General features: G+C 36.8%; 3 protein-coding genes and 1 non-coding gene across 4 annotated transcripts; all 4 read left to right on the plus strand.

The window, feature by feature from the left end:
* Positions 1-13,926: 13,926 nt before the first annotated feature.
* LOC113348904 (WEB family protein At5g55860-like) lies at positions 13,927-17,896 on the plus strand. Its single transcript, XM_026592808.1, has 3 exons — positions 13,927-14,188; positions 15,076-15,290; positions 15,726-17,896. Exons 2-3 carry the CDS (start codon positions 15,114-15,116, stop codon positions 17,562-17,564), a joined length of 2,016 nt encoding a protein of 671 aa, XP_026448593.1. The 5' UTR covers positions 13,927-14,188; positions 15,076-15,113; the 3' UTR covers positions 17,565-17,896.
* Positions 17,897-18,949: 1,053 nt separating this feature from the next.
* Positions 18,950-23,251, plus strand: LOC113348905. The gene is made up of 5 exons (XM_026592809.1): positions 18,950-19,392; positions 20,882-20,967; positions 21,055-21,357; positions 21,781-21,864; positions 22,520-23,251. Exons 1-5 carry the CDS (start codon positions 19,000-19,002, stop codon positions 22,962-22,964), a joined length of 1,311 nt encoding a protein of 436 aa, XP_026448594.1. The 5' UTR covers positions 18,950-18,999; the 3' UTR covers positions 22,965-23,251.
* A 33,816-nt stretch (positions 23,252-57,067) lies between these two features.
* On the plus strand, positions 57,068-58,141 carry LOC113351810. The gene has a single exon (XM_026595738.1). It carries the CDS (start codon positions 57,068-57,070, stop codon positions 58,139-58,141), a length of 1,074 nt encoding a protein of 357 aa, XP_026451523.1.
* A 1,477-nt stretch (positions 58,142-59,618) lies between these two features.
* Positions 59,619-59,690, plus strand: TRNAP-UGG. Its single transcript has one exon. It is a non-coding gene; the product is annotated as a tRNA-Pro (tRNA).
* The last annotated feature ends 12,399 nt before the right edge of the window (positions 59,691-72,089 follow it).

Consider the following 72,089-nt stretch of genomic DNA (forward strand, 5'->3'; position numbering starts at 1 on the left):
CATGCTTCATCAAGTCAATTCACAATTACTCAATAAAAACTATTAATTCAATTTTAATTCGTGCAAATAATCAAATAATAATATTGCAAATAAATGTAAAAGTAAGAATTATACCAATAAATTTTGTGCCGATGGCTTCCTCCGTCGTCTCGGCTAATGGGTTTAGCTCTTCATCCCAAAAACACACTCACAAGATAAATTCATGGCTAAAATAGGTGTTTTTATTGATGATTATATGATGAAATAGGAATTAGCAACGCTGTAAAAGTGTTACAGCGTCACTGTTACAAATGGTGTAAGTGCTGAGAAGAAACGATAGAACTAAAGTGTTGTAAATAGCGACACAGGGTGTAAGCTGCTGGAAAGAAAGATACAAGCCGTGTGCTGTAAACAGCGACACATCGTGTTCTGGTTTTAAGACTGATGAAGAACGACTGCCTTAGCAGGTCTGTTCTTCCTCTTCTTCTTCCTCCTTGAACAGCAGCAGCAGCAGCAACAATCAATGGTATCTTCCTCGTTTCGGCTCTGAACTCTCTCCTATTTGTCTCTAAACTTTTCTAACCCCTCTAAGACTCGAAAACCCCCTATTTATATCTCAACAGAGTCCCTTAAATTCGATCAAATATCTGATTTCTATTATCTGCCAGTTGGAACGATAATCCGTTCTCTTTTGCTTTTTCACGCTCTGTTAGCTATTAAATAGGTACCAAACTCTTCTTAAGACGTGAACAAGACTAAATACATTAATTACCAGCGTCAAACTCTCCCAAATATCTCTCACAAATCTTTGAAACTTGAACAGCAGCGTACGTGACCTGTTTGAGCTTTGATCTCTTCTTCCGGCTTATCCAGCCCAATTGGTTGGGTTAAATTGCTTATGCTGATCTTTTTATAGCCTAGGAAGTCCAGCCCAGTGAAAATCCGATGTTGAATCTCCTTAAAACTCGCTCAAATTCGAACCCCTAAAACTGTTCTTCTGCAGAGTTCTTTTCCCACCAAAATCCAGTTTTGAAACTTTGAAGATGACCTCCCCCTATCCAGTTCTGGTGTCCCTTTAGCAGCTGCCTGGAAATGGGTCACCCCTTAGTAATTAGGTTACCCCTTATCCAAATCAAGGGTCCGTATAGAAAGTGTCCTCTGGGGCATTTTCCGCACTTTTTTCGGGGTTCCTCCGGGGTATTTCTGGGATACTTCCGGTACACTTCTGAGGGGCTTCCGGTACGTTATCAACGGAGGTCCAAATGCCACATTTTTAGCCAAATTCGCCGCAAGAGATTATTTTCCAAAAACACCTACAAATACATAAAATAACCAAATAAGTACAATATCGAGTACTAACAATATATACAAATGAGCTATATTAGACACATAAATGCGTCTATCAAATACCCCCAAACTTATTATTTGCTAGTCCCGAGCAAATCAAAACTACAAAATAAAATCCTAACTCACTGTCGCAGGCATCGTCGATTGCATTTAGCGTATGCAATAAGCCTTTAAACCCCTAGGTGGCCCTAGTGGCCGAGTTATAGTCTCGGGAGGGCTTACCAGAGATATACCCACAAAACCTGTACTCCAGACCTTAGCTATCTACGCAGAACCTTGGAAGGCACTAAAGAATCTCCTTGGTTGGCATACTTATTGACTACAGGAAGAAGTACCCTGATGCGAAATTCCAATTGTTGTACACGAGTTTGCACTCAAGCATACTAAAATTCATATAAAGTGACAGAGCTCTACTCAGATAGTTGCACTATGGACATCATATTCGGAGTCAAAACTAATCACATGGATAGATCAAGAAGATGGATATAGAAAAACATGTATGGTTTTGATGTTTACTAAGTGAACGGCGTTTCCCATATCTGTCTGAAGGCCTCCGCCAAAATGAACCTATCCTAATGGATTGAGATACTAGTCTGACTAATATCAACACACTGGCATATACAAGGGTACCAGTGGTCGATAACCTAACTCTAGGTCAAACAACTGGCATATACAAGGGTACCAGTGGTCGACTTTATTGAATTTATTCCTTTTGGTCAAATGGTCTGGTCTCATTTTTTTTTTTTTTTTTTAAATTTCATGGTATCTCAATCACTCTAATTCACCCTAGCATTGGTAACAACTTGAATCGTGGGCCCCACCTATCACTTAGAGAAACATAGTTTAAAAACAAAATAAAATAAAAATAGAAGTGAAAAGGACTCAACGAGATATGGTGAAACTATCATGTTATTTCTAACACCTGAGCTCTGTGCTTTTATGAATAGACTCTTTAGATGTTTCCATCTAATCAGATTGGTTCCTCAAACTCCTACAATCAAAATGCTTCCATCCACTTAGATTAGTTAGTGCAATCCTCAATAGGCATAAATTTCTAGGCTCTGGAGTTTATTTATTGCAAAAAGGTGACAAAAAGTGTTTCTTCCCCACCCCCAAACTTAAATCTTACATTGTCCTCAATGTTCTAAAGATGAAATTAAAAGCATGAACAAGGAGAAACTATTACCACTGGAGGGAAAAGAAATAAGGAAGGATATTACCGTATCACATGAACGCGGGAGCCTCCCAGTAAATGCTAAATTTATAGTCATTAGCTAGACATCAAATACCTCAAAAAGAATTTTCACCTTCCAAAGTCGTATACCAATAGTCGAAACAATTGTGGGTCCATAAGACCAAATAGAACTGCCACTAATAGGAGACAAATGGTCAAGATCAGAAAAATGAGCAGAAAGAGCACAACTTGATCTAAAGTTTCTCGCAAGACAACTGGATTTATCTGGAGTGCCCAATTGGGCTTCATATGAGTGTCTCGGCAAACAGATTCATCCGAAAAACGGGCCTTTAACATATGGATTTTTTCCTGGACTTTATCAGGCGGATCAGGTTGTGCACTAGGCTTGAGTCCCAAGTTAGGGACTTCTATTGGGGATAATTGACAATCTCTACCCCCAAATTTAGGGTAATCACTATTCTCCGTAAGACCTTTAACTATGGCTTGAATTTCCGGATCCGGAGAGTATTTAAAATACTCTAGAGATTCTTCTAGTTCACTACCCCCAAACTTAGAGTTTTGGGTGTCTCTAGATAAACTAGTCACAATATTCCTAATTTCTAGACCATCCGGTTCCTGAAAAAGGTCAATTGCTTTCTCTGAGTTATAATCAGGTGGTTCATCCTCTAAATTCTTTTGAGGTATACTAGCTATAGGACTTATATGTTTCATATCCTCTATGGTCATCCCTAGAGTTTCCTTATTGTGTTGAAGCACGGTTACTGGCCTAATCTCATGATCACTATCCAAATTGGAAGTTATAGGCAAAATCTCAGATGGGCCTACAAATGCATAATTGGGGTCCAACTTAGGAGGATCTTTAGGCTCTTCGAAATAAGGGCTTAAGGTAGATTCGGTAGCTAGTAATGGTTCAAACCTAGATTTCCATCTATCGGTATCTAACATAGGAATAGAATCCAACAGAGCATTTACTTGTTCAATGTTGCTATCATCGTCAAAATCCATGCTAAAACGGGCTAGACAACTCTCTAATGGATCTTCCGATTCGGTGTTTGGTACAGACTTCGGAACTAAGGTTCCTATCATGTTGACCTCTTCAATGCACGTGTCATCTAGCTCAGAATGTAGCTTATTGACATTAAAAATATTCAACTCAATAGTCATATTACCAAAAGATAGATTCATAATACCATTTCGACAGTTTATGATCGCATTAGACGTGGCTAAAAACGGGCGACCTAAAATCACTGGTATTTGGTTCTCTGGATCAGGGACAGGTTGGGTATCTAGGATAATAAAATCCACTGGATAAATAAACTTGTCAACCTCTATGAGAACATCCTCTATCACACCACGAGGAACTTTAACGGACCTATCAGCTAACTGAAGTGTTATCTGGGTAGGTTTCATCTCACCAAGTCCTAGCTTGAGGTACACATGGTATGGCAGTAAGTTCACACTGGCTCCTAAGTCAAGCAACGCTTTCTCAACACGGTACTTACCTATTGTACAAGCAATGGTAGGGGACCCTGGGTCTTTATACTTAGGAGTAGTGGTATTCTGAATAATAGAACTCACATGACTAGCTATGAAGGCTTTCTTCTGGCACTGAGCTTACGCTTTCGCGTACACAAGTCCTTAAGGAACTTGGCATAAGAGGGAATCTGCCTAATTGCATCTAATAATGGAAGGTTGATATTAACCTGCTTAAAAACCTCCAATATATCATTAAAGTTGGACTCCCTCTTATCGGAACTAGCAGCTGGGGAAACGGGGCTCTGGGAACAAAGTGAGGCTCAACATGACCCATTGGTCTCTTTAGAGACTCTATCAGTCTCCTCATTTTCTGGCTCATAAGGGTGAACTACAGCATGTTCACTTTCAGGTAAGTCGACCTTATTATCAACTTTCTTTCCACTCCTAAGGGTCGTGACAGCATTCACATGATTGTACGATTTCTCTCCTCTAGGGTTAGGATCAGTATGACTAGGGAACCTTCCTTCTTCTCTCTCATTGATAAACTTAGCTATTTGGCCGACTTGAAGCTCTAATTTAGCAAAAGACTGGGCACTATTCTTAAAATTCTGTTTGGTTTCCTCTTGAAAATTACCCTGGCTTTTTACTAACATTTCCTGGCTTTGTGATAACATCTCCTGGCTCTTCCTTAATATACTAAGGGTTTCCTCTAAGCTAGCTATTCTATTCTCAGATGGGTTCTGGGTCTGACCTGAAGAGTTCTTAGTATAACCAAAACCTGGGGGAGGCTGAGAATTACTAGACTGGCCTTGATTCTGGCCCTTAGACCAAGAGAAATTAGGATGGTTTCTCCAACCAGGGTTGTAGGTTTCTGAGTATGGGTCAAACTTCTGACGGTTCTCAAACCTAGAGTTGTTATAGACAGCATGGGCTTGTTCTTCACTAACTTGACCTTCCCAAAATGAATTATCGGGCTCTATTCCACAACTAGAGACTTGAGAGGCTCTATTAGGTTCAACAAGGGACCTATTTTTAGACTGACCCATTTCTAAAGCTTCTAACCTTCTGGACAAAGCAGCAAACTTAGCATCTGACGCAAAACTCGTATCTACCATATTGGTGCTACTTCTATTGACCAAGAGTCTTTTAGGGGGTTCAACACAAGATTCCCACTGTTGGGATTTTTCAGCGATAGCTCCTAAGAAGGTAAAAGCATCATCAGCATTTTTACTAGTGAACTCACCAGCGCACATAGACTCAACCATGGCTTTGGTCGAATAGTCTAAACCATCATAAATAATCTGTACAGTTTCATATTATCAAATCCATGGTGAGGACACTGAGATAGGAATCATTGAATCGCTCTAAAAACCTATAAAGAGACTCTCCCTCTTGTTGCACACTAGCACTAATTTTCTGCCTAACAGCTGCAGTTTTATGCTTAGGGTAGAATTTCATATAGAAGGCAGCGATAAGTTCCTGCCATGTTTCTATGGATTCAGACGGTAGGTTGTTCAGCCAGGTCTTGGCTTTGTCTCTCAAAGAAAATGGAAACATCTTAAGTTTCAAGACTTCATCGGTAAGGTCCTTTATCCTAATTGTCCCACAGATTTCCTCAAAGTCCCTAATATGAAAATAAGGGTTCTGATCATCTTTTCCTAAGAATATAGGGATCATCTGAAGAATACTAGGTTTTATCTCAAAATTAGCCGTAAAGGCTGGCAATTTAATGCATGAAGCTCGGTTGGTCCTAGTTGGGAACATGTAATCTTTCAAAGTTGCCATCGCTGGCACAACAGAAGTACTAGGGGTACTATCCTCACAAAGAGACAGATTCTCAAACAGAAGTTTCCAAAAACAGGGCTCTCAAAAGAAGAATCTTCGAGCTCCCTGCTTAAATCAGAAGAACTACTAGGTTTTTCGCTAATCAATCGACCTAGAGTATCTCTTTTCCAAGCCCTAACAAAATCGGGCATACACTAAAAAGAATTCAAAAAGAAATAAAAATCCTAACAGGAAGGTTCTAGCAAACACACAGCAGGCTGACTCGACTTACCACAGCAAACCTAAAGATTTCTAGCAAACAACAAGCATGATGGCTCCACTTAGATTGTTTCTAGACCAGCTTCTAATCCTTCGAAAGGGAATTCGTTACAATTTGCACACCCCTCTGGAATCAATCCGAGTCCAATGTAAGTTGAATCGAGGCGAGGGAAGCTCAATGGAGCTTTGATACCCAAAACCTCACCGATCCAATGCGGCGCAGTCACGCATTCAACTCGCAGAAACCGTCAAGAACTTCGAGGTGTGCTTAAAAGAGTAACCAATATTTTTCGAATGATTGTCCTGTTAAGCTCGATACCCTATAGGTCTCTTTCTAGTCCAAATTTTAGGCTTAGGTTCGCTTTAGGTTTCGTTTTCCTAAGGCGGGCAAGAAGGGAGCGGTGATGAAATCCGAACCCTTATCTTATATGGTCCAGTCCTTGCCCTTTACTAGGAATTTAAAAACAGTCCATATTCAAGTCCTCAGCATATATTCACCTTAAGGAGTCCAGTAACCCGCTTGCAGGAGATTCGCGGGTGTTTAGAATTTTACCTCCCGTACCAGACGGGCGAAGAACCGCTGAAGTCGACTCGGGCCACGACTCCTATGCCGTGTGCGAACCCGAGGGGCCGAGACGATATCGTAATCGTCGTCCTTCCCTGCACACAGTTTATATTTAAGGATACCCTTCCGTAGGGTTTAAAAATAAAAATAAAAATGTCCAAAATTAATGTCCAAAGTCCATAAAAAAAAATACAAAAAAAAAAGAAAGTCTAAAAAAAAAATTACAAAAATAAAAATGTCTCTTTTTTTTTTTTTTCTTTTACAAAATAAAGAAAATCTTCTTCTTTCGCTCCTTTAGCTTTGCTTTTCGCTCCCAAACTTTAAGTAAATCACCACAAGCTTTGGCAAAATTGTCTTTCGCTCCAATCTTCAAAAATCTGCAAGGAAACAAAAAAAAACCAAAAAAACGTAAAGAAGAACAAAAATAATAAAAATAAAAAAAAAATCTAAAAAAAATGCTAACTAAACACAGGTCCGCGTCGGCGGCGCCAAAAATTTGATGTATTTTCAAATGGTTGTAGAGATAGTGGTAAACAGGGTCTTTTCAGACTTGTGAAGAAAACAGTTTTTAGATTTAAATTTAAACAGGCAAATAAAAAGAGTTGTTCAAAGTTATAGAGAAAAACACCAAGACTAGGATTCCACCAATGACCATTTTAATAGTAAACTCTAAATAGTTCTTATGCAATTTTATCTTTAAAATCAATTCTAATATTTGCCTCAAATAAGTTTTTGAAGTAATAATTGTAATTAAAAAGTATAAAACATCAAAAGTTACTAAAACCCAGCATGCTTCATCAAGTCAATTCACAATTACTCAATAAAAACTATTAATTCAATTTTAATTCGTGCAAATAATCAAATAATAATATTGCAAATAAATGTAAAAGTTAGAATTATACCAATAAATTTTGTGCCAATGGCTTCCTCCGTCGTCTCGGCTAATGGGTTTAGCTCCTCATCCCAAAACCACACTCACAAGATAAATTCATGGCTAAAATAGGTGTTTTTATTGATGATTATATGATGAAATAGGAATTAGCAACGCTGTAAAAGTGTTACAACGTCACTGTTACAAATGGTGTAAGTGCTGAGAAGAAACGATAGAACTAAAGTGCTGTAAATAGCGACACAGGGTGTAAGCTGCTGGAAAGAACGATACAAGCCGTGTGCTGTAAACAGCGACACAGCGTGTTCTGGTTTTAAGACTGATGAAGAACGACTGCCTTAGCAGGTCTGTTCTTCCTCTTCTTCTTCCTCCTTGAACAGCAGCAGCAGCAGCAACAATCAATGGTATCTTCCTCGTTTCGGCTCTGAACTCTCTCCTATTTGTCTCTAAACTTTTCTAACCCCTCTAAGACTCGAAAACCCTCTATTTATATCTCAACAGAGTCCCTTAAATTCGATCAAATATCTGATTTCTATTATCTGCCAGTTGGAACGATAATCCATTCTCTTTTGCTTTTTCACGCTCTGTTAGCTATTAAATAGGTACCAAACTCTTCTTAAGACGTGAACAAGACTAAATACATTAATTTCCAGCGTCAAACTCTCCCAAATATCTCTCACAAATCTTTGAAACTTGAACAGCAGCGTACGTGACCTGTTTGAGCTTTGATCTCTTCTTCCGGCTTATCCAGCCCAATTGGTTGGGTTAAATTGCTTATACTGATCTTTTTATAGCCTAGGAAGTCCAGCCCAGTGAAAATCCGATGTTGAATCTCCTTAAAACTCGCTCAAATTCGAACCCCTAAAACTGTTCTTCTGCAGAGTTCTTTTCCCGCCAAAATCCAGTTTTGAAACTTTGAAGATGACCTCCCCCTATCCAGTTCTGGTGTCCCTTTAGCAGCTGCCTGGAAATGGGTCACCCCTTAGTAATTAGGTTACCCCTTATCCAAATCAAGGGTCCGTATAGCAAGTGTCCTCTGGGGCATTTTCCGCACTTTTTTCGGGGTTCCTCCGGGGTATTTCTGGGATACTTCCGGTACACTTCTGAGGGGCTTCCGGTACGTTATCAACGGAGGTCCAAATGCCACATTTTTAGCCAAATTCGCCGCAAGAGATTATTTTCCAAAAACACCTACAAATACATAAAATAACCAAATAAGTACAATATCGAGTACTAACAATATATACAAATGAGCTATATTAGACACATAAATGCGTCTATCATAGGGTGACGGTTAAACTTTATCTTATCCGTCGTCAAATGGGTAGGGTGACGGATAAAACCCGAAATTATCCTACCCTACCCGGTTACCCGCCTGATATATTTAAAAGACCAAATAATCCTTATCCTTTATTCTGTCTCGTGTCCATTGTACCGTTATTTTAAAACAAACAAGGGGTAAAATGTTAACTCCATTTATTTTATCAAGTCGATCTAAATCTAAACAGAAAATTATCATTTCTCGTTTTCTCCTTCAACCATTTCTTCCACCCTGTTCTTTTTCAATAGAATCTCAGGTAAATCTTTGAAGTACCCGAAATCATCCATGGCTTTGAGATTAATATATAGGGTTTGAGGATGATTCTTGTGAATTCATAAGGCAGAAGCATAAAACTCTTTTTTTCAACACCTCTCAAGTTACATATCAAATTCAAAGCTGTTAACGGATCTCGTTGAGAACCCTATGCTCGGTTGATTTAAGGTAAGATCTAACTTCAAAGTTGATTTTGTTCATTTATTTTTTTGTGTTAAATTGATTGACAAAATCATAGGGTTTTACGATTTCATGCATGTTGCTGGATACGATATTAGGTAATCTTAATTGATTAGGACAGTTCCAATATATGATTGATTGGAAATAGTTCCAATCATAGCTAATCTTAATTGAGATTATTGATGTACATTGTTTGATATGAATTTGTTGCAGAATACGATGAATCTGAGAGTGCAAAGCTAATGAAGGGTTTAATAAGTGGTTCTTCCTCCTCCTCCTCCTCGATTAATTCCTGATTTGAAATCCAAACTAATTTTCAGGTGAAAATTCACTAAACCCAGATTTCCTTTTCCATTTTTACATAGAAAATCGATTTGGGTTATCTTTAATTTTGCATTTTGATAACATTACTTGTGGGAATTATGCATCTTATTTTGATTTTAGGAATTTTGGGTAGAAATGCTTTTATTATTATCAATTACCAATATTTCTGTAACTTACCACAATCAATATTTCTGTAGCTTTGAATGTGTTGGCAGGTTTCTGCTCATCGTTGAGAACCCACCTCCCTATTAATATCTTGCATTTTCCTCCCATGTTGAATGTGTTGGCAGTGTAATCTACTAGTTTAAGTGTAGGCTAATCTTGCAGTAATTCTTCAACTTCAATAGAGGTTCAAGTTAAATAAGTGTTACTTTTTAAGGTCAAAGTAGTCTATTTGTGGATTCTTTTCTGCGGAGGGTCCTTATTAGTTTAGTATTTCGATTACCATGTGTAACTAGTATAGGTTCAGTTCAAGAGTTGACAGGGTCTGCTTAAACACTAAGACTCAAATAATCGAGCTGGAGTATGTGTTTGAATCATGTTATTGTTACATCATTTCATAATCCTGTTATCATTTGCCATATAGTTCCTGTTATTAATTGTTTGTTTCAATATAAAATGTGTACCGAAGCTTCAGTAGAGCATTTTAAGTGATTGCATTTTGGTGCTTCAAGCATTAAGCTATACCAACTCCTACTTAGTTGTGATTATTTATTCCATGATCAGGTATATCCGGAAGCAGCAGTTAGTAGATGTAACTGAGATCTTCAACTTACTCAACTGAGAAAAGAAGCAACGGCTTTTTAAGTCTATCCGGTTCTTGTCCTCTTTTTAACCCTATTTTGGTATGTGACTGAATTCGCCTGCTTTTCAGATAGTCTATACATATTGCTCATAACTATATGTGATTCCTGGAAGAACAAGGGGTTTTGTTGTCTACTACAAAGTTTGCTTACTCACTGCACTCTCTACAGTCTACATCACCCCAAATAACTGCATGTGTCTAGAACCCATCTCACTATGAGATGTGATTGCTCATCACTATGTCATATGTAGTCATCTATGTCCAACTTACTTTTTATTTTTTTTGCCTTGTCTTGAATTTGATTTGTTTAGTATGGATAGTAATTACTTCTTTTTTCCCATTACTTTTGGATAAGTAATAACTTGCTATTATTTGCCAATGATCTCTTCGTGTTTTTCATCTACATTTTGGATGGAGTACAAAACTACAATGATTCTGAAAATATAATTACAAATTCCAAGCATGTGAATACACACTAAGGCTTAGCAAACCAAAGCTTGAGTTTATTTGAGATTAGTCCCGCTGTTGATTTCAGAAATTCTAACCCTTATTAAGAACTCTTTCCTAACAACAGTATTTATTAGGTCTCCATAAGTTAGGATCTTTATATTTCCCATCAACAGAAAGAAAGCAAGATAGACTAGATTATAATGAAAACGTCATTTATCATTTAAAATAAATCCAATCTACTGCAACGTAATCCTTACTGATACATTTTATCTTCCCCGGGTTTGGCAATTCTCATGATGTTATGCTTTTTATATTTGTAAAGCTGTGTGCATTTGGAATTTCATAATTTGTTTAGAGCTCGATTGGTGTGTTCTGCTGCGTAAGGCTGATAATTTTTCCTCACATCAGGAAAAGTCACTAAACATGGTTTAGTTTGTGCAGGCTTAGTGTGAGGAAACATGGTTGAGATTACAGAACTGGTTGAGGACGCCGATTGATATGGATCCATCTACACTAGGAGCTGAAGAGAAGGAGGATGACGTCTTAGAGTCAGGTATGGAACTTGTTGTTAGTATATTGCATGAATAAATGTATGAATTTGAGTGCATTCAATCATATTCATTGTCAAATGGTAGTTTCAGGGTTTATCAAAGATACATATGCATCAAGTAGACTCGTACATTTTTTCTCAACTGCTCAATTCATCCATTCAAACCATCTGTTTCACATTGTAAATCAGATTGAAAACTCAAATGGGTTTACTTGGAATGTTGTTATGAACTGAGTTCGCCTAATATTGATCACTGTAGCAATATAACAGGTATTGGCTTTCTAGGGTGTGCACAGTCCTTGACCCTTCTTGAAGCACGCGGGTGCGAACTTACACCAGAAGGGTTTCATTTTATACATCTAATGAATAGTTGTTTTTCTGGATTTTAATGGATTGTCACATGGGCTTTACCCCATACATTTAGTTAAACTTTCCCCCCTATGCTAGTTTAGTGTACAGCAGGCACCAGGCACATAGTATAATTCAAATAAAACATTGGTAAACATTAGTCTGCAGTTCCTGTACCTCCTTGAGAAGTTTTCAGGTCTACCTACCTCGTCAAAATTACTGTCTCAATTTTTTTTTTTTGCAATTTTTACAATTAATCACTTCCACATTGTGTTTCATGCTTCCCTTGCTTCAACCTCTTGTTGTTGATGGTCTTTGGATAAGCTGCAGTGTATACAATGCAAAAAATTAGAATCTCTCTTAACTATGAATACTTAGCCTTAACCACTCATGTTTCAACTGTTGTTATGCAGATTTATTTGGTGATCTTAGTATGTATTCCATCCTCGTAGATGATGATTAAAGAAGAAGGTCATATGAAGAGCTTTTGGTGATGATACTGCTATATGAAGAACAAGGTTACGTGAATAACATGAAATTATGCTGGGATTCATCGTCGATTTTGAAAAGAATGAAACTCTTGTTTCTTGAGACTACAAATGGATTTGTGCCTGGCAGGATGTTTTTGTCTGTTCATTTTTTCCTAGTTAGATTGGCAGTACCATTGGGTACATATTTAGATAGGCTGTTGCAAGATTATTCTTTTTCTATTTTGCTTTTTGGGAAACATTTTTTGTATACACAGTCAAGGTAGTAACTATGAACCACAAAGTCCAGAACATAGTAGAAAGTAGGAACCAGAACATAGAAGGGAAAAAAAAACGATTATACCCGCTACCCTATCCTACCCGACCCGCCAAATAATGGGTCGGGTAGGGTCTTACCCGTTTAATGACGGGTAGGGTGGCGGGTAAAAAATTTCTTACCCGCCATTTAGCGGGTAGGGTGGCGAAATAGGCCATATCCTACCCACCCTACCCGTCGTGCAGCCCTATCTCTAACCATCCGACGGTAGTCACACCCCTAGGTTACCAACTAGCTTAGTTTTTGGCTGTTGGTCTAGGCTCTTCTCTTGATGAGATAAAATGAGTAAGTGATAGATCTCCTACTCCGCAGGTACTCAAACTACGTTGGGACTATACTGCTATCCTACATACGTCCGTTCAGATCATGCCACATGCATTCCACATTTGATATTCACGTTTTCTTTTTATCAATTTTTTTTAATCAGTCATCCACAAGAATTGAACCCCGGAGACTAAGTCTTATTGGTCAGATTTCGCTGTTAGATTACCAATAAATGTTGCAGTTAAAAATAAATAAATTACTGTCTATTTGTTAACACTAGTTTTCTCTCCTAACAATTGCTCGCGTGTGAACTAGTAGCGAGATAGTTACGCTGAATGGTTCAGCGCAATCAAAATCACCTTTTTGCGGAATGGTTCAGCATCTTGATTTCTTTTTTGATCTGACGGTTGAGATTGGTTGCGCTGAAACATTTAACGCAACCTAAATCTACCTTCGCTGTATGATTCAGCGCAGTTTCGTAAATCTACTTTTCGCTGAATGATTCAGCACATCTAGTATGCCAGATTAGAACTACCATATGACTTATAAGATTGTCCTAAGTAACGTGGACTACCAATCTTGATGCTAGATTAAAAGACCATAAGCATTTAGGAGTTGAACACCTGACCAACTAGACTAATCTCCATTAGTTTCACGAGTTCATATATTAGTATTCACAAGTTCATATAATAGTAGTGGTCAAAAACTGAAAGCCAAAAAGATCTTCGGTTCGGTTCGGTTTTTCATTCATCAAACAAGAAAATGCAAATCCCACATTGCATCTCTTCATCGAGCTTTAAGTCGGTTATTTTCCGGTTAATTTTGTTTGTTTAGTGTGTGCTGTTTCATGAGATGTATATTATCTTGAAAAACAGAAAACAACTCCACGATAACAACAGCTGTTTTGTGTTGTTCTCTCGTCTGGTCTATCCAACATCCGGATTTTCGAAACAGCAACAATTCATTCGATAAACCAAAAACATTTGTTCTCTTGTCTTAACCGTCGCGAGTTAAAAAAATGCACAACAAGCTGACCTGTCCCAACTTCTCCACTTTTTATACTTTAGGAGCCTCATACCGTATATAAATTCATGTTGAAAACCACTTTCAAATTTTCAACTTCTCTCTCTATTTCTCTCTCTCCAACTCTGTCATTTCAAACCCCCCTTACCAACCCATTTCCAACTTTTCTAGGGTTTTATTCTTCCTCAATTCAAGAACCACTCGAGAAATCTTCTTGTTTGATCGCCTAGGTTTTTGTTGATTCAGCGATTATTTTCTTTTAGATCTTTGATCGGGTGTTGGAAACTTGAATCATCATCGCGTTTTGGGAAACGGGGTTTTGTTGTTCAAACACCATCGCCATTATCATCAGGTATATACATCTTATTCTTCATCATCTTCTTTACCGATATGGCAAGTATTTTTCTTTCTTTTTTTTGTTGCCTATTTCTCCGTACATGTAATTAATGAAAAATTCTTAAAAATCTGTACATGTTTGCCCTAAAATGTTTTTTCTTTGTGAGGGGAATATGCTGAAAAATGAGCAGAATTCCCTTTTAAAAGACGAATAATTAATGATTATAATTTTCTTTGATTGTGTTTATCATGGAAAATAGTTTTCAAAGAAGGAGAATTATAATTAGGATTGTGAAATTCCCTGTATAGGATCAGCTTTGCTACAGGTAACCGAACGGTTTACAGTAATTCTGTTAAGGTTGGGTAGAATTTTGAGAATGTCATAATAACAGAAAGTTGTAAATTTGTGATGGCTTGAAAATAATAACAATAGTTAAATAGCTTAGCTGTGAAGGATGTGCCCTCACGTATCACCAGATGAATTATTTTGGTTTAAGTTTTAATAGATTTGGTTAACCTATCTCTTCGGAGGCATATGTGTTGTCTTCCTGTGTTTGTAGAGATATTTGTCCCCTTAACTGCGAAGTGTTATGAATTTTTTATTTGACACTCTTTTCCTTTACTTGGTCTACTTGCAATCATCAAAATTGTCAATGCTTGTCTCACTTTGATAGTTGATATGCAATCATCAAAATTCTAAATGCTCGTCCCGTTTTGATAGTTGATATGCCAAGTGTTGATAGTTTATATGTTTATGGAAACTTTTGTAATTGATAGTGTTATCGGTTAGCTGATTTTAATTGAAAGGTGTCAATCTATTACTTTAGTTTTTTGCATTGGGGAAGTGTTTATTTTTGTAAATTGCTCTGTTGTTTAGCTCAATACGTCTGTCCCATTTAACAGGTCAAATTGAAAGAGGGTTATTGGATTCCTTCAGAAGTATGGGCAAAAAAACTTATGACAGTCCAAAAGATTCTCCACGGATGGAGGTAGGAGAGATAGACACCAGGGCACCATTTGCCTCTGTCAAAGCTGCTGTTAGCTTGTTTGGTGAAGCAGCCTTCTCAGGCTCGGGGGAGAAGCCTGTCATTAAGAAATCAAAACTTCCTCCTACAGAGGTATTTGCTAAGTTAATTCATTCTGTTTCAGCACTTCCCTTTTGGTTGTTTCTTTTTCTTGAATGATAGTGTTATTGCTGCCTGTGATGTGAAGGTCTGTTGGTGGCATCATGGATATTAAACTGCATTTCTTGCTAACGTGCTCATGCTTTCTTGAATGATTGAAAATTAGCAAAACACTCTTTGTTTGGTTTATACTAAATGAACAAGATGCAGGTGTTTGGTTTCTGTCTCCTCTTCCATATTTTTTACAAGAAAATTTATTTCAGTATGCGTCGAGTTAACCCATATCATAATGTAGTCTTCCTAGCTCAAAGGAACCACTTCTGTTGTTACAGCTCCTTTTCATGACTTCAATTTCCTATGGCTTGGATTTACTGTGTCACTGCATAAAAGTTATCCTGCCAATTTTGCTTAATTATATCTGTTTTGCAGAGAGTGTTGGTGAAGGAGACACAGCTCCACTTGGCACAAAAGGAATTGAACAAGTTCAAGGAACAGCTGAAAAATGCTGAAACCACCAAGGCTCAAGCACTTAATGAACTTGAAAAAGCCAAAAGAACAGTTGATGACCTGACACAGAAGCTAAAGACAATAAATGAGTCTAAAGAGTCAGCAATCAAGGCAACAGAAGCTGCCAGGAATCAGGCCAAGCAACTTGAAGAAGCAACTGCTGGAAATTCTCTACAATCCAATGCTGCTTGGGAACATGATCTAGATAGTGCTAGAGAACAGTACACACTTGCCCTTTCTGAAGTTAACATTGCAAAGCAAGAACTCACTAAAATACGCCAGGATTATGAGGTGTCAATGGAAGCGAAAGCTGCTGCTTTCAAGCAAGCTGCAGAAGCTGAAAACTCAGCCAAAGCTAACACAGAGAGGGCATCTGAGATATCTAAGGAGATTTCAGCTGCAGAGGAGTCACTGGTGGATGTTAAACATGCTGCAATGCAGGCCCAGCAAGAAAGAGTTAACATTCTATCTGGAAAAGAGGCTCAGCGCCAATCTTATGCGTCTGCTCTAAAAGAAGCAGAGAACAAGTTGGAATCATTCAAGAAAGGATTTGATCCCACTCTTCCTGGGAGTCTGGAGGCTAAGCTGGCTGAAACTGATGCTGAGATTGGTGCTCTGAAAAAAGAAATGGAAAATGCAAAGGCTTCTGATCTGGATTCTGTTAAATTTGTTACTTTGGAGCTTGATGATGCTAAAGAGTCACTACAAAAAGTAGCCGAGGAAGAGAACTCCCTTCGAAGCCTCGTGGAGTCATGTAAGACTGAGCTAGAGAAAGTGAAGAAGGAGCATTCTGAACTGAAAGAGAAAGAAGCTGTGACTGAATCTATTGCTGGGAGTCTGCACGTGCAGCTGCGTATAAGTAAAGCTGAACTTGAGGCAGCTCTTGCAGAAGAAACCAAAGCAAAAGATGCTTCTGATGAACTGGTCACAACCATCCAACAGCTGTCATTGGAGTCTGAAAACGCTAGAACAGAAGCAGAACAGATGAAAAAGAATGTGGAAGACTTGAAAAAAGAAGCCGAAGAAACCAGACATGCTTTAGAAGAAGCAAAGAAAAAACTAGAGACAGCTTTGAATGAGGCTGAGGAAGCCAAAGCGGCCGAGACCAAAGCTCTAGGTCAGATTAAGGTTTTATCAGAAAGAACTAATGCTGCCCGGGCCTCAACTTCAGAGTCTGGTGCAAAGATCACTCTCTCGACCGAGGAATTTGAATCCTTAAATAGGAAAGTTGAGGAATCTGATGTGTTAGCTGAAATGAAAATAGCTGCAGCAATCGCACAGGTGGAAGCCATAAAAGAGAGTGAGAAGGAAGCACAAAGGAAGTTGGAGACGAATTGGAAGGAGATTGAGGAGATAAAAGTTGCAACAGAAGAAGCTACAAAAAGAGCAGAGATGGCTGAGATGGCAAAGAAAGCAATAGAGGGAGAGCTTCGCAGATGGAGGGAAAGAGAGCAAAAGAGAGCTGCTGAAGCTGCAAGCCGAATTCTAGCAGAAACAGAAGCTGCCTCATCTCCTGATTCATCCCCAGCTCCTCCATTTCAGCCCAAGCTCATGAAGAAGCAGCCATCAGAGAAGAAATCATCCCCAGTTAATGAGAAGTTTCAGAAGGCATTTTCAGAGAAGATTAGTAAGTCACGAAAGTTTGATAAAAACAATGGATCCAAAAAGCTCTTGCCTTCTTTGAGTGGTATCTTTCATAAAAAGAAGAACCAAGTTGAGGGTGGGTCACCGTCTTATCTTCCAGGCAAAAATCCGGTATGACTTTCAATTCATTGCAAAATATCATGATACGAGACTGTTGCACATATTGGATATGAGTGAGTGGATGTTTGTTGGGGAAGAAGAAGAACAAGTTAATGTAGTGGTTTGGTTGTGTATATTGTGAGAGCAGTATAATGAATTATCTTGTCTTGTTTTCTCCTCTCTTCTCTTTATAAATAATCTTGAGAATGAATATCTACCTAGAAAAACAAGCAGGTAGAAATCCATATACCTTATCCCACTGAAGATTCGGCTTCTTCCCTGAGTAACTATTATAGTAGTTGCACCAAGGGTATTATTCCTTTACCAAGGGAGTTACTCCTTTACATGTACGTTTTCTTACTTGCATATTAATAATGGTTGCCCAGTGGAATCCTTTTGTTGCCAATACGGTTGAATTGAATCCTTACCCAAGGTTTTTCGTATTGGGACCATTTTCAAGCCATTCCCCAGGCATGTTCCACGAAATGCTTCCATTCCAAATCGTTAAGTAACTGGACGTTTTAAAATCTTGTCTCTAAAACTGGCCGCACTTCTTGTTTTCTTCTAACTCGTTTGATTGTGACTAATTATATTTAAATCCAAATAGTAATTAGTAAGGTATATAAAATTGTTTTCTTCCAACACAATTGACTCGTTTGATTCTGACTCCGGATCCATGAACACTCTTAGATGAACAAGGTTAGACAAGATTTGTGCCATTTTTTTCTCAAAACTCAAACAACAATGAATTTAAATGTAATATTTTAATGATATGTTCCTCTTATAAGGCTCTACATTCCTACAAAAAAAAAATGAACGCAATTCGAGATAGCAAACCTCACAATCTATCAATCTCGAATTGTGTTCATTTTTTTTTTTTGTAGGAATGTAGAGTCTTATAAGAGGAACGTATCATCAAAATATTACACTTAAATTCATTGTCGTTTGGGTTTTGCGGAGCAAATGACGCAAATCTTGTCTGACCTTGTCCGTCTAAGAGTGTCCATGTATCCTAATTTAAATCCAATTTCTCATATATGACTAAAAAATTAGTAAATAGTGAGGTATAAGAAATTTATGAATCCAATCAAATGGGCGCCCAACAAGTCAGGTACAAAAACCTCCTAGCCAATGAACCGAGTCAAACCTCGAGTCAGACATCAGGAATGACAGGAAATCAAGAAAACAAACAATTTTCCAAGTCAGATGCCGACTCATCCAAGTCAGATGCTGACTCAAACTTTTCAGATCCCGAGTCAGATCCAGGCAAAACATGGGTTGTAAAGTGAACAAAACCATCTTACAGGTGGGTGAATAAAAGGAGACAGTCCAACTGTATTCCAACTTTTGAGGAACAAAAGAGGCGGAGACCAGAGTGAGACTCAATTAGATTAAGACCAGCAAACACTTAAAGAAATCCTCTTTCTCTCACTCTTTTTACTTACTCTAATTAATGGCTAGCAGCAGCAACAGAGACGAACCGCTTTCTTTCATGAACCCTTCTTCTTCTTCATCACCAATTCAAGTTTCAGATTATCTTGGGGTTGAAGGTCTAAATTCTCAGATTGGAAGCGCTTCTGGAAGCTTTCAAAACGAAGGATTTCTTACAACAGGAGGAGGAGATGCTGGAAGTGGAAGTAATAGCGATATTGAGTTTGGTTTCTTGCGCCCTGAATTTGGGCAGACTTCTTTAGTTGGTTCAGTACAGATCTATGACCGTCATGTCTTCTTATGTTATAAAAATCCTCAAGTATGGCCTCCTCATGTTGAAGCGGCGGAATTTGATCGGTTGCCTAGACTTCTTTGTGCTGCTCTTTTGGCTAGAAAGGCTGAGATGAAGAAACAGGTAAGGGTTTTGTTGGGTTTTCATTTTCTGGTTTATTTGGTTAATTTATTGGAATTTGGAAAGGATTTAAATGATTTTGAAGTAGAATTTATGAGTTAATTAGGTTAAAGATTGGAAATTCGGTTCAGTGGGTTCGGATAATGTATAGTTGTTAAGTTTATTGGAAGGTGGTGTAATGAGAGTATGATTAACCATGCTGGTAGTTTTTCTGTTTTTGGATGAAGGGTTTTAGAGATTGCTATCTAATTTTATTGTAATTTCTTGTGTAAGTGAATATATGAAGATAGGAAAGAAATGTATACTTGGGATGAAATGTGGTTCCGAGCTCTGGGAAAATTTGATTTAGGGTTTTGGAGTATAGATTTATTTGTAGGTTACTGCAATTTGAATTAGGGTTTGGAGGAATTTGAGTTCTAGAGAAAATTGGTGGTTATTGCAATTTGGGTTCTAGGGAAGAAACTCGGGTGTTGATTACCTTCTTAGTCATTACAACATTGTCATCATTATTCTACTGGTCCAAAGGAAGTAAATGACATTACTGTGAGTATATTTGATAGATCAATGAAGTGTTTTAACATAGAATTTCGAACAGTGAGGCGAAGGTAATTTAGGGTCAGATATAAATCATTTTTGGTCTACACCAAATATCTGTCGTTGCTAACCACTACTATAGAAAACTAAAGTTAACAGTTAAGTCATCTGTATTTGCATTTCCAAATTTACTATCTAAATAGGAATCACATTTATGAGAAGATATCTTCCTGACAGTTGAGGAGTGTGCTGAAATGCCTTCTAGTTTTGTACTTCTCACTTGAGTTATGCGGGTGTAGCGAAGGGATATTAAAATAGCTTGTTTGGCTCTTAAACCCGAAATCTTGTTCAAGGCTTACCTATCCATTTTGGCGGGAGTGGACAAGACAGATTTAAGTGGTTAGTTGGTGCCAAATAAGTTGTGCAATCAAATGCATAAAGCGGTCAAGATAATGTCTAAACACATACTATATATAAACCGGATATTGGTTATCCAAGTGGTATTAGCCAGATAGCAGAAATCCGCCAGAGCTGGGGCGGTATTGTCCGCCAGGGTAAACTTCCGTACTTGGTTCCCTGAATTCAGGGAACCAAGTAGGGAAATTTTGTTTCTTCCTTCGTGTTTTTGACCCGTAGTACTTGCATCTTCACTGAATTTCGATTGGGTCAGGAGTTTATTCCAACCATATTGCTTGCTCTCAGTTGCTTTTAATGTATACCATTTCCCCCCAGAAATCAGCATTAACTAATAGCTATAATTTGTATACTAAACTTGATTTTCCTGGAAAAAGTATTTTTGAACAATATAGTGCTCAAGCAATTAAGCTGATGCAGTAAAAAGCATGTGACTCATTGTTGTATTTGTGATTTTAGTTTATTGGACAAACTTGTTATGGTGGTGGTTTGATTACTATTATCTTTCTGCTATTAACTTGTTCTTTTGTTTTCTTTGTTAAAGACTCGGTTAACAATATGTGAGGGACACGATGGTACCGAGACATCAAATGGGGATATTTTGATCTTCCCTGACATGATTAGATACAGGTATTTACAGGCTTGTTTGGAAGAACTATGGGGATTTTCTGATCTTCTCTTTCTCTTGTACTAATACAGTAATACTGGTCGTTTCAGGCGACTGACACATTTTGATGCGGATACATTTGTTGAAGAAGTTCTAGTGAAAGACAACGAATGGCTGCCTGGAACACCCGAGGTACTATCAGGTACATATGTCTTTGTGTGTTCTCATGGAAGTCGGGATCTTCGATGTGGTGTCTGTGGACCTGCATTGATTGCACGATTTAAAGAAGAGATTGACTTACGGGGTGTCCAAGGTGTGTCTGTTAGCCCCTGTTCACACATTGGGGGACACAAATATGCTGGAAATGTGATTATATTCAGTCGAAATAGCGATGGAATGGTTAGCGGTCAGTGGTATGTGTGACGTCTCTTCTGATTATGTTGCATTCACTTGTTTCTCAACTGTGTAAATACTTTAGGTCTTAACTGTTTCATGATATCTTAAAAAGATCGTTTAGTTAGGCTGTTGCCAAAAATCTGCTATCTGATACAATACAAGAAAACATCGATATGATTGGTGATACTTTTACTTGTTATATCCTGCTCGCCAGACCATAATCTCATTTTCTGGTGACGAACTAGCAGTTCAGAATTTTGATTTGATGGAGTGTCAGTATTTTAAATCTTGCTTTTTCATTTACGTCAAATTTGACCAGATTCATCCTGTTTCACATGGACTAACAGACTAACGCTGCTATTGTATTAACTTCATATTAGCTGTCCTGGTTCAGCACTCCCATCTATTAATCTTTTTTTTTTTTTTTAAATCAATTGTAGGTATGGGTATGTTGCCCCAGATGATGTACCTCTTTTGCTTGAGCAGCATATTGGGAATGGAGAAATTATAGACAGACTTTGGAGGTAGTTTTTTGTTTACTATTCCCTTTGTCGTTTAGCTTCTGTGATTTTTGTTTATGCTTCTCCGGTACATTTGCTTATGGAGAAATCATAGGCAGACTTAGGAGGTAGTTTTTGGTAACTGTTGGTAACTTAAAAGTAGTACATAAGTTTTTTGTACACGATACAATATGTTTGTATGTACTCTCTCCGTTCTTTTTTAATAGGCCAGTTTCTATAAATAAAAGTTTCAAAAAAATAGGCCAGTTTCCTAATTGGGAAAGTCAAATGTTATTTTAATTTTTTGGGACCACTTTTCTCTTAACTTCTTTTGATGACAAGTGTCATGTGGACCACTTCACTTTACTTCTTTTGCTAACAAGTGTCATGGGGACCATTTCACTTCACTTCTTTTATTGACAAGTGTCATGAGGACCACTTTCAATGATTAGTTCTCTTAATTTCCTTAAATTTCGCTAAAAACAAAACTGGCCTATTAAAAAAGAACGGAGGGAGTAGGTAATAACTGAATTAGTTTGGTATTACGGAAGATATAACTTCTTAGTACTGACTTATCTTTGCACACTTCCTTTTGTGTTTGTGAATGTGTAAAAAGATATCATATTTCTTAGTCGTTAGATGTTTTGTTTTGCGTTTGAGATAGTTATCCTTGATGTAGGGGTCAGATGGGTTTATCCATAAACGACCAAAAGCGCGATCAAGAGCTAAGGCTGCAACTAAACAATAAAGCCAACTACGAAAATATAATAAGAGAACCGGTTGATGATTATGAGGTTGAACCAAATGGCACTTCCTATGAGACTGCAGGTTGTTGTCAAGGCAATGAAAGCTCTTCGTGTTGTCAAGTACCAGAAAGGATAGAACGAAACAATCACGTCGTGAACGAGGAGGTGAAATTTCCTAAAGAAAAGAAGATAAAGAAGGGCACTGACAAGAAACTGCTTCGAACTAGTAGTGGCAAGGGTACTAGCACAAGAAAAGTTTGTGCAATGCCAACATGGTTTGAAAGTTGGGAACGGGAAGATACCTATGCTGCTCTTGCTGTTGTCGGGGCTTTTGTTTCAGTTGCCATTGCATATAGTTCTTATAAGCAACTGAGATGACTTGAGCTTCAGTAGTCTAGGTCCTAGCATCAGAAAAAAAGAAAAGGTCCTAGCATGAACCAGGCCCAGCTCTGAAGCCCGCAGCCCAGGGTGCAAAACAAAATTATTATCTTGAAGGCCAAAAAAAAATTTGTTATTTGTAAACTTCTTAGTTCTTACGTAGTGATTTGTTTGTCTTTTCAATTCAATTAATTTAGGTTGTTAATTATAATTAGTAGAACCTTAAGAATTGAGCTCCGTCTTCCTGTAAAGTAAACTAGTAAAAATAAAGGAAAAATTAACGGCAATCCTTTAGGTACACCCCTAGAAAATACCAACAGTACCTAGGGGTGTAAATTTTGCCCGGCAACCCGATGCCCAGTACCGTCCGTCCTGTCCTATGATAGCCCATGGATGACCGTGGCCCTTTACGGGCTGGCCCGACCTAGCCCATTTAAATAAGAGGGCGGGCACAGGCCACAATTCAAATTTTCTTGCCCGGTCCAATACCTTCCCTATTATCCCGTCAATGCTACCCGCCAGTGTTATCCATTTACCTAGCCTAAGTGATTGTTCCAATTTTGTTTTATCTTAGAATATACTTGGTACATATACTTAATACAGTCAACCCTCATAGTTTTCATATGTATTTCTTAACTTTTATTCCATACGAGTCTAATTTTGTTAACCATATAGAGAAAATATTGAGCAAAATCTAAGGCACTTTCCTTTTCTGATGATTCAATTCAGGAAAAATTATAGGAAGTTTGGTTTATCTTATTCCCATCTCAATTCTCGTATTTAATTATTAATTTTAAGTAAAACTTGTGTATTATTACTACTTTCTTTTTATTTTTAACAATATATATGTATAATATATATTTGTTTGTAATATTCAAGGCCCTCCCGACCCTACCCGTCCGAGCCCAAATTACAAAACAGGCTTGGGTAGGCCATGGGTACTTACTGTAGATAAATAACCCTGCCCGCCCGGCCCTTTTAATTTCATGAATAAGAAATGTTCCGGCGCCCTATACCGTCCCATTTAATAAATAGACCGGGCCCGGCCCAGCCCAATTTACACCCCTAACAGTACCCATTAGAATTCTCAAATTATTTGTTATGTTACATAGCACAATTTTGTCTTTCTGTTCTGTCCAATTACTCATATCATTTTCATTTCCTTTGAATGAAGCTAGATACCGCAGTGCGAAAGACAACAGTATGATCCCATAAATAAAATAGTTCAAAAATCCATCCACTAATCATTTCGCTTTCGCATCATTAAAGTCCATTTTTTTGAAGCATATTAAAGTCCATGTTAATGTCCGTCTTATGGTATTAAGTTCTAGTGACATAGAAATTCCTAATCAAGAAAAAACAGTGACATTTTCACCGCATTTAACCATTACAATTTCACTAAAAAGATTATACAACTACATAATTAATACTATAACAATGGACCATTGGTAGATATTAATTAGATGCAATCACTATTTTTGTCTTCTTATTTCTTCTTCATTTGGAAATTTTTATGATGATTGGGATTTGTTTGGTAAAAGTTTTTAACTATGGGTTTCTTTAAGTGAAAGCTCAATAAAGATTCAAACTTGTAAGTCTTTATTTTTAAACTAATTTATCTCTTCGGAACCGGGCAGAAATTGGGTTCTGACCAGTATCCACCATTTCGAAAGAGAAAAAGTATCAAAATAGATTTATATATTTTTTATAGTACCTGTAAACAATTATAATATAATAATTCATTTTAATAAATATTCTCATTTTACAACAGCATTGGTTGGTAACCTAGCAACAAACTGAGCTCCAACTCCTTTTTGAATAGCAATACTAACTCTATGAAAAATAAAACTACCAAAACCACTACTAGCGTCATTGCTAACCAAACAATTTTTCAGACGCTCGAAAAACACAAAGTATCTTCACCGAGTTCTCCTAAGGTAGAGAAAGCTAGCATACCCAGACCATAACCATGTGATACACACTTGTCCAAGTATTTAGTGCGTTTACGCGAAACAACACTAGAAATAGCCTTACCTGGAACGAAAGAGCGGGTACCCTCACCAGTGAAAGGTGAGACAACTGTGACATCCATGCAAACATCTTGACCATTTTCCCAGTTAAGAACAAGTATGTCAGCAGGTCGTAAATCTTTGCCATCATCAGACAGAAACCCAAGAGAAACTTCCTTACGCGCAGGCACACTAGCTTTGTAACAAGTGTCAGCGGTTACATCCCGGACAAGGTCATGTCGGAATTTACTTCCAACATCCTTAGCACAATGAAGTGTGTGGTCCCAAAAGATATTCATAGGTTTGTTACAACTTGAGAATAGTCAATTCTCAACAAACATCAGAATACCAAGGCGATAACAAAGAACAACTCTGAACTGTCTTGGCCCAAGGCATTGATTAAGTCCACTGATTGGTACAGCCAATAAATAATCTTGTGCATGCTTAACACGGTTGCACTGCCATAAAATCGAATCTCTTGCGGACATAGAAAATTGGTCTGGGATTTGCTTCTTAACTGCATCAAAATAAGTGACTGCCAAGGAGTGCATAGAAGGGGGGGGGGGGGGGGGGGGGGGCAGTATTATCGACGCAGTAAGAATAAGGTAGTCCACATACCTGAATGAAGTTCTGAAGAGCCAACCGATACGCAGAGCCATTGTTTATTGAGAATAAGCTACCAAGTATCGCCTTGCAATCAAAAATTTAGAATGCGACTTAAGCAATCAAAAATTTAAACCTAGATGGATCTTATTAGGGGGTTTTAAAGTATGAGTTTTCTTTTTTTTATTTTGATGGGGTATTAGCAAAGATTGATTCGGTGGGGATGAATTGTTGGATCTGACTTTTGAGAACCCAAGGTGGCATTGGAGAGTAGAGATATTTAACGCGGAAATGCTTAAGATACCGATACAAAATCCCGACATACATCCCGCAAGACAGAGATATCACGGTCCCACTTTAACCATTTATACCCTAGATGCTAGAACGGCTACCCAACTAACACACGATCCCATATCGGGATGTTTCGTCGGGATATTTAGTCGGTCAGTGTAGCACTGCTCTATTTAACCTATCCAGCTATCTGTTTCTTAAAAAAAAAGAAGGTGGGTATACGATTAGAAATCTTTGATGGGTAGGAAGATTAGCACAAAGGATATAAAGATAAAGGGACAACATTAGTGTTTCTGTAAGTACATACAAAAACACCAAATAAAAAAAAAAAAGAGAATTTTATTCATGTACGTAATTACATAATTTTAAGCCTATATGTATAAGGATAGAAGACTTAGTACCTAAATACATGTAAACCTTAATCTTAGACACAAAGACATCTTAGTCATTAAACTTAGGTTTATAACTTTCCCTGCTCACTGTTACGTCTAAGTAATTACGATATATCAGGAAAACTCAAAAGTGGAAAACCTACAAATATATAAGCATGTAAAAACTTATAATAGTGTTGGACATGCAAATATTTCCTCGTTAATTACCTTGATAAGGAAAACTCATTGATAAAAACCTTGACGGAGGAATAAGAGTACATCATGAGAAGTCCAGTGAGTGCACCTTTGAAGATGGCTTTCGTCCTCATGATTACTTGTACTTCAATCAAATCTTGGCTTGCAAATTTCTGAGTCGAGATTTTCCAATTTCGGTGAAAAATTTCTTGAATGTTGGAGATAGGAATGCTTTCGTGAAAAAACATTCTAGTTGATGTAGTCTTCTTTAGTGTTTCATAAGCGGTTTTTTCTTCGAATAATAATGTTCTCGAATCTCCATGCCTCTTTGAAGCACATTGAGGAACTGTCGCATGGATTGTTAACTTCTCAGAGATGATTTGCAAAAGTAGTTGATGTAGTTTCTTCAACAAAGTACCAAGATGCGAATACAATATTACAATACGCGAATAAAAATCGTATTTGTGATTAAACTTGGTGGTTCATAAGGACATCCAAATTCATACGAAATGGTTATGTTGATTTGGTCTAATCAAATTTCGGCATTTCTAAAAATATACAACTTCCCCTTGAATGCCCACTAGTTTGAATAAATTGCCTCACTAAAACTTGTCAATAAAACCCAATGAAAAAAAATGGATGAAGAGAAAGAAAAAAAAGCACGATATCAACATTTTGAATGAAAAATTCAATGCCAGCGAGACGTTGGCTCGTTAAAACCTTGTCAATAAACTGCATGGGACAAAACCTGAAACAAAGGAAAGAGTACAACTCTTGACATATTTATGGATGCTAACCCAACTACATGATTATTACAGAAAACAAGCATCAAAATAGAACGTGTAGTCTATTTAATTGACAAGTTTCATGCAAGCATAATTCAGAAACCGCAAACCAAGAAAAAATAATAATAATGTGCTTAAACGTGGATTCTAGTGTTTTTAAGGACACTTCAAGAGACCTATAAAGTTATCTCATCAACTAATCCGGATTTTGGATTTTGTAAAAGTACATAAAGGATTGTTATACCTGATATAATCGATTCCGGTGGCTCCGTGAATATAATCTGAAATTGTATAAAGATTAAAAATTCGAATACATTCCCCGAGTATATTTCTTGTGTGAATGAAATACGAACCCTTCAAGGAGTACAGCGCCAAATGCATCATACATGGAGAGGAAAATATTATTGAATCAATTCTAGGGTATAAGCATAAAATCCTTGAATCATTTTTGAACGATCATATTTCTCTAATTGGGCATTGTGACTATAACCAACCTGTGATTTTCATGCTTGGAAGTGTTAAGGTGTTAAGTTCTTGATCCGAAATTGCATGAATAGAGAAGATCATCCAATATAATTTGGATTCTATGCCAACAAATTGGATTATATGCCAACCAATCACATATGTCGTTATTCCTCTATAAAGGGGTTCAATCACCACCAAAATTTATTACTTCAGTAGCCATTGTAAATGGTATTCGACGATCATTAGCTTATTAAGATCCCACTCAATTCTCTAATGTATGCATATTTTGAAAAAATTCAATGAATTATTGGCACAAGTGCCCACAAACATTATAATCACCTCATCTTCAAATGAGGAGATCATAATTTAGAGAATGCCGAAAAAGCGGGGGTCTAACAACCACACCCAATATTTCTCTTAGCAATCTGTATGGACAAACTCCAATATACTTTTAAGAGAATCAACTAGACAGTCAGACTCAATCTTATAAAAAGTATATCAAGGAGTTATATCTCAATTTCTCGATTCAATACTTACTCAAGCAAATAGAAACCTGCGAGTCTAATTGAAATACAAGAGAAATTAACTTGAACAGTACCAAAAACCAATGTTCAAGTATCAATCAATTTCAATCAACAACCAAAGGTTGGATTTACCAATTGATCGATTCAACGCACAACATGTGATATTTCAATTATATAACAAAATATAATGGGAAAAGAAATAACACAAACACCAGAAGTTTTGTTAATGAGGAAACCGCAAATGCAGAAAAACCCCGGGACCTAGTCCAGATTGAACACACACTGTATTAAACCGCTACAGACACTAGCATACTACAAACTAACTTCGATCTGGACTGTAGTTGAACCCCAATCAATCTCACACTGATCCAAGGTACAGTTGCGCTCCTTACGTCTTTGATCCCAGCAGGATACTGCGCACTTGATTCCCTTAGCTGATATCACCTGCAACTAAGAGTTGCTACAACCCAAAGTCGAAGATTTTAATAAACAAATATGTATCATACAGAAAAGTCTACAGGAATACATAAATCTGTCTCCCACAAAAATACCTACGAGTTTTGTTCTGTCTTTTGATAAATCAAGGTGAACAGGAACCAATTGATATACCAGACTTATATTCCCGAAGAACAGCCTAGAAATATCAATCACCTCACAATAATCTAAATCGTATGATGGCAACACTAGATATTGCGGAATCACAAACGATGATACGAAGATGTTTGTGACTACTTTTCTATCTTTCCTATCGGACAAATTAATCTCAAGCCAATCTTACGATTGTACTCAAATACGATAGAAACAGCAAGATCAGATCACGCAACTACAGAGAAATTAGTTGTGTCTGGCTTCACAATCCCAATGAAGTCTTCAAGTCATTAACCTACAGGGTCTCGGTAGAAACCTAAAGTTAAAGGAGAATCAACTCTAGCTTATACAACTAGTATCACACAAGAGATGTGGGGATTAGGTTTCCCAGTTGCTAGAGTTCTCCTTTATATAGTCTTCAAATCAGGGTTTGCAATCAATGCTACCTTGGTAATAAAGCATTCAATATTCACCATTAGATGAAAACCTGATTAGATTCAAGCTAATATCTTTCAACCGTTGGATCGAACTTAGCTTGTTATACACAAATGAAATGCACGTTTATTTAGGTTTGTGTAACCGTACCTAAACGTGTACACCTAGTTGGTTCAACAGTAGTTAACCAAATGGTTAGCCATATGAGTACTTTCATATCAACCATATTCTTCTTTACCACAACTAGTTCAAATGACTCAAATGAACTAGTTAGAGAGTCGTTTAATTACTTATATCTCATAGAAGTATACAAGGCACAATCGAAACAAAAACAGTTTTGATTCACTCAAATCAATTCATGAACTTTATAGCCACGGTTTGCAAATATGCATTCCTTAGTTTATATAAGTTTAAGTTCACGAATAAACCGTTTTTAGAAAATAACCCACTCAAGTATGCATACAGGTACGCATACTTAATTACCCGGATTAAGTTTGTTTTCAGTTCACAAACTCCAGCAGAAATTCACGGGACGTGAACTTCCGGCAGTACGCATACAGGTACTCGGACTTTAGTTCCGGTTATCTTGAGAAACAAAGTACGCATACTTTGGTTAAAGGATTTTGGACTTACACACGTATGAGTTTACATACAATGTTTATATCCGATCAAGGTTATATATTCTAAACTCTCATTTCAATCATTCAAACATTCTTAGAGGACGTTATATAGTCGTTGTTCACGAACTATTTTTCGTCACAGCGATTTTCAAGTAATTGAAACTAATATGACTTTCATCACTAGTAAAGATGAACTTGGCGGAGAAAGACCAACATCAGTGGTTTGTATAATTTACTAAAAATCTAATCAACCAAAAATAAATCGTCTTAATCATCTCATACGTAAAATCCATTTTTTAGTTGACGGATGGTTTCTTGTAAGTAAATAGAAACCATGTACATAAATCATATGATCTTCGTACAATGGATAAAGATACGAAACTTAATTGGCCTTAGGTTTATGACCATGTACGTGACTATTTACCGTAAAAAGTAATTAAGTCTGCGCTTCCACCAAAATTTAGTGATTATAGTTATTTTAGTAGTATGAAAACCGTATACCATCATCCTTCGACGGTTTTTTTAATTCTTTCTCTGCAAAAGGAATAAGAGAAGGAAGGAGAATTAAACTTATCGTAAAAGTTGATTACCCACCGCATATATTAGTGAATCAAAAAATCAATCGCGTCGTATTAAATAAAAAACCATTAGAAATTTACTGTACAGTGAGTGAAACACATGCTTCTGCCTCTATTGTACATCACAATAATGGTAGCTTTTGCTCGTTAAGTCTTGTATAATATCAAAGAAAAAGGTTAAATTGAAGTAGCATATATGAATAAAGTAATATATAATACTTAATGTATTCAACAAAAACTTCTAACTGTTTAAATGATTTTCAAAAAAGTAACTATTCACATCTTATTATTAACCAATCATATATAATTTTCAAAATGTGACAAGTCTTGTAACAATAAGAACAAAAACTTTCTTTATGGTTAATAATGATAAAAGAATATAAATATGATGAATATGATCATTTTTATATGAATTCTACAGAAATTTAATGTACACAAATGATTAAAAAACTAAGAAAGTGATATGGTGTGATTATAAGATACGATATGAAACGCATAAGTATTGTTTTCATACACACCATATCATATGATTTATGATCCAAACTAAAAAGTTGGCACATATAAATTTAGATGTAAAGAAAAAACAGTTCAACATAGTTAAGCAATACAAGATTTAGTCTTTATAAAAACAAATAAAAGATCGATTATATTCTAAAATAACAAAAAAAATAGATAGATAAATCGATCGTAAGAAATAGATTGCTTAGTGATTAGAACTACTTGTTGATAACGTGTTGGCAATCAAAATGAGTCAAAAGTAGAGGGAAAGAAGAAGAGATAAGTATATTCATGTATGTGGAATTACATATGTAATTTTAATCCCTTAGAATATGGAAACCTAATCCTCGACACAAGGGCATCTTAGTCAGTAAAGTTCAGTGTTAACATATATATAATATATATAATTTTTCCATTTTCTTTTTATTGCTTTGTGTCAATATTAAAAAAAAATTCTTCTTCTGCTTTCCTTTATGTTAAATCACTAAGGTCCCTTTATGCTAATTTATCATGCTAATTTGTCAAACTCAAAGAACCAAAGAAGATCAAGAATTAGAGAAGACCAAGAATTGAGTTTCTTGTTTTACACTATTGTGCAATTTATACAAATAAGTTTTGAAAGAAAATATACAAAAGACGACGACGACCTTTGTTGGGCTTCTTCTGTTGCTTGCCTTTAAATGTTAAATTTTCCATTGTATACGAGCCTCGGCATTATCTTCATGGTTTCTAGCAGCACCTTTAATACTCTTCTTATTGCAAGAGGTTCCACAATTTGGATTCTTCTATGCCTTTCTTCTTCTTCAACTTTTTGATACCCATCACGAAGCTTTCTCTTAGTGATTTCAAGTTTGTATTCCATATCATCATAATCTAAATGGGAAAAAGTCTTATTTTATTTCATATTTTCTTCATTAGTAGTCGGTGTTTTAAGCGACTCAATCAACTTCTTCAACTGTTTTCCTGAACCAGCATTACTTGTTGTTTTCCCCTTAACCTATTATTAATTCTTGGTTATGTTTTGTTACTTGAATCTGGTTGTGCAACATCTTCTCCCATTCCATCCAAAAAAATAACCATCAAGTACTATCTCTGGGTCATCGTTATTCATATTCAAGAATACCTCATCCATAGGTGGAATCGAGAGACCGTCTTCTTCTTCTTCAACTCCACTTTCACTACCACATAAACGTTTGTTCAAGTACTTCTTCTCATCAATTGATTCATTCCCTTATGCTATGGTATGTTTCTTCTGATAGCTAACTAAACTTTTAATTGACTCAAATCTCTCATTCTCTCTCTTTCTGAAGAGACCAAGATTATTTGTATAGCATCTTATTTGTATAGTTTCACTTGATCATCAAACAAAAGGGCAAGATTATATTTTTGAGAATTGTCATATTCTGTGTAGAAATATAGAACCTGGTTTTTATTAGGATTATTATTCGAAGCTATTTCCTTTTATGAAACCGTGTAAGTTAGAAGGATTGTTCCTCTGTGTACCCCCATAAATTATCTGTGTACCCTCTTAAGTCTAATTTTCTTCTCCTGCTTGCCTTTAGATGTTCAATTTTCCATTGTATTCGAGCCTTGGCATTATCTCCATGGTTTCTAGTAGCACCTTTAATACTCTTCTTATTGCAATGAAGTTCCACCATTTGGATTCTTTTTTGCCTTTTTGCTTTTTCTACTTTTTGATACCCATCATAAAGCTTTTCTCTTGGCGATTTTAGTTTGTCTCATGATCTATGAGACAAACTAAAAAGTCAGCCCATATAAATTTAGATGTAAAGAAATAAAAATGAACCTAATTACGAAAAATAAGATTTAGGTTTTACAAAAACAAAGAAAAAGATCGATTATATTCTAAAATAACAATTTTTTTTAGATAATTCGAAAATAGATTGCTTAATGATTAGAACTAGTTGCTGATAACGTGTTACACAAGCAAAATGAGTCAAAAGTAGAGGGAAAGAAGAAGAGATAACTATATTCATGTATGTGAAATTGCATAGTTTTAATCCCTTAGTATATGGAAACCTAATCCTCGACACAAGGGAATCTTAGTCAGTAAAGTTATGTGTTTAACAAATATATTTTTTTATGAAATTTTTCGATTTTCTTTTTATTGCTTTGTGTCAATTTTAGAAACTTTTGTCATAAATGGTTTTCAAAGATTGATTGATGAGTTTGCTAACAAGTATCTAGCAGACCGAAATTAACAACGATGTTAATGCTTCTGACACAATCACTTTTGAAAGTTTTTGCACTTAATTATGGGAAGTCGGATTTTAACAAGTTGATAACTTTAATTTTTATGGGTGTAACTAGCTTTATTCCATGAAAAAGGCGCCAGACGTTCTTTGCCCAGGGTCATCTAAATTTCAAAGAAGGCCCGGCATCAACAACATTTATTATCTACATCCCAAAAAGTTAAAGTCAAATGAAATACCAAACAAGACTTAATTCTTTACTAAACTGAAAATGCGGGGGTCTAACAACCACACCCAACAATTCGTTTGGAAATCTGAGAGGACTTACTCTAATATACTTTCTAGAGAATCAACTAGACAGTCAGACTCAATCTAGAGTAAAGTATATCAAAGAGTTTAATATCTCTAACTCTTAATTCAATCCGCAGTCAGCAAATAGAAATCTGCGAGCCCGATTGAATATAAAAGGAGTAACTTGAACGGTACCAAAGACCAATATTCAAGTGTCAATCAATTTAAATCAACAACCCAAGGTCGGATATTCTAATTGATTGAACTTAACGCACAACCTGTGATATTTCAATTATATAGCAAAATATAATGCAGAAAAGAAATAACACAGAAACCAGAATTTTGTTAACGAGGAAACCGCAAATGCAGAAAAATCCTGGGACCTAGTCCAGATTGAACACACACTGTATTAAGCCGCTACAAACACTAGCTTACTCCAAATTAATTCGGTCTGGACTGTAGTTGAACCCCAATCAATCTCACACTGATCCAAGGTACAGTTATGCTCCTACGCCTCTGATCCTAGCAGGATGCTACGTACTTGATTCCCTTAGTTGATCTCACCCACAACTAAGAGTTTCTACGACCCAAAGTCGAAGACTTTAATAAATAAATATGTATCACACAGAAAAGTCTACGGTAATAGATAAATCCGTCTCCCACGAATATACCTACGAGTTTTTGTTCCGTATTTTGATAAATCAAGGTGAACAGGAACCAATCAATAACCCGGACTTATATTCCCGAAGAACAACCTAGTATTATTGATCACCTCACAATAATCTTAATCGACACAGCGAAAAAAGATATTGCGGAATCACAAATGATGAGACGAAGATGTTTGTGACTTCTTTTCTATCTTGCCTATCGGAGATATAAAATCTTGAGCCAATTATTACAATCGTACTCGTAACGGTAGAAACAACAAGATCAGATCACACAACTATGATAAAATTAGTATCGGTCTGGCTTCACAATCCCAATAAAGTCTTTAAGTCGTTAACCTAGTTTAGAAGAAGAAACCAAAGGTTAATGGAGAATCGACTCTAGCTTAGCACAACTAGTATCACACATAATGTGTGGGGATTAGGTTTTCCAGTTGCTAGAGTTCTCCCTTATATAGTCTTTCAAATCAAGGTTTGCAATAAATGTTAGCTTGGTAACAATGCATTCAATATTCACCGTTAGATGAAAACATGATTAGATTCAAGCTAATATTTCTCAACCGTTGGATCGAAAACTTAGCTTTTTACACACAAATGAAATGTCCAATTTTGGGGTTACGAACCGTTCCCACACATTAACATTTGTTGGTTCAACTATAGTTAACCAAATGGTTAGCCATATGATTACTTTCATATCAACCATATTCTTCTTCACCATAACTAGTTCAAATGACTCAAATGAACTAGTTAGAGAGTTGTTCAATTGCTTAGATCTTATGTAACTACACAAGACACAATCGAAGAAAAAATGGTTTGATTCACTCGAATCGGTTCGTGAACTTTATAGCCACGGTTTGCAAAAGCATCCCTTAGTTTAATAAACATGAGTTCAAGAACAACCGGTTTTAGATATAACCTGCTCAAGTTCGCGGACTGGGTTCGCAGACTTAAGCTCATGGAAGGAGTTCACAAACTCCAGTAGAAATTCTCGGGTCGAGAACTTCCGCCAGTTCGCGGACTTAGTTCACGCCACTTCCATTTCTCTTGATCAACAAAGTTCGCAAACTTTGGTTTAAGGAATAAGGACTTATACATATATGTGTTTCCACAAAAATGTTTATATCCTACCAATGGTTATGTAATCTAAACTCTCATTTCAATCATTGAAACATTCTTAGAGGACGGATATAGCCGTTATTCACAGACCATTTTTCGTCAGAGCAATTTTCAAAGTGATTGAAACATAACATGACTTTCGTCACTAGGTAAAGATGAATTTGGCTAAAGAGAAATCTTACCAACACATATTTCGAGAAATAGATAGGCGAGATAAACTCGGCTCGAAATAGAAAATGCGTAATGAAAGTCTATATATCAAAACGACTTTTGTCTCAAGAGTATGGGATAGAATAGATAGACTTTTGAATGACAGATAAATTCAAGTCTCCACATACCTTGTAGTCGATGAAGATCCACCAGTTCCTGGAGTAGTCCTTCTTCTTGTATGATGATTTCCATGGAGTTCTTGAGCTCAACTACGCTTTCTATCCTAGTCCGACACCTTTATCTATGCAAGCTAGAAATCAAGACTTATAGTTTTGATCACTAACATTGACAAACATGCTTGAGATAGCAACACATGCGAGTTCGACCGAGCAATGCTCTAACAATCTCCCCCTTTGTCAATTTTAGTGGAAAAAATATTAATACATATGGAATACAAAAAATAAATAAACTAACTTTTGTAGATCCTATTACACATGCCTAATCTTCAACATTACTCGAAATCTTCGTCACTTCCAAGTACTCCAATGATCCCAAAGGTTGTACGTTTAGCATCATCATTGTTGAAAATCCGTAGCTATAACAACAAGAAAACAATAGTTCTCAATCATTGTTATACAGTGTCATAGTATCATTACACAGTGTCAAAGTCCAATTGTATCACAACTTCAACAACAATACTATGGTGATATGTATCACTCTCCCTTATTCAATACTCCATCTCACATGGAAACCACTCCCCCTTCATAATGATCCGAAAACCATATGTATTTGTAGTGTGAACTACATATTAATTTTCCCCCTTTTTATCAATAAAATTGGAAAAGGTACAAGAACGGGATCCTAATGAAATTTCCGAAAGAGACATTTATTGACCAAAAGAAAGCAAAAATATCAACTTGTTCTTTAGATGCAATCATAAAGCCGAAGGTAAATGGATTCATCAAGGAGTTTATAAAGATACAAGATAACCCCTAAAATATTCCACAACCGCACTCCCCATAAGGATATGGAAATTAAGCGCAAGTTCAAAAGAACTCTCCCCCATTAAATGTCATTCCCGAAAGAACAACAAGAGCGACCTTAATTTCGAAAGAAAAGAAGGATTTTTTTTGATACAACACACAAAGAACTCTGGCAGAAAAACCAATCCTACGAAAACAAATACAGAATTGAAGTAAACACTTAATGGAGTTTCAAACTCAATTTCCCAAAAGATCGAGATAAGCACATGGGCAAGAGTCATGGAAACAATTAATGAACCAAAACAACACCAATAGACTGCCGTAAATGTTGAAAAGTAGCAGTGTCTAATGGTGTGGTGAGCATATCATCCAATTGTTGTTCGAAAGGCACAAATTCCATACTTATGATACCATTTTCATAGAGATCTCGAATAAAATGGTACCTTATATCAATGTGCTTTGTTCTTGAGTGCTCAACGGGATTCTCAGTGATTCGAATCGCACTAGAGCTATCACAAAAGATCTTCATTATTCCAGTATCAATTCCATAATCAGCTAGCATTTGTTTCATCCATAGGAGTTGAGTGCAACATGAGCCAGCAACAATATATTCTGCTTCGCATGTAGACAGGGATTGTGAATTCTGTTTCCTGGTATGCCAAGCCACAAGATTCAGTCTTACATAGTAGAAACCCCTGGTGTACTTTTTCTGTCTTCTACACATCCTGCCCAATCAGCATCTGAATAAGCAGAAAGATCAGTGTTAATATCAAAAGTGTAAGATAGAACATACCCGACAGTGTGATTGACATATCATATGATCCTCTTTGCAGCTGCAAGATGATATTTCTTTGGATTAGCCTGAAATCTAGCACAACAACCAACACTAAAACAAATATCAGGTCTAGTGGCTGTAAGATATAAAAGGCTACCAATAATAGATCGATACAATTTTTGATTTACTTTTACTCCTTTCTCATCTCTGTGTAGTTTACCAGTAGTGGGCATATGTGTTAGTTTCGGACTTGACTTATCTAGACCGAATCTTGTAACAAGATCCCTTGCATATTTTTCTTGAGATAAGTAGATTCCATCCTTATATTGTTGAATCTGTAATCCTAAAAATAACTTTAATTCACCAACATTGCTCATTTCAAACTCTTTAGCAAGTGAAACCTGAAAATCCGTTGCAAGATTTTCTGAAGTTGAACCATAGATGATATCATCTACATAGACTTGAGCAATGACAACATATTTCCCACTCCATATGGTAAACAAAGTTTTATCAGCTCCACCTCTTGAAAAACCTTTTCTAATAAGAGAAGTAGTAAGTTTTTCAAACCAGGCTCTTGGAGCTTGTTTCAACCCATATAATGCCTTTTTGAGCTTAATAACATGATCTGGGAAATCAAGGTTTTCAAATCCTTTAGGTTGAGCAACATAGACTTCTTCCTTTAGAATTCCGTTTATGAACGCGGATTTTATATCCATTTGGAAAAGCTTAACCTTGAGAAAACAAGCATGAGCTAATAAAATTCTAATGGACTCAAGGCGTTCCACAGGAGTAAAGGTTTCGTCAAAGTCAATCCCTTCAATCTGTGAATATCCTTGAGCGACAAGTCTGGCTTTATTTCTGATAATTGTGCCAAATTCATCAGACTTGTTTTTGAATATCCATTTTATATTAACATTGGAGGGACAAGGTACGAGTTCCCATACGTCTTGTCTTATAAATTGATTTAACTCTTCATGCATTGCATTCACCCAAAAGGGATCGATCAGAGCTTCATCAATATTCTTCGATTCTACTTGTGACAAATAACAACCAAAATTGCACATGTTTTGAAGTTTCCCTCTAGTCTTAGCTGTAGAATATCTTCTTCCAATAATACTATTGGGATCATGATTCCTTTGAACCCAAAGGAATCGTGGAGGGACACGTTCTTGTTCTTCAGTAGTAGCCTGATCAGTGATCTTCTCCTCGTCACTAGAAATATCAGGATCAGCAATAGTTGGGATAACTTCAACTGATTCTGGTATTTTTTTGACTTTCTCAATTGTCTCGGTTGGAGGCTGATGAGTCCTAAAAAGTGCATATTTCTATATATTTTTCTTGGCATTTAACTCATCTTTTGTGCATTAGTTCTACATTTTATCCCATATTCTGTATTTTCATTGTTTTCAAGAATAAATATTTTTCTTACTTAATTTTGCATTTTTAGGTAATAAATAAAGTCTGGATAACTTGCGGAGCGGAAAAGAGCTGAAGAGTGGTGAAAAGCCGGGAGGAATTACACAAGGAAGCCGCGAAGAATGTTGTGCACAAGACCAAAAGGCTAGAAGTGGGCTTGAAGAGGAAGAAATTGTTCTTAAAGAAGAAATGGGCTCAGAATTATCCCAAGCCCAACTTATCTCCCAAACCAAAACCCAAATCCATAACCCACTTCTCATGTAGCCGTCAGATTGGATCCATATCATCATCCAACGGTCGCCTCCTCTTCGTGCATCAAAGTCTGAATTTCCTGACCAACACTACAACACCTAACTCCATCTCACGCCGTTAGTTTCGTTGTATCTCTTCATCCGACGGTCGCTGAAGGCTATGTTCCATCTTATCGTTGGATGCATTTCAGATGTATCGATCAAACGCCCATCACTCGCCTAACATCGAAATCTGATGAGCCCGCCTCACACCCGAGCAACCTAACCCTATACCCATCGCCAAACACTCCCCTCCTTCTTTCCATCGACTTCTTTCTCCCTCACCCTCTGCAACCACCATACTCTGCAACCACCATCACCACCACCTTCTCCCCTGTCATCTCCACCAAACGCCGCCAACAACTCTCTCCACCAAACCGTATCTACCCACATCACCCCCATACCCTACATACATCTCTAGCCACCTATTTTACCCATTTCCCCTCTAATTTTCCCCTGAAACCCTAGGTGGGAAATTAGTAAAATAGGTGAGGCTATAAGACTGAATTGGAGCAGGAGAAGGACTGAGAGAAGGCAAAGAAGGATGGGTCGACGTCAATTTGAAGATTAGGTGAGTTAAGTTCACTGTTTGAATTTGGGTATTTTTCTATAAACCCTAATTGTATAATTTAGGGATTTGGGTATAAATAGACTGTGGTGTTGTTGTAAAAGTTATGCCTGGATTAGCCAGTGTGTCCAGAACCAAGTTCTGTTAATGATCATTTTTGTGCTGTTCATGTTGTGTTCATGTTTAGTGTAATATCCTGTTGTGTTCTGTGTGTGATGTTTGTTCCTGTGATGTTTTGTATCCATCTGTTCTATCATGTCCCTGCCTATCATGCTCTAAGTCAATTGCTAAGATTAGATGAAATCATATAAACCATAAGGAAGTTTCCTAATCAAAACATGTCAAACATCCTGCTCTCACAGTGCATATCATGTATGCATTGTAGTTAGAATTCCCTTATGTTATCATGTACAGCTCATGCTTAAAATGCTATTATAAACCCTCTGACTAGTTGTACTCTAAAAACAGACAATTAGTACTTAGGTAATTACCTTAGCTGTGATTAGAATGTTCCTTAGGCTAATAGTGGATTCAAAATCCTAGTGATCATCCTCTTGTTCTCACTGTTTTCTTATTCACTTCACTTATTTTCTTTCTTTCATTTACTGTTTTCTTCACATCTCTGCCCTTGGCTTAGGCCTTGGTTTATTTCACTGTCAATTTGTTTACTTTAGTTGTTCTTTGCTTGGTTTGTTTTACTGTCACCTTTTTCATTTCATTGTTCTATTTTATTCTTCACCATTTGCTTCACTTGTCACTTCCACTTAGTTACTTGTTTAGATAACTTTAGCTTAGGAAGATTTCAACACACACCCTAGTCCCTGTGGAATGACCCGTATTTGCACATTAGCTTCAATCGACACCGTGCACTTGCGGTATTAGTTTGTAGGTCTTTTAGAAACCTACCAGAGGCAATTCAGCAAGAGGATTATCATGATTAAAATCACTAATATCATCGATGATGACATTAGCAGACTCCATCATCACCTGAGTTCTGAGATTAAACACTCGAAAACCACGACTATCAGAAGCATAGCCAAGAAAGATACCTTCATCACTTTTGGTATCGAATTTCCCTCTATGTTCTCGATCTTTTAGAATGTAGCATTTACTTCCGAACACTCTAAGATAGTGCAGGTTGGGTTTTCTTCCATACCACAACTCATAAGGAGTGTTTAGGGTTTTAGACCGTAAGTAAACACGGTTGATCAAATAACATGCCATAAAAACAATTTCTCCCCAAAACCTTAGAGGTAAGTTTTTGTTGTGGAGCATTACCCTGGCCATTTCCTGAATGTTCCTATTTTTTCTTTCTGCAACTACATTAGCTTGAGGAGTAATGGGTGGTGAATATTGTTGAATGATCCCCAGTTCGTCAAAAAATTCAAACACCTTGGTGTCCTTGAATTCAGTTCCACGGTCGCTCCTAATTTTCTTTAGTTTGCGACCTTGTTCGTTCTGGATTCTTTTAACAATAATCTTAAATTCATCAAGGGTTTCATTTTTATGAGACAGAAATGCAACTCAAGTGAATCTGGTGTAATCATCTACCATAACTAAAGCATACTTCTTACTAGCAATCGTGGGTTGTTGAATTGGTCCGAAGAGATCCATATGAATTAAATCAAGTGGAGCTTTAGTGAGAATATCTCGAGATGATTTATGGTGAACTTTAGTTTGTTTACCCTTTTGATAGGCACCACATACACCTTCAATCTTTGCATTGGTTTTGGGAACGTCTCTAACAAGTTCTTTGTTAATGATCTTAGTTAGAATACGATAGTTGATGTGACCAAAACGCTCATGCCAAAGATGTGTCGATTCCACCTTAGTCAAATTGCAACAATTGCTAAACTAAGTATCAAGAACATAACAGTTGTTTTTACCACGAGTTCCTTGAAAAATTACTTTCCCAGTTTTGTCTACAATGTCACATCCGTTTTCATTGAAGACAACTCGATGGCCTTTGTCACAAATTTGAATAATAGAAAGAAGATTCGCAGTCATACCTTTTACGTATACTACATCATGAATTTCAGGTACGCCAGGCAGTTTGATCGTCCCTTTCTTCCTAATGTAGAAACAACTCCCATTATCTGTTACATCATGAATTTCAGGTCACATGTCATATATCTGCTACATCTACTGTCAAGAAACCATTGAAAGGGTGATGTTGATTTTAAAGCAAAAGCTCCCATACTATTAATACTTTCCTGTTTAGGGTTTCCTGATAGTTTTGTCCGTCCTTTTAGAGAAGCACTAAGTTGTTTAGTTTTCATTTGAAGATTACTTGCAACTTTTTATAAGTGCATAATTCATATGATTTTAGTGTCCATTCCATACTTGTTTTATTATTCCTGCATGTATTCGTATTATTACTATTGTTTTCTCTTATTTGCCTTCAATAGGTGAATTATCCAAAAAGGAGCTACAAAGTTCTGAAAAGATCTATGATGAGAAGTATTCCAAGTATCCAAGCGCCCAAGTCCAAGAGAAGTGGAAGAAGTGCGACGAAAATGAGCAAAACACTCATAATCAAGACTCAGGCCAAAGACTGATCTTAACTCAATAAAATTAAGGATTTCTCATCAACATCTTGAATATAATTGAAAGATAAAAAGAATGCAAAAATAACGAGGTCATTCCGAGTTCGGATGAAGAAGTTGTGGCCAAAACAGTTTTCATTGAATACTGAAGACAGTGAAGTCCGCGAACTGGGTTTGCGAACCGAGTTCGCAGACTTATTTCCGAAAATATCTGCTGAAATTTGAAGTTTGCGGACTGGGTACGCGAACTTATCAAATGGGAAACGTGTATTCACACCTTGGAAGGCCTAAGGGCACGTTTGGAGTCGTTAGGTCATATTTTCGGGTCGGGTTCTTAAACCTAACTAAATACTTGGAATCCAAGCAAAACCTATAAAAAGGTATTAGGTTATGTAAAAGATATCGAATCTGATATCACAAGTTTTACATCAAAACCTAGGGTTTACCCCTTTAGGGGGAAACCATCATTATCATCTTTTTTGTAACATGAGTAGCTAAATCCTTTGTTGATTAAGGATGAATTCAATGTTCTAAGCGTGAAGCTTCATTAATAATACAAATCTATTGAGAGTTTTTATCATCATCGTTTGTCTTTAACATATCTAGGGTTTATGAGTGATTCTTATATTGATTTGGGAGGCCTACTAGATCAATATATTGATTGTTCTATTGCTAGTGGAAGTTATGAGATAAGTAATCGTCGATTAACTCTCTACACAAGTAGAAATCATAATATATATATAAGAAAGAAATATATATATATATATATATAAATAAAATAAAGAAAAAATAATAATAGTATATATAAGGATCCTCTTCATTTATCGACACTAATAAATGATAGGTTCGGAATCGCGGATAATCAAAGTCGATGAAAACAAAAACCATATCATCATTATATAGCAAGTCAAAGAGACTATTGATGAGCTTCTTGAAACTTTGATAGCAGTATGTGTGAAACGTTGTCCCTGTCTATTTCTAGTGGAAGTTATGAGATAAGTAATCGTCGATTAACTCTCTACACAAGTAGAAATCGCGAGATCTTACAGAGGGATTCTGTGTAGCAATCGTGTGTGAAGATAACACCAGCAAGTAAACCAAGAGCTAAGAGTTTAACTACTGGGATCAACCTAATTAACAAAGCTTAAATCGTTCGATTGGATTACACCTTGAGTGAGCTACTACTTGGTGGTTCAGTTGAATAGAATCTGATATTGGAGAGCTTCCGTATCCGTGGTAAAATGAATTTTGGGGATAACACTGAGCTAGTTGTTATTCCACGGTTGGTGATTAATGGTTCTTACAAACAATAGATAAGTATATTAATCCAGTTATCGCTTGGTAACGGCGAAGGATTCCTTAATCATCCCTTTTCTTTATTGTCTCTTTATTTATCTCACAACCAAACCCCTTTTGTTATTTACTTTATCTTCTTTATCAAATAACCTATCAATTACACAGCTCTCTGTGGGAACGATCTCTTACTACCGCTATAATACTAGTTAATTAGTAGGAAATATATTTATTAATTTGTTGTGCTTACGAAAACCCATCAAATTTTGGCGCCGCTGCCGGGGAGCAGTCGCAAATTGATTTGTTATTTGTTTAGCTTGTTTTGCTCTTGTTTTTAGATTTTTATTTTTCTCCTTCTTGTGAGTCGTCATGTTTCCTTACGGAAATAACATGTACGGTGCACGAGATCACTCATATGACAGTGGTAATCAATATGGTTTTCGATCTCATTCATATGACAACTACCAACCAGCCTATGGGTATATTCAAAACCAATCTTTTGGTTATGGTCAATATCCCACGGAACCTAATGGACACTCACATACATATCAAAAACCTTATGACGGGTATGTAAGTGAACAACCATGAGGATGGGAGGATAGTTATGCTTCTAATCATGATTCTTCTAGTCTAACAGATCTACTGCAGCGATGCATACATAGAATGGACCAGCAAATTCAAAGTATGGATGAACGCTACCAGAATATGGATATCTATGCTCATAATGATAGTTCTTTTAATCTGGAAAATCTAATGCTCCAATTTATGAATAATATGGATGAGCATAGAAAAAAGACTGAAGATGCACTCGAAGGACTTCAAAGGTCTATAGATATCATGAAGAATCGCATTGCTCAACTCATCTTGACAATGAATGAAGAAGAAGTTTGGCCTCAAAACCAAAACAATTGTGAAATTCCTATGGACGACAAAGAATATTTTGAAGATGAGCAACCTTTGGAGATTCCATGTAACAATGATGAAGTTATCCCAACTCCGGATCATAATAATGATCATTCGCCTATTCAAAAGGAGGAGCCTTGGTATGACCGAACCATTGTTATGAACTGTGTGACATACTCAAATGCATATCAACGTTACAATGAACATCCATATTACAATGTTTTTAAGCCGGTTGATTTGCAAGAAGTAGACCCAATTATTCCCTCGACGGACACTCATACAGAATACCCCAAAATATACACTGAAGAAGAGTTCCTGAGAGCGAAATTTGATTCGGATGACGAGAGTGTTGAAGATATGGAGATTGACAATGAAATCTAATTGATTGAAGTCGTGGAAGACCAATTGAGCTAGATAACAATAGTTTGATAGAGGACCACGATATACTTGAGGTATATAATTCACTGTTAATTACGAATGAGGTTCCGAAACAAGGTTTGTCTAATCCTTTGCTTAATTCTATATCTATTGATCCTTTTCCTCTAATCGAAGTAGCTTCTCAAAGAGTTGTTAACTCAACTTTTAAGAAAATACCTCACTTAGGATTGGAGTCGTGTACTTCTAAAGTTTTAACGGATTATTTTGCTTCTAAGTATCCACCACTTGATGTGTTTGATTCGAGTATTGTGCAGGTTCATCAACCTGAGGAACCTATTGAAGTTCCCGAATTCTATGTTCTCTATCCTCTTCCGAGTGTATAAAGAACTAAGTGTGGGGGAAACTTCAATAAAGCGATAGCTTCAATATTTATGTTTTGTGCTAATGTTTTTGTGAAGATATTATTATAATTGCAGATTGTTATTTGGAAGGATTGCCAAATTTTCAGATTGTTGGTGTACAGACGATAACAATAACGTCGGGCTAACGACGTTAAACCAAGCGCTGCGTGGGAGGCAACCCATCAGTTTTGTATCTCTATCCTTTTTTTTAGTTTTCTTAGTTTTGCATATCATATATTTCATTCCCATCTTAGATTTTACAAGTCCTATCTTTATAATGAAAGTTTTGACGAATTCTCGTCAGAAAATTTTGACTGCGCAATTGTTACGAAAATAGCTCTCAAAACTTCATACGGAGTCCGATTTGAATGGTTGACCCCAAATTTAAAAGAGGACAAACATACCTTTCTTTTACAAAAAGAAAATATGAATTTAAAGTCTGTCAACTTGGAGCGATAGGCCTGGACATTTGAGTTTCGGAATTTTTCCAGAACTTTTTCAGATTGCATGTCAGTCAGTCCGGAGGCCATAAAAGTCAGCCTATTTATAGAAACATTGTGAGATTTTGACACGTTATAGAAAAGACGTAGGTGAACAACTTTAATTTAGGATGTTTTTTCCTAGTTCCCTACCCATTTGTAAAGTTTTTGAGGTTTTCAGGGCTGTTATGTCAGAAATCAGAATTTTCGGTTTTGAACATTTAGGACAACGTTGAGTTTAAGTGTGGGGGAGCATTTAGTGATATACTTTATGCATATACACATAATAATAATACTCTTTGATTTCTTGCATTCTTGAGACTTCATCTTTTCGATTTAATTATGAGCTACTTAGGATGACACTCTAAACCTTTTAAAGTTGAAACAGTTCTTACGACTATAGATTGAGTTCCACTTTATCAATTCCACAATCCTTAAATATATACGTTCATAATTGGATGCGAAACTAAAATATGGTAGTCATTTGAAAGAGTCATCCTCGCAGTAAATCATTACTGAATCACTTTCTTTTTATTTTTACAGTTTTATGTTTCTCTAAGGTGATTTGGTGGGATCCTGATACTGCCATGGATGTTGTAGCAAGGTAATCATTGGTTGAGTATTTGAAAGCCCCATAAGACAATTGTATTACACTCGTAAAGAGTGAGCCGAAAAAAAAATATATAAAGAAAAGAAAGAAACAATAATAATAATATATATAAGGCTCCTCTTCATTTATCGACACTAATAAATGATAGGTCCGGAATCGCGGATAATCATAGTCGATGAAAACAAAAACCATATCATCATTATATATCAAGTCAAAGAGACTATTGATGAGGTTCTTGATACTTTGATAGCAGTATGTGTGAAACGTTGTCCCTGTCTCCGTCGCCTAAGCAAGCGTGGAGTGCAGGATCCAAGAAAACTATCACATACTTGCTGAAAAGGAACAAGCGCTTAGAGTATCTAATCATGTGGTCGAATTAAATGGGTGCTTCTCTCAACTAGTGCGCTATAAATATATATCCTTCATTCATACAAGTATTATGGGTAACATCTTTCACTTAAGTCAACATTTGCATACTTCAATTTTCTATATCCATTTTCTTATCTATCCATGTGATTTCAGTGCGAGTGTTTTGAAAAACGTTGCAACAAGTACAATGGCTATCTTAGTAAAGTTTTGCAATCAGGTTGAATGACATACTTAAGTAATTGCTTATGTGTGCGGATTGGAATGTATGTGGGATGTTTGTGGCTAAAGAACTTATGCAAGCTAATTATTTGGCTTTTTACTTTGCGTCTATCCTTAGTGGTTCTTCCAAGGAGAGAAATTGGAGTAGGTTTTGTGGGTATACCTCTTATAAGCCCTCACGAGACTATAAATCGTCCACTAGGGACACCTAGGGGTTTAAAGGTCTGTTATTCATGCTAAGAGTAACCGTGTCCTCACGACCTGGAGTTGTTGTATTTATGATTAGTTTTATTTAGTTTGACCAAGGACTAGCAAAAGCTAAGTGTGTGGGAATTTGATAAGTGCATAATTCATATGATTTTAGTGTCCATTCCATACTTGTTTTAGCTATTATTCTTGCATGTATTCGTACTATTACTATTGTTTTCTCTTATTTGCCTCCAATAGGTGAATCATACAAAAAGGATCTACAAAATTTTGAAAAGATCTATGAAGATAAGTATTCCAAGTATCCAAGCGCCCAAGTCCAAGAGAAGTGGAAGAAGTGCGACGAAAAGGAGCAAAACGCTCATAATCAAGACTCAGGCTAAAGACCAATCTTAACTCATTCAAATTAAGGATTTCTCATCATCATCTTGAATATAATTGAAAGATAAAAAGAATTCAAAAAGAATGAGGTCATTCCGAGTTCGGATGAAGAAGTTGTGGCCAAAACAGTTTTCATTGAATACCGAAGACAGTGAAGTCCGCGAACTGGGTTTGCGAACCGAGTTCGCAGACTTATTTCTGAAAATATATGCTGGAATTTGAAGTTTCCGGACTGGGTACGCGAACTTATCAAATGGGAAGCGTTTATTCACACCTTGGAAGGCCTAATGGCACGTTTGGAGTCGTTAGGTCATATTTTCGGGTCGGGTTCTTAAACCTAACTAAATACTTGGAATCCAAGCAAAACCTATAAAAAGGTATTAGGTTATGTAAAAGATATCGAATCTGATATCACAAGTTTTACATCAAAACCTAGGGTTTACCCCTTTAGGGGGAAACCACCATTATCATCTTCTTTGTAATATGAGTAGCTAAATCCTTTGTTGATTAAGGATGAATTCAAGGTTCTAAGCGTGAAGATTCATTAAAAATACAAATATATTGAGAGTTTTTATCATCATCGTTTTTCTTTACCATATCTAGGGTTTATGAGTGATTCTTATATTGATTTGGGAGGCCTACTAGATCAATATATTGATTGTTCTATTGCTAGTGGAAGTTATGAGATAAGTAATCGTCGATTAACTCTCTACACAAGTAGAAATCACGAGACCTTACAGAGGGATTCTGTGTATCAATCGTGTGTGAAGATAACACCAGCAAGTAAACCTTGAGCTAAGAGTTTAACTACTGGGATCAACCTAATTCACAAAGATTAAAGTGTTCGATTGAATTACACCTTGAGTGAGCTACTACTTGGTGGTTCAGTTGAATAGAATCTGATATTGGAGAGCTTCCGTATCCGTGGTAAAAGGAGTTTTGGGGATAACACTGATCTAGCTGTTATTCCACGGTTGGTGATGAATGGTTCTTACAAACAATAGATAAGTATATTAATCCAGTTATCACTTGGTAACGGCGAAGGATTCCTTAATCATCCCTTTTCTTTATTGTCTCTTTATTTATCTCACAACCAAACCCCCTTTGTTATTTACTTTATCTTGCTGATCAAATAACCTAGCAATTACACAGCTCTCTGTGGGAACGATCTCTTACTATCGCTATAATACTAGTTAATTAGTGGGAAATATATTTATTAATTTTTTGTGCCTACGACAACCCATCAACTTTCAGTCTCTTTTGGAAGGACATACAAGTATGTTGAAAGTGACTAGAGGAATCACAAAACAAACATGGGCCAACATTTTTGGAATCGTCAGAAAAGTTCCGAGTCATATCAGTTTTGACAACCTGTGAATGTTGTTTATTACTTGACTTATGATTGTTCTTCAGAGAGAAGAAACTGAAGTTATTCAAATCCATTAAAGGGATTTTAACAGATTTCAAATCCTTAAGCATTGCAATTTATGCTATGAGATCAGAATTGATCCGGATTTGTTCATCCTACTTTTCTGGAGAATAACCAGTTTATTAGACCTTTTTCTACGATTGGTTTTTTATCCTGGTGAAGCGTTTCTAGAGACCTTTCTGTCCATAGAGTCAGATCGCTACAAACACAGACTTGTGAGGTCTTGAACGTGTTTGCCTGCTCTGATACCAATTGAAAAAGCGAGGGTACAACAACCACACCCAACAATTTGACTAGCAATCTGTATGAACAAACTCCAATATACTTTCTAGAGAATCAACTAGACAGTCATACTCAACCTAGATAAAAGTATATCAAAGAGTTTATATCTCAATCTCTCGATTTGATATATACTCAAGCAAATAGAAATATGCGAGTTTTTATCAAATACTAGAGAGATAACTTGGATGGTACCAAAGACCAATATCCAAGTGTCAATCAATTTAAATCAACAACTAAAAGGTCAGATATTCTAATTGATTGAACAACGCACAACCTGTGATATTTCAATTATATAACAATATATAATGCGGAAAAGAAATAACACAGACACCTGAATTTTGTTAACGAGGAAACCGAAAATGCAGAAAAACCTCGGGACCTAGTCCAGATTGAACGCACACTGTATTAAGCCGCTACATACACTAGCCTACTCCAAATTAGCTTCGGTATGGACTGTAGTTAAACCCCAATCAATCTCACACTGATCCAAGGTACAGTTATGCTCCTACACCTTTGATCCCAGTAGGATGCCACATACTTGATTCCCTTAGCTGATCTCACCCACAACTAAGAGTTGCTACGACCCAAAGTCGAAGACTTTAATAGACAAATCTGTATCACACAGAAAAGTCTAGGATAATAGATAAATCCGTCTCCCACGAATATACCTGCGTGTTTTTTTTTCCGTCTTTTGATAAATCAAGGTGAACAGGAACCAATCAATAACCCAGACTTATATTCCCGAAGAACAACCTAGTATTATTGATCATCTCACAATAATCTTAATCAACGCAGCGAAAAAAGATATTGCGGAATCACAAACGATGAGATGAAGATGTTTGTGACTTCTTTTCTATCTTGCCTATTGGAGATATAAAATCTTGATCCAATTATTACAATCGTACTCGTAACGATAGAAACAACAAGATCAGATCACACAACTACGATAAAAGTAGTATCGGTCTGGCTTCACAATCCCAATGAGGCCTTTAAGTCGTTAACCTGATTTAGAAGAAGAAACTAAAGGTTAAAGGAGAATCGACTCTAGCTTAGCACACCTAGTATCACACATAATGTGTGGGGAATAGGTTTCCCATTTTCTAGAGTTCTCCCTTATATAGTCTTTCAAATCAGGGTTCGCAATCAATGTTAGCTTGGTAACAATGCATTCAATATTCACCGTTAGATGAAACATGATTAGATTCAAGCTAATATTTCTCAACCATTGGATCGAAAACTTAGCTTGTTACACACAAATGAAATGTCCAATTTTGGGTTGACGAACCGTTCCCAAACATTAACATTTGTTGGTTCAACAATAGTTAACCAAATGGTTAGCCATATGATTACTTTCATATCAACCATATTCTTCTTCACCATAACAAGTTCAAATGACTCAAATGAACTAGTTAGAGAGTTGTTCAATTGCTTAGATATTATGTAACTACACAAGACACAATCGAAGAAAAAACGGTTTGATTCACTCGAATCGGTTCATGAACTTTATAGCCACGGTTTGCAAAAGCATCCCTTAGTTTAAATAAACATGAGTTCAAGAACAACCGGTTTTAGATATAACCTGCTCAAGTTCGCGGACTTAAGCTCATGGAAGGAGTTCACAAACTCCAGCAGGAATTCTCGGGTCGAGAACTTCCACCAGTTCGTGGACTTGGCTCACGCCACTTCCATTTCTCTTGATCAACAAAGTTCGCAAACTTTGGTTCAAGGAATAAGGACTTATACATATATGTGTTTCCACAACAATGTTTATATCCTACCAATGGTTATGTAATCTAAACTCTCATTTCAATCATTGAAACATTATTAGAGGACGGATATAGCCGTTATTCACAGACCATTTTTCGTCAGAGAAATTTGCAAAGTGATTGAAACATAACATGACTTTCGTCACTAGGTAAAGATGAATTTGGCTAAAGCGAAAGCTTACCAACACATATTTCGAGAAATAGATAGGCGAGATAAACTCGGCTCGAAATAGCAAATGTGCATAATGAAAGTCTATATATCAAAACGACTTTTGTCTCAAGAGTAGGAGATAGAATAGATAAACTTTTGACTGACAGATAAGTTCAAGTCTCCACATACCTTTTAGTCGATGAAGATCCACCAGTTCCTTGAGTAGTCCTTCGTCTTGTATGATGATTTCCATGGAGTTCTTGAGCTCAACTACACTTTCTATCCTAGTCCGATACCTTTAGCTATATAGGCTAGAAATCAAGACTTATAGTTTTGATCACTAACATTGACAAACATGCTTGAGATAGCAACGCATGCGAGTTCTACCGAGCAATGCTCTAACAAAACCAACTTGTTCAACTGTTTACCTGAACCAACATTACTTGTTCTGTTTTGTTACTTGAATCCTGTTGTGCATCATGTTCTCCTATTCCATCAAAAAGAAAATCACCATCAAGTACTATCTCCGGGTCATCGTTATTCATACTCAAGAATTCCTCGTCCATAGGTGGAATTGGGAGACCGTCTTCTTCTTCTTCACCTCCGCTTTCACTACCAAATAAACATCTGTTCCGGTACTTCTTCTCATCAATTGCTTCTGCCATGGTATGTTACTTGCTAACTAAACTGTTAATTGACTCAAATCTCTCCTTTTCTCTCCTTCTGCAGAAACCAAGATTGTTTATGGTGTTCATCGGTCTAGCAGCTTATATAGATAATTTTACTTTATTAGCAAATAAAAAGAAGGGAATGATTCTATTTTTGAGAATTGTCATAATCCATGTAGAAATATAGAACCTGGTTTCTACTATTGGAAGCTATTTCGTATTTCCTTTTATGAAACCGTGTGAATTAGAAGGATCGTTTCTCTGTGTAGGCCCAAAAATTATCTTTGTACCCTCTAAGTCTGATTTCTTCACACCTCATGAAATCGGACTTCACTTAAAACCCTATCAAAATAAAAAACTAAGATTTCAAAAACCTCCCTTTTAGCATCTCAGATTTACAAAAACCTTTTCTAGTTTCAAATTTTTTTTAGAAATGGTGGGTACTTGACTAAATCCAATTTCAAATTTATTTCTCCAAACTTGTAAATAGGTGAATGTCAATCAGAATTATGAATGAAATATTTTTTATGGGATGAGATTAGAACAACGCTCATTTGGTTTACAGTTTGGAAATTTTGGTCATCAATAGTTTTGCAATTTTAACCAAATTAATGCTCAATTTACTCTTGAGATGTTATAAACTTGTAATGTGCTCCATCCGTCCCAAAGAAAATGAGCTAACTGTAGTTTGCACAATTCTTAAGGCAAGGAGGAAAGGAGAGTATCTTTAAATATTTGTTACAATTCTACACTTATGGATAATAACTAGTAAAACTTAGAAATGATTTATCTCTTAAACTATACCACGTTTTTTTTTGTAAACTTTATACCGTTGAAAAACATTTTAAAACACCTACCTAACGAATATAAACATGGATATCAAATTATATATATTTCTTATACTAACAATAATTAATTTAAAGGGTAGTTTTAGAAATATCCCCTTGATTAGAGATATAGCTCATCTATTTATGAGATAAAACTTAAAACCAACTAGCTCATCTAATTTGGGATGGAGGGAGTATAGTTTCATTCTTGTGTAGATGTAGGGATTGGTGCATATTTTATATGCTTCTAGTTATATGCTGAATGTTATGGCAGGCTAAGGAACTCAATTTGGTTTTGAGTTCTTATGGGTGCAAAAACTTAAAATCTATGTTCTCTTGATGTTTTATCTCGTGTTAATGTGGCACCATGATTTTATTTTTCAGGATTAGCCTAAAATGGGTATAGTGGAACGTAAATTTGCTTTCTGCAGAATGATTTGGGTTTCCAGTGTCGCAGTGTTGCTACTGCCTGCAAACTGATTTGCCTGGCATATTTAAATGTTAAGAATACCCAACTCTTGTGCCCATATGGTTTTAAAATATGATGCTTTTCAGCTGGGGATGGATGCCAGTTGATAGTATGCATTGTCGAGAATCCGTCGTCATCCAGTGTTGGTATTGCAAGACACCCGATGCCTTACTTAGTTGCTAAAGAAGAAGGAAACCAACTTATGCGCCGTCCGTGTCAGGCATTTTACTAACATACGTAACAGTTCTCCATTATAGATATGATGTTTTTTTTTTCTTCTTCTTCTATTCTGTTATTATGTCTAAATCTCTTATTCAAGTTACTGTGATATTTATCTGAAATTGTATTGTAAGACTAAAAGCAAGTTATTTCGTTAATAAAAGAAGCAACTTTGCTTTTAACTGCCTGCGCAAAGTAAATAGTGATAATAGATCTGGACTATAAGGAACGAAAGCATTAATCCCATCTTTTCACCCTGGAACGAAAGCATTAGGAACCACAAATCATCCATGAATAAAAGCAAGGGTTAGACAAGCAGTCATTACTTTTCACTTAGGAACATGTTGTAGCAAAAATGTTCCTACAACACTCCTCGAGATTTTTATTGAAAGATGTAATCTTAACCGTTGGATGAATTACGATTTATACCTGATGAATGAATTGTTAATCGTCAAATGATTCACCATATTCCTCGAGATGCGTTCTTTGATGATGAAGAGATTTCAGCTCAACTCTCCAATGACTCTGACTCTCTTAGAATTGTTGATGAATGAAGAAAGGGGGTACCTGCAAAGACACTCTGATGCCTCAATGAGTAAGAGCTCTAAGCAAGTTTTTATGGAGAGAGAAGGATTAAAAATGTGTACCTTTCTAGTTGAAATTCCTCCTCTATTTATAGGTTATAGAGGGGATGCATCCAGTAAATTACCTGTCTGCAGTCATTTTGATAATGTACCTAGACCAAATACTTTCCAGTTTCATCTTTATTTGAAATCAGAATTATTGGGACGACCGAAGGGAGTACCCTTAGTGTTCAATAGGGGAACCAAAATGTAGTCCGTTTGTAACGTTTTTTTTAGATTTTGAATCGCAAAAATTGAACGCGTATTGGTTTTCTTTCCATGAAATTGGATCAACAATAAAATAGTCATCAACCACGACTACGATTAGGCACAATCAAAACGGTCGGAAGTCTAACCGATTGACGGTATTTCCGGCGTGAAAATGGCAAAAAAATCATCACCTATACTTTTAATTTTGATCTTGATCGTTGATTGTCAACAAAATTCGGCCATCGGATCTAAAGCTGCTGTTGCTAAAAAAACATTGTTACAAAATTGTTACATTATAGTATCACATAAATATTACACCTACTATTGTTATTACTGTTACGAAAATTGTTGCAAAACTGTTACAAAACTGTCACAAAAAACAGCCCCACATTTCCACGAAGTTGCTTCCAAACTTTGGTCGTCCCCGCACTGCTGCTGCAGTAATCTAGTCTATATCTAGATATTAAAAATGTACTTAGTCCAATAAATAATCTATATTCATCCCCTCCTTTCAGGATGACCAGATTAATTAATCTATTTGGACTAAATCACATCTAAATTAATTCTAACTTCCTGGTTTGAATTTATGCCTGGTCTTACCATCAACAAATTTATCCACTTTTTAGGATACAATGAATTTAGTCACCTTTAATAAATACCATCAGATTAGGTTTTTAACCCTTAATGGATTTAGACTTCAACCCATGATCCAATTGTTTAAGGCTAATGGGCTGAAGATCCTAATAAGCCCATTTCATATTTATGTGGTTCAAACAAAGAACTATTTTTTGGGGACTACTCTAAAATGGTGCGGGACTACTAAGTGATAAGAATATCTAACCTATAGTTATAAGGGGTATCTTAAAGTGTGTAAATGACTAACTTACCCTTAACATATATATATATATATATATATAACCACCTTCTCCCATCACCACCTTCTATATATATATAACCACCTCTTCCCATCACCACCACCGACCACCTCAAACCACCATCACCGCCACCTTTATATATAGCTTAATTTAAATCATTAACAAAACAAAATCAAAACCAAAATTATAACAAACCCATTACTTGTCATTCGTTTTTGGTTGAAAAAATGAGAAGTAATCATCAAAATGGGTTGAAAATGGAAGTTGCAGAGAGAAGTTCGGCTAGCAATTATATGAAAAACTTTGTCGAACTAGCCGAACTCAACTTTAATGGAGGGTTTTTTTTCCCAGAGAAAAGTTCGGTTACGTCGCAAAAAAAATGCCTCAACCGAACTTTTAGTTCGGTCACGTCGTAAAATGTTCGGTTACGTCGCAAAAAAGTTCGGTTACGACGTAAAAAATTCGGTTACGTCGTAAAAAGTTCGGTTACGTCGTAATTTTTTTTTCTCCTAACTGAACTTTTCTCTGAAAAACCTATATATTGAGTTCGGTTACGTCGCAATTTTTTTTCCTAGGCGAACTCCTAGTTCGGTTACGTCGCAATTTTCTTCTCCTAACCGAACTTTTCTCTGAAAGAAAAAACTCCATTAAAGCTGAGTTTGGCTACCTGTGTTTTCAGAAACACTAACCGAACTACACTTGCAGATGAGTTCGGGTACATGTTCTTCAGATGTCGTAGCCGAACTTTGTTAACCAAACCGAAATCAATTTGTAAATTGTTCATTTTTAGGAATGTTGTGGCCAATTCAAGCACCATTAAATAAATTTGAAGTATCCATGAATACCCAAAACATCATACTCTTGTCGTGACTCTTAAAGAAAAAGATCTAATTTTTTTTCTTCCAAAATCCTCAACTTCATTATCATCTTCATCTTCTTCTTCTCCCTCTCAATAATTCTTCTTTTGGAAAGAATCAACTTATTAATTTAATCTCACTAATCATTAATTAACTCACTAATCATTACCAAGGACAAGTTTGGTATTAAAAAAAAACTTAGATAAGGGGTGACTCAATATTACTTCTAATATCCACCCAAAAAAGTAATAGTAGTCCCCCACCATTTTGGAGTAGTCCCCAAAAAATCGTTCTGATTCCAAACAAAACGAAAGCAGTAATCCCATCATATTGCGGAAAGAAGTGATATTCCAACTGTTTTCAAACATCCGGCCAAGAGTATAAATAGCAAGCAAGAACAGCTTCCAAACTAATTTCACGACTCGGAATGTGTTTACTTCTTTAAGACAAAAGAAAATAATGGAACAATAGTATCAAGAATTCCATAGACCTTGTAGGATAGGTGTTGGCGGTGGTACCTGAAAATGAAATCTTGCAAACATCATTCATTTCAAGTCTGGTGAAGGTTTATGACACCCTATAGCACACAAGCATAGAGGAGGCTGAGAGTATTGCTAGAATTGAGGAGATTTGATGAGATGAAGAAAATTCTCAATGGTTTTAAGTTTGAGGTAAATTTTTGGCGTAAGGTTTGTTTAGCTATTGTTGCTTCTTGGTTTGTTTTTGCACAAGGGTTTTGGTTAAATTGTGGATTTTTGTTAAGTGACTACTGCTTTTGAAGTGTAATAAATGCCGGGTAGAAATATAAAAGTGCAAGTGATATTGATGTGTGAAATTGAGATGAATATGTTGGATGTGGGTTGGGTCTATTGATTTTGAAATAATAGGATCACGATAGGGCATAGGTTGCAGGGTAATAAGTGATTGGTAAAAATCCAAAGGGCTTTTGGATACACTGTTAGAAGTTACAAAATGCTATAAGTTGGTTTGAAAATACAACTTCAAAATAACTTTTAAGAGCAAAAGAAAATTGTTTTTGGTTCTCTACGTATGGTATCCAAACACCCTATTATGGTTTTGGCAATTAATATATGTCTGGCATGTGACGTCCCATCCTTATTGTGGCAACTAGGAAGTTTCCTAGTCTTCCACTTGTGATGAGAGTTTCAGAGGGTTACTACTTACTAATGAATGCCATGCTAAAAATGGTAAAGCAGATTAGGTGGTGGGAGGAAAAAATGATCAGAGAGAAAAAGTGGTCAGAGAAATAAAAGATAAAACAACTAATAGCAGTAGAAAAGAAAGTGCGTCAATATCTTATTAGTAGTAAGCTAGCTCTGGCAAGCCTCAACCAAGACCCCCTATTAATTGCAATTTCATTTCAACAATTATAACACCTCATAACTTAAGCAAGAAGCAGGTTTCTTATAAATCCTTCCACTGAATCCTCTAGAGTCTAGATTTCTTCTCTTTTCTTCTCTAACCACAAGTGAGAGTTAGCCAACAGTACTAATGGAATTTTTTGAAGATCTTGAAGTTTTGAATGCACAGCAAAAGATCAAAGAATTAGTGAGAGTTTCATCCATCAAAGAATCAGTAAGAACAATATTGAAAGCATCTCCAAAAAAATTCTTCTTGGTTTTCTTCACCCTCATACTCCCTCTTTCGTTTCTACAATTCATGTTGGAAATTAATAATCTGAACGTAGCCTTTATCGTTTTTGTCTATCAAGTTTACCATTTATCATCACCTGAACATCAATCTACCAATCCATTAGTTATGTATAAAGAAATTGTTGGCGCATATCCTACCGATCATTTTTTCTTGAAACTGAATTCTATCCGGTACTACTGCATCTCCCTTGTTTTGTTCTTCGCCTTCTATCTTCTGTCTGTCTCTGCTACAACCTTCACTGTAGCTTCTCTTTACGTTTCTAAACCCTTGTCTTACAGTTCTATTCTTTCCGCTATTCCTCGCATCATAAAACGTCTTGCAATCACCTTTCTTCACGCCTTACCCCTCATTTTCTTGCACTACACAGCTTACTTGGCCGTTCTTGCTTTGGTTTGCACAATTGTTACGTTAATTGGTACGGTGCTGAAAATTAATTATGTCCTGGTATTCGTCATTGGTACCATACTTGTTATCTTCTATGTTTGTTTCGTCTTCGTTGTTCATGGGAATTTTGTAGCATGGTGGAACTTTGCCAACATGGTTTCGGTTCTTGAACCAAACATATACGGTTCAGCAGCCATAAAGAAGAGTAAACAACTGTTACAGAAGAAGAAATTTATTACGGGCTTCCTTGTATTTTTCTACTTGGGTACTGTTTATGAAATTGCTTGTATCGCAGAGGTTGTTCTGACCCTTATGGGCAATGACGCGAACATCATAGTAAGGCTTTTGGTCAGTTCGTTATTTGTCATGGCACTGGCAGTGGTGAATTTCTTGGGGCTAACTGCTCAAAATCTCAAGTACTACCAAAATCAAGTGGTTGGCCAAGGAGTTCTGAACGAAAGTGTTATAGAGATGCAAGGGCTTGTTGGTAATGATAATGGTATAGAAGACAATCTCTTGGAGGTTTAAGTGGTGGGTTCGAAATGTTATTAATTAAGCATGCTACTAGGCTTTTCTAAGTTCCAAAAATCTATTTAGGCTGCTTGTTCTATGTTGTTGGTTTTATATATGCATCATCCTACATTGTAGTGTCGAATGCAAAATATATATGCGGTTTCCTATTATCTAATGCTACAAATGAATATTCGTGTGACATTACGTTTATGATGTCTGTTTTTCGCATTACATTTTCTAGCATCTCTTTCGATGTACCTAAGGGATTATGAAATAACCCGTTTTCTAGCCGCATGAGTTCTTTATGGACTGCTTTTATGAGATGAAGAAGAACTCAAAACAAGGCCAAACAGGCTAGGAGACTGCGGCAACAATTATGGCCATCCTCTGAAACTTGTCCCTGCTAGTAACTAATTACCCTCCCCCAAGCTGAAGGTAGATGCAAGCAAAAAAAAAAATCTTTAGCTTGTAGTTAAGAAAAGAAATTAAACCAAAATCTGGTACGGAATACATATACTTGATCCAAGGTTGAGATATAGCGAACGTTCAAAAACTTTGGACGGCAATTTTCTCACCAAATAAAATTTACGGCAAGATGTTTCATTTTGCTGCAAAAGACAGTGTTAAATGCAGGAGAAATTGCAGCAACTCGTACTAGAGTAGAAGCTCTAGGCAAGAAAAACATATACGTACATCTTTTATATTGACCGACCCTTCAACAACCGTCTATGCTAGAGGCTTACATTATTTTTCTATGGAGATCAAATATATTAGTATTATGATTTGTAGGCTATGACACGTATTATAAGCAAGACGGCTCAAGCTACTGTCTGACATAGAGGATGGAAGATGCCGTAAAAGTAGATGAATCACACATCAAATATATAAGCAAGTGAAGCAATGACGATTTTCCAAAGCTAAATTGTATTCAAGTATTTTTTTTGCTGCCATTGAATTTTCATAGTTGCCAAACTTTAGTTTGCCTGTCAGATTTGATAGAGATGATATGCCTGAGTAAAAACTGTCAAAATCTTGACTACTTGGTCATTATGTACATTGAATCGACTACCCAGATTCATAACATAAGTTGATTACTTGAGCTTCGTGTTTCGAAATGTTAAACTTTGGTGAAATCCTGACTGCCGAATCAAAAACTATTGTTTAGTTATTCTTTGATGTAGAACTTCGCCACCGGCACTTCTTGCAGAAATAGAAGCTAATGCAGGTGACATCTTATGTGCCATCATTCTCACATGCACATTTCGAATTTTTGGTTCCCGTATGATTACTTAACAATGTTGGAAAATATCCTAGTTACTGGTACAGTATTTTGATTCATAACCTGCAAGTCTGTAACATAGCTCTTTATCAGTTCTCAAGAGCCAGTAGATCTATTCTGAAAAGAATTGCATTTAGACGCGTGAAACTTCATGTAGGCAATCAACAGCAAATGCATATATAATATATGCAAACTTCATGTAAGAAATCAACTGGGCATTTGGTCTATTGGTATGATTCTCGCTTTGGGTGCGAGAGGTCCCGAGTTCGATTCTCGGAATGCCCCTAATTATGTTCTTTATTTTTTATTAATAACTGTAATCAGTGTTTTGCTTTATTTTTTGGTAATTTTTTTTCCTTATATCAGATGATGCTGCACATGATCGACGTGAAAGTTGACCCAAAACTTTAATCAAATGATGATGCCTGCACGATCGAGTAAGTTAGAATCTATCAGAAAAACAATGTCCGCGTAAGCAATATTGAAGCTACCAGCTAGCACTATAAATAGAACATTCTTTAAGCCTCGAAATACTATAAACTCGATTTATCCAAACGAATTTACTTTTGCTGAGATTTTCTTGAAGATATTTGCAAATTCCGATAGCTGAGAGCCAAACTCGTGTAGTTATATCAAGTTAATCTTCGAGTTCAAATGACCGAAAGATTCATCCTCGTTGTTCTAGTTCTGATCACGATGGCTACGACGTCTTTTGCTCTGCTCGAAATAAATCAAAATACTCGTAAGTATACATAATAAACTTGTTTTGGTTCTTGTTGTAATGACAGATAAACCTCCAACCGGTATATTTTGATTGTCAATGGTTTTTGGTTGGCCTACGAGAAAGCTGATGTTGTGATTATTGTTTTTTTCTTTTTTCCCGCTCTTTTCATTTTATTATTATTCTCTTCGTAGCCAAGCGTGATATTGCCCATGAAGCATGGCAAACGTTTCTTGATATTGTTGAGGATGCTCTTGGACGGGGTGATAAGGAAAAACCTTGGACGTATCACTTCATGGGGCTATAAAGAGATACTTGAAGGAGTATTGGAAAGATCAAAAATGAAAGTCACAAAATTATAGGTTTTGTATAATCTCGGTAAATTCATAATGTTGATACCGGCGTATTATACTTAGCAAGCATTAACTTATTTATCTATATTAAGATTTATATATAAATTATTCGGTTAAAAGTACTTTATGAGTTTCAAAGCCATGGAACATAAAAAGTAATCCCTCCGTTTCAAAATAATATGCTGGTTTTATGTGTAAATTGTACGTGCAAACAATCCATTATTTTAAAACGGAGGAAGTATATTATTCGCTTCTTGTCATGCATTTTCATTTTTTTACCATGTTGAAACCAAAAGCATGATCAAAATTGTGGAGTTACCAGATCGGTTAACCGATAAACTAAAATATAAAATTGTTGGAGACTATTTCTAGTAGTGTCGGTAGAGGAAGAAAACATAAACGGTGAAACTTCGCCAACATGGTTTCCGTTCTTGAACCAAACATACAGGGTTCAGCAGCCATAAAGACGAGTAAATAACTCTTACAGAAGAAGAAATTTATTATGGGGTCTCCTTGTACTTTTCTACTTGGGTGTTGTTTATGAAATTGTTTGTATTAGAAACTTTGTCCCGACCCTTATGGGCGATGACACGAACATCATAGTAAGGCTTTTGCTCAGTTCGTTATTTGTCATGGCACTAGCATAACAGAAATAATGCTATGATCTGTTACTTCATCAGATCACACAAATAGAGAAGAAATCAGAAGAGAAAGAACTGGAATATTGCTGAATTCTATTTCTCAATTTAACTAGTTGTGTTGATTGATTTCTTCAATACATTGCAGACTCAATTTATACTAGTTGAGAACATGACTCACTACTAACAGACTCCTACAAACCAGCAACAACGACTCACGACTTCCACTACTACTGACACGTTCAAAGCAAGACTGAAGACACTACTACTGACACGTTCAAAACAGAACTGAAGACTAACAAATAACTGAAAACACATACACGAACTAGGCACTAATTTTTGACACTCCCCCTTAGTGCATAGTTACGGTCAATTACTCCAAGAAGGTTCCTAAATTTTCAAACTTAACTCTTCCAAGTGCTTTGGTAAAGACATCTGCAACTTGTTCTTCACTTGGAATGTTCTGCAGCTCTATTTATCGATCAAGCACCTTCTCACGAACAAAATGATGTTGAATTTCGATGTGTTTGCTGCGAGCGTGAAACACCGGGTTTGCTGCAAGCTGCATTGCACTCTGGTTATCACATTTGATAGGTACTGAATAGTCTACCTTGTTGCTGATATCACCAATCAATCTTTTCAGCCAAATGCACTCCTGTGTAGCCATAGTTGATGCCACATATTCAGCTTCAGTGCTTGAAAGTGCCACAGTACGTTGCTTTTTACTGCACCGGGAAACTGCTGCTGAACCCATATAGAAACAATATGCAGTAGTTGAGCGCCTGTCATTCATATCACCAGCCCAATCTGCATCAACGAATCCGTGCAACGAACACTCTTTACTTCCTGTGTACATAAGACCATACTCCAAAGTACCTTTGACATAACGTAGAACTCTTTTTGCTGCAATCCAGTGAGACACACAAGGTTTCTCCATAAACTGAGAAACAACTCCAACATCATACAGAATATCAGGCCTTGTGATAGTTAAATAGATTAAACTACCCACAAGTTGTCTATATAAGGTTGGATCCTTCAATAACTTCCCTTCATCTTTCAATAATTTGAGACCAGCCTCCATAGGTGTAGCCATTGGTTTTGCATCATCCATGCCAAAACGCTTCATTAAACTGGTAGCATACCCCTTTTGAGAAACAAAATAACCATCTGCCTTTTCTATTTCAAGCCCCAGAAAGCATCCAACTTCTCCCAAGTTTTTCATTTCAAACCGAACGGATAAGTTATCTTGAAGACGTGCAATTTCAGCAACATCGTCTCCCGTAATTATCATATCATCACGTATAACAATATCATGGTACACATATTTGTTTTCAATTTAACAAATAAGCTAGAATCTGATTCCGAAATCTTAAAGCCACAGAAAGTAAGATATTCAGAAATCTTACCATACCAAGCACGTGGAGCTTGCTTAAGACCGTACAACGCCTTATTTAGTCGACAAACGTAATCAGGGTACTGCTCTGAGATAAAACCTTGGGGCTGCTCCATAAAGATTTCTCGATCCAGTTCACCATAGAGGAATGCATTTTTGACATCAAACTGCCACATATTCCAGGAGTTGTGCGCTGCAAATGAAATGACGCTTCTTACTGTTACCATTTTTGCGACAGGACTGAATGTCTCTTCATAATCCAACCCATAATTTTGTGAGAACCCACGAGCAACTAGGCATGCCTTGTATCGATCAACAGCTCCGTCAGCCTTCTTCTTTAACTTGTAAACCCATTTACAGGTTACTAGCTCGGTATCTTTAGGCTTTGGTACTAACTCCCACGTGTTGTTCTTCTTGAGGGCTGGGATTTTCTCTTTCATCGCATCCTCCCATTTTGAATTTCCTTGAGCTTCTTTGTAGCATGAGGGCTCAAGTCCAGTCATATTTCCTGAAAGAAAACATGATGTCACAGTACAAGGGTTTAATTGAATCACATAATCTTTGAGATGCTTAGGTTGCTTTCTTGATCTTGTTGACCTCCTAGAAGAATCTTCTTGCTGATTTGAATCATCAGAGTTGCTCCCCCTACTACTTGTAATATCACCATCAGTTGTCACCTCTTGGTTTCTCACTGAATTTTCTCCATCCACAGCAACGGGATCATCAATTTCATCCTCCAAGTTGGTAACCATGTTAGGAATAGTGTAATAATTTGATACCTCGTCGAATATCATATCTCGAGAGGTGACACACTTCTTCGTCTCTGGATTCATACATTTCCACCCTTTCCTACATGGGTCATAACCCACAAAGATGCATTTTCTAGCTTTTGGGTCTAGTTTTGTTCTGTTGCTTTTAGGCACATGTACATAACATATAGACCCAAATACACGAAAATAACTCACATCTGGTTTTTTATGAAATAGAATTTCAAATGGAGATTTTTCGGTACCTGGCCATGGCGGAAATCGATTTACCACGTGACAAGAACACTGCATTGCTTCTGCCCAAAACTCTCTAGGAAGGTTCTTATCGTGCAACCATGATAGACTCATCGAGGTGAGGTGTGCGATCTTCCGTTCTGCTACTCCATTCTGTTGTGGGGTACTTGGGCATGTCATTTGTCGTCGAATGCCATGATGACTGCAGTAGGTTAGAAACTCGTCTGACATATATTCACCTCCATTGTCTGTTCGCAAACACTTTATTTTTGACCCAAACTCCTTCTCTACGTTGTTCTTGAATTCCATAAACCTTGAGAAGACTTCGCTTTTGTTTTCCATAAAGTACACCCATGTGTATCTTGAATAGTCGTCGACAATGATCAACATATAATGAAGGCCACTGTAACTTGGAGTTCTGGTCGGACCGGTGACATCTGAGTGTAATAATTCAAACATTTTTGATGACCGGTTAACTGAACTTTTAAACGGAAGACGATGAGATTTACCGTATTGGCATCCTTGGCAGATGACATATTGTTGTATTCTCTCCAGATCAGGTACACCATCAAGTAGTTTCTTTGAAGAGATTTGTTGCAGCAGCTGATTTCCAATATGGCCCAATCTTTCATGCCAAATAGATGCACGATCATTCCTCCCAGTATTCTCTACAAAGGCTTCACTTGCAGTCATAACAAACAAGGACTCCTTCTTCTTTCCAGTGAGAATAATGTCACCTGTTAACGATTTAATATTCTCGATAATCTTTACGTCTTCAGGACCAAAAAGAACATACCTTCCCGACTTGGTTATCTGAGGAACAGACAGAAGGTTCTTTTTCAGTCCGGGCACATGATATACATTATCCACATCTACGTTATCTCCATTTCGTTTTTTAACTATGACATTCAGCTTCCCTTCATTCACTACTGGATGCACCGAGTTATCAGCTGTAACGATTGCTCTCCCTCCATCATGTCTACGGACATCCGAAAGTAAGGACTCGTTTCCAGTTGCATGATGTGAGCAACCAGAATCGACAATCCATTCCTTCGTATAATCAATAGAGACATTTTCATTACACAACTTTTTACTCTCCTTCATATCAGCAACTTCAATTGAAAAACATTGCTCCCATTTAGGGTCATCATCCTTCTTTTCATGGACGACATTCGCATTTTCATCCACGAGCTTTGCACGATATCTCTGCTGGGTGTGACCACGTCTTCCACACCTAACACACTCAAGCCATTCTTCATATCTCGTGCGACAATTTCTTGCTATGTGATTAGGCTTCCCGCATTTGTGACATTTAAAAATCTTCTTTCCACGGACCTCCATCTCTCCATCAGCATCTCTTGATTTTTCTTTGGTGAAAAGTACATCTTCTGAACTGTGGTTTCTTGACATTTGCTTCATCAACGCCTCTTGGTTTGAGAGAAGATTTTCTAAATCAATGATGGACGGTTGAGTTGTCCACCCTTGAATACTGGAAATAAAAGGCATGAATTCTTTTCTCAAGCATCGAATTATATAACGCCGCATTCTTGCCTCACTGATCTTCTCCTCCTCATCCAGTTCTGAAATTTCAGCACAAAGGTTTTTGATTTTCAGAAATAAATCAGAGATGGACATACCTCCTTGACTTAATGTCGCAAGCTCATTCTCAAGAAATTGTAACTTGGCAGTATTCTTCTTCATATTCAACCTTTCAAGGTTATCCCAAATTTGTTTTGGCGAAATCTCATCACGAACATGATCAATATACTCCTTACTGATTGATGTTCGCAAGGCATAGAGAGCTTTTCCGCATTTTATCTTCCACTTCCTACGTGCTTCAGCATTATCTTGAGTGTCGTCAGGAATAACATCAACACCACTTACAAGATCCCACAGGTCTTGACCTTGCAGATAGGCCTCCATACACAAACGCCAATACTTGTAATTGTTACCTACAAGCTTCTCCACACATACTTGAGCCGAATTACCACCATTCATCTTCACAGACAAGAACAAAAAACTAGACTTCTCTCTCAGATTTTTTTTTTTTTTTTTTTTTTTTTTTTTTTTATGTTATAGCAAACTAGTTGTACTCGAACAAACAGGTTTCTCTCAACCTGCTCTGATGACCATAACAGAAATAATGCTATGATCTGTTACTTCATCAGATCACACAAATAGAGAAGAAATCAGAAGAGAAAGAACTGGAATATTGCTGAATTCTATTTCTCAATTTAACTAGTTGTGTTGATTGATTTCTTCAATACATTGCAGACTCAATTTATACTAGTTGAGAACATGACTCACTACTAACAGACTCCTACAAACCAGCAACAACGACTCACGACTTCCACTACTACTGACACGTTCAAAGCAAGACTGAAGACACTACTACTGACACGTTCAAAACAGAACTGAAGACTAACAAATAACTGAAAACACATACACGAACTAGGCACTAATTTTTGACATAGCAGTGGTGAATTTCTAGGGATAACTGCTCAAAATATCAATTACTACCACAATCAAGTGATTGGTGAAGGAATTCTGAACGAAAGTATTTTAGAGATGCATGGGTTTGTTGGATAATCGTATAAAAGGCGATCACTTGGATGTTTAAGTGATGTGTTTGAAATTTTTTTTAAGCATGTTACTAGGTGTCATATGTTCATTTAATCGCCTAAAATTTTCATGGGACATGACCAGCAATACTCTATGGTTCAGTGAATCAACTTCACCCACAAGTGCTCAGCGTTGCATATTTGCATCAAAGTATGCATCTGCCTTCTCTCTTAAGGCTTTATGCAACAGAAGTCTTCACCTTCTTTCTCTCTAACTCCTGATGCCCCATAAACATAAGAGGTTTTCCATGCATCAATTCAAATTGACAATCACGCACAATCATTGTGCATCACTTGCCTGGACTGTAATAGACCTCCTTCACCTAATCTGTTCAACGTCCTCGTTGAACGCAACCAAGTATACTCTCTATACTGGTCTCATTCTTCGCTACATGCACTTTGAGAACCCTTTCTGAAATTCAACAATCTTTGCTAGCTTTTGCAAAACGCCCTTAACTAACTTCCATGTCTTAGCATCAGCATCACTTAGTGTTTGGTGAAGGAGTTCTGAACGAATTTTTTTTAGAGATGCATGGGTTTGTTGGATAATCGTATAGAAGGCGATCATTTGGATGTTTAAGTGATGTGTTTGAAATGTTTTTAAGCATGTTACTAGGTGTCACATGCCCATTTAATCGCCTAAAATTTTCATGGGACATGACCGGCAATACCCTGTGGTTCAGTGAATCAGCTTCACCCACAAGTTCTCAGCCTTGCATATTTGAATCAAAGTATGCATCTGCCTTCACTCATAAGGCTTTATGCAACAAAAGTCTTCACCTTCTTTCTCTATAACTCTTCATGCCCCCATAAGCATAAGAGGTTTTCCATGCATCAATTCCAATTGACAATCACGCACAATCATTGTGTATCACTTTCCTGGACTGTAATAGACATCCCTCACCTAATCTGTTCAACGTCCTCGTTGAACGCAACCAAGTATACTCGCTATACTGGTCTCATTCTTTGCTACATGCACTTTGAGAACCCTTTCTGAAATTTAGCAATCTTTGCTAGCTTTTGCGAAACGCCCTTAACTAACTTCCATGCCTTAGCATTAGTATCACTTAGCTTTACTTCCTTGCCATTGATCCTATTAACTTGAATTTTGTTGTTGCGTTGCCATACGTTCTAACTCCACATTAAATTGTATATCAATACTCAAATGCAAACTGGAAATTCCTTTTGCTAATTCCCTGAATTATGCTTGAATTTCACTTGAATCATTTGTTCCTAAGTGTACGCAAGCAATGATTCTTCCCAACTGATCATAATGATCATTGCCATGGTCTTATGCCTTCACTTTCCGATTTTAGTTGCACCACACAACATAATAGGACTTATTCAAGACTCGGCCTTATGCTTCAATCATGTCGCGCCTTCGCTAAACATGCCATGCCTTAAGGTATGCAACTTATGATTCGATACCACTCTGGTATGCGCCACAATCTATAGTCTTGGCTGCACTTTGCAAGCATCAACCGTTTTACTAGATTTTGCCTCCAAATCATATTGCAAACTTCACCTTCTTGGACTTGCATCATTTGTATGCCAAAGAACCAACACCTCGTTGTTCTTTGCTTGCATTGTCGCAACACCTTCATTGAAATGCATGACTTTGGTATAGCCATAACTTAGGATTACCCGGGACATCCCACCGCCACTTTGGACAAGGCATCCTCTTCACGCGCCTTTGAAACCAGCAGAGCCTTACTTGCTCTTTCAAACTGCTACGCTTTAATGTGGCGAAAAAACAACATCATGTTCTTCCTAACTATTAGTTACTCTTAACTCATATACTTGATGGACTTACATCTTCATTCTTGCTGCGTTACTCCATGTTATCGCTGCCAAAAGCCGTCGCACTTCCACATAACTCTCAACAACAAACTCTTCTATGCCACCAACTCTATTTGCTTCTTTCACTTTCAGCATCTTCTATTGCATATTTTGGCTTAATATGCTTTGTAGCATCTTCCACGACGAAAGAGACAAGAACTCTCGTCTCAAATACCCTCATTCACTGCTACCTTACATAGAGAGACAATTCCCAACACCAAGGTCTATTCGATCCAAACTGAAAGTATACTCAAACTTGAGAAAATACTCGCGCCAACTGATTGCAACTTCTAAGACCTAACAAGTATTGTAATACTGACTTCATCTTCGCTTCTAAGCAACAAACAAGGAAGCGAGACAACACCTACTGTCCCCAATGTGGCAATTCACTATGGCACATGCATTCATCCAATTATCAACGTTCTTATGCAAATCCCATAACGAAGCACAATTTAATTGACACTTAGTTGAATACACCTTCAAACGGAGGCTATCATGTTGCTTTAGCTTTCATGAAGATTTCTTCAAAAATGACCTCATACCATTCTTATGCATCACCACTACTTTGTCCTTCCTTCTCCACGCATTTTCAATTCGCCTAACTTGCATCTTCAATCGCATCATGCATCTTTGCCATGCTCAAATCCTATTTGGAGCATGCTACTATTGCAAATCTGACATGCCTGTCAACACCCGAATTTTAACGCAAACTTGTGCACCTTTGCACAATTGGAACAGACTTAACTTAGTAATTCTGAGCATCACCATAGAGCTCAGCAAACCATATTACTCAATGACTTTCGCGGACAAATCCCTTGGACAATCTTAATAAGGCCATAATCCTTGCAAATGAGGCACCTGTTGCCTACGTTCCATGAAGCAAGAATGACGCACTCTTCTTCAAACATGGAACTCATTTTTACTTCCCATGCACATCTGGTTACTCTTGTCTTTACCCTCCTCCAAAGCCAACTTCAGTATCAACAATTGTTGATTTGTAGTCGACAAGAACATCCGCTCGTGGTTATAATCAAATGCAGGTCTTTGGACACCCTTGTCCAAGAATATTGATCCCACTCACAAACCAGGTGCAAGCACACTCCTTGTGCACATCTAGCATCAATGAAGAACACTTTGCAAACACAAGGACGTGATGTATCGATTTTTCTCCAAGTTGCACTTATTTCTCCAACCTTTCCATAAGCTTTATGCTAGATAAGAATTGAGCATCCAATTATTCTTTTATGGCATCACATTGCCATAAAACGCTGGTTCGCACCCAGACTTTGCATTACCACCAAAGTATATGCATTTGAGAGAGTTTACTTAAATCTTCCACCAACTGGCTATGATGAAAATACCTTTAATCTATTGCATAGACATGTTCTTCATCTTCTCTGCCACTGCAATTGCCAACAACATCTTTGCATTCAAGAATTTTCGCAAAATTCCCATTACAACTAGTATTACAAGTAGTAATGTACCCGGTACTGATAACACTACGAAATTATGCATTCCAAATGCTTAATCTTCGCATAATTGTGAGAAACATTGACTTTAACACCCGACTTGCACCACAAAATTCAACATACTCCTTAATTATGTCATGCCATCACTTGAAAACCCGGTTTTCAGTGACTCTTGCATGTTCGTCTAACACTTTGGGAAGGAATTTTGACACATTTGTCAATAACTTTCATAGCCTGTTGCTACCTCAACCTTCAAAGTTCATTCCAATTGATCTTTCCACTCAAGACCAACTTCATATAGTCTCCACACTAATGAAACCCAAGCAATTCATCATTGAATTTGATAAACAAATGACACAAACTTGAGTAAAAGAGAGAAAAATCAAGAACAGTGTACTTGTTGTCACATGCCCATTTAATCGCCTAAATTTTCATGGGACATGACCGACAATACTCTGTGGTTCAGTAAATCAACTTTACCCACAAGTACTCATCCTTGCATACTTGCATCAAAGTATGCATCTTCCTTCACTCTTAAGGCTTTATGCAACGGAAGTCTTCATCTTATTTCTCTCTAACTCTTCATTCCCCCATAAGCATAAAAGGTTTGACATGCATCAATTTTAATTGACAATCTCACAAAAATCAGCAACATATGAACACAAATACATGACACAACTAACCCATTTTATTGCATCAAAGGAAGATTACAAAACTCGTCCATCACATGGACCAAAACAGGTCATTCACCCTCTTGGTGAATGCCTAACACTCTCACAATCAGTGGTTCTTCTCTCAATTGAACAACACAAACATTATTGATTCCTAAACTATTTATACTACTAGGATCAGGCCAAAACTTCTGTACAACCACTTGCATAAGCCTTGGACATCCAAGTGTCCAAGTAGTTTCCATAACCGGCAACTTCAACTGCCATCTTTTGTGTTGTCACGCCAATTGGTGCCACACTTGTTCTTGTTGATTATGAACACTCTAATATGGTCATAAACACACTTATAACCTTTCTAACTTGTTTTACTTCATTTGCATGCTCGCAAATCCAATAACCAACTCCTAACCGTCACTTGAGATGTGTTGCACAACTTTTGTGCTTTACTGAGTTCGGCCTTGATCCAATGCTCAACCATCTTGGCCCTGCATACTTCTTGATCTAATATAATACACAGACAATCCTTGTGCTTCAATCATCAAGGTCAACTCCTTAAGATCATTCTGGTTTCTCATGCTTCATATGCTTCACTCAGCCAATTTGTTTGACAATAACAATGTCACTCTTGCATTGTTAGCTTGTTTGCACTGTTCAAGCTTTGGCCCTGCCGTGAACTAATGCATAGACCAACTCTTATCCTATTATACCTTCTTGCATCATCCTTGAGTTTGGGCCAACTCAATTCCATGGATATGCCTTAATGCCAACATCGCATGTTGCATCTTGTCACTTTGGCTTTGCCTTTCCTTTCCCTCAATAAAGCCTTATTGTGTCGGCCAATAAGCTTCATTAATTAGCCAAATGTCTTTATAGTGTAGAGCTACCTTTGCGCGTCACTGGACCTGTAGGGTATTGCTATCTTTAGCACTTGACAGTCTATGCAGTATCGCACAATCATTATAGGACATTGGATTGGCCTACAACACTGTAACGCACAATCGTTGTGAATCACTTGCCTGGCCTGTAATACTAGGCTATTATTCTAAGTTCCAAAAATCTATTTAGGCTGCTTGTTCTATGTTGTTGGTTTTATATATGCACCATCCTACATTGTAGTGACGAGGGCAAAATAATGAATGTATGTAGTTTCTTATCATCTAATGCTACGTACGAATATTAGTGTGACATCGATGTTGCATTTCGTTTATAACTTTTTGTTTCTTCGATAATATCAACTCTTTTTACTATAGAGAATGGTTGTGGATGTCTATTCTTTGCGTTACATTTTCTAGACTCTCTTTCGATGGAGATCTACCTAAGGGATTATTAAAGAACCCATTTTGTAGGTTCTAGCCAAATGATTTCTTTATGGACTGCTTTTATGAGATGAAGGACTAAAACAGATCCAAACAAGCTAGGAGACTGCGTCAATAATTATGGCCTGAAACTTGTCCCCAGCTAGTTACTAATTACGACTTATGAGCAAATAGCAACTAATAAAATATTTTGGTTGCCAATAATAACCTTCCTAAGCTGAAGGTAGATGCAAGCAAGAAAATCTTTAGTTTGTAGTTGAGAAAAGAAACTAAACCAAAGATCTGGTACAGAATACATATACTTGATCGCTCAAAAACTTTGGAATGAAAAAGTTCGCTCACCATGTAAACTACAACACGATTTTTTTTTTTTTCGATCGGCTCGACACGATGTTTCATTTATCCTAAATAGCAAGCAAGTACATAGAGGATGGCGATTCGACGAAGCAAATGAATTACGCAACGAATTCTGCAAGCAAGTGAAGCAATGGCCATCTGCAAAACTTTTTTCCAAAGATAAATTGTATTCAAGTATTTTTGCTCCCATTGAATTTCATAGTTGCTAAATTCTAGTTTTCCTGTGAGACTTGAGCAAAAACTGTCAAGTCTTTGGTATAAGTTAGTTGGTTTATCCTACTTGGTCATTACTGATAAGTGCTTAA

This window comes from Papaver somniferum, chromosome 2 (genome assembly GCF_003573695.1).
Source record: "Papaver somniferum cultivar HN1 chromosome 2, ASM357369v1, whole genome shotgun sequence".
NCBI classification, from domain to species: Eukaryota; Viridiplantae; Streptophyta; class Magnoliopsida; order Ranunculales; family Papaveraceae; genus Papaver; species Papaver somniferum.

Coding starts and splice junctions, on each gene's coding strand:
- LOC113348904 (XM_026592808.1), top strand. CDS start 15,114: ATGGGCAAAAAAACTTATGACAGTCCAAAAGATTCTCCACGGATGGAG. Junction 15,291..15,725: donor CAAAACTTCCTCCTACAGAG/GTATTTGCTAAG, acceptor TCTGTTTTGCAG/AGAGTGTTGGTGAAGGAGAC.
- LOC113348905 (XM_026592809.1), top strand. CDS start 19,000: ATGGCTAGCAGCAGCAACAGAGACGAACCGCTTTCTTTCATGAACCCT. Junction 19,393..20,881: donor AGGCTGAGATGAAGAAACAG/GTAAGGGTTTTG, acceptor TCTTTGTTAAAG/ACTCGGTTAACAATATGTGA. Junction 20,968..21,054: donor CCTGACATGATTAGATACAG/GTATTTACAGGC, acceptor TGGTCGTTTCAG/GCGACTGACACATTTTGATG.
- LOC113351810 (XM_026595738.1), top strand. CDS start 57,068: ATGGAATTTTTTGAAGATCTTGAAGTTTTGAATGCACAGCAAAAGATC.